This window comes from Salvelinus fontinalis, chromosome 26 (genome assembly GCF_029448725.1).
Source record: "Salvelinus fontinalis isolate EN_2023a chromosome 26, ASM2944872v1, whole genome shotgun sequence".
Lineage (NCBI taxonomy): Eukaryota > Metazoa > Chordata > Actinopteri > Salmoniformes > Salmonidae > Salvelinus > Salvelinus fontinalis.
Genome location: NC_074690.1, coordinates 34,819,323 through 34,880,270, shown reverse-complemented (window position 1 = coordinate 34,880,270; position 60,948 = coordinate 34,819,323). Strand labels below are relative to the sequence as shown.

General features: G+C 41.7%; 2 protein-coding genes across 4 annotated transcripts; both read right to left on the bottom strand.

The window, feature by feature from the left end:
- Positions 1–1,007: 1,007 nt before the first annotated feature.
- LOC129824177 (transmembrane inner ear expressed protein-like) lies at positions 1,008–30,705 on the bottom strand. Of its 3 annotated transcripts, XR_008754722.1 has the most exons (5): positions 30,183–30,697; positions 15,451–15,568; positions 13,350–13,499; positions 10,295–11,047; positions 5,966–10,116 (listed from the first exon to the last, which is right to left on the bottom strand). XR_008754722.1 is itself a non-coding variant. In XM_055883608.1 (4 exons), exons 1-4 carry the CDS (start codon positions 30,300–30,302, stop codon positions 4,672–4,674), a joined length of 702 nt encoding a protein of 233 aa, XP_055739583.1. In that variant the 5' UTR covers positions 30,303–30,705; the 3' UTR covers positions 1,008–4,671. The 3 variants fall into 3 exon arrangements, 2 of the variants coding, with proteins under 2 accessions (XP_055739583.1, XP_055739584.1); XM_055883608.1 differs by lacking the exons at positions 5,966–10,116; positions 10,295–11,047 and adding an exon at positions 1,008–4,985 and having other exon boundaries at positions 30,183–30,705; XM_055883609.1 differs by having other exon boundaries at positions 5,966–11,047.
- A 16,170-nt stretch (positions 30,706–46,875) lies between these two features.
- Positions 46,876–60,174, bottom strand: ccdc13 (coiled-coil domain containing 13). Its single transcript, XM_055883606.1, has 16 exons — positions 60,016–60,174; positions 57,836–58,056; positions 57,334–57,482; positions 56,985–57,127; positions 56,625–56,711; positions 56,296–56,409; positions 56,106–56,210; positions 55,790–55,960; positions 55,464–55,640; positions 52,384–52,590; positions 52,056–52,153; positions 51,794–51,856; positions 51,522–51,668; positions 50,865–51,019; positions 50,642–50,735; positions 46,876–50,239 (listed from the first exon to the last, which is right to left on the bottom strand). The coding sequence occupies exons 2-16, from the start codon at positions 58,018–58,020 to the stop codon at positions 50,065–50,067; spliced, it is 2,070 nt and encodes a 689-aa protein (XP_055739581.1). The 5' UTR covers positions 58,021–58,056; positions 60,016–60,174; the 3' UTR covers positions 46,876–50,064.
- Positions 60,175–60,948: the final 774 nt, after the last annotated feature.

Sequence of the window (60,948 nt, the reverse complement as noted above, 5' to 3'; positions counted from 1 at the left end):
GATGTTCATCATTGTATTGTGAATAAGACATTAAAATGTACAATTCTATTGTCGATTTAAGTGTCCATTGAATTTGCACCATGAATCCAATCCCATACTAATTATGTTCTTGTTGATCAAGAACAATGTAAGTAAATACAGTTTAACCCTTCTGTAGTCTTAACATTCTGTATACTCCCCTTGTCCTTAGGGTAAAAAATGACCCGCCTTCACTAAACCCCTAAAATAAAGCAGCTTATTTGAATTTTAAACCCCAAATCTATTATGCATGAAGAAACAACCTGCCATTCATCACAAACTTTGAATATCTGAGTTTTCCCTCTTCACAATGCAGAAAGATTTAATCTATGGACACCACTCATTTTTATTACAACACACCTTTCATAATTGTATTCTTTAATAAAGTAAAGGTTTATTATTATTACTAAAGGTGTCACGTTCTGACCCTAGTTATTGTGTTAATCCTTTGTTTTGTTGGTCAGGACGTGAGCTGGGTGGGCATTTCTATGTGTTGTGTTTCTATGTTGGGTTAAAGGGTTGCCTGGTATGGCTCTCAATTAGAGGCAGGTGTTTGGCATTTCCTCTGATTGAGAGTCATATTAAGGTAGGTTGTTCTCACTGTTTGTTTGTGGGTGATTGTCTCCTGTGTTTTTCGTGTCTGTGTATGTGCACCACACGGGACTGTTTTGGCTGTTCATTCGTTTGATGTAGTCTGTTCCTGTCCGTGAGTTCTACGTGTAGTTATGTAAGTTCATGTTCAGGTTTCGTCTACGTCGTTTTCTTATTTTGTAATTTTCCAAGTGTTTTCGTATTCGTCTTTGTATTTCAAATAAATTCATTTATGTCTACTTACCTCGCTGCGTATTGGTCCACCGATCCTTCTCTCCTCTCCTCGTCAGAGGAAGACGACAGCCGTTACAAAAGGTACTGCATAGGTGTAAACATATTTTTTGAAGCAAGAGATAGCACTTGTATAGCCTACGAAAGTAGCAGAAATGTGCAGAAAGTAGTTTTGAATGCATTTTATTGAAGGGAAACTAAGTCTTAACTTTTTTGGCAACATAGTGATATATTCTTATATACTGTACAATGAGGAATTCAACTACAAAATGCTAGTCGTCTCCCATTTTTTTTTACCATTTCCCACACCCACAAGGTGTATAAACAACAATAAATAAGAATAAAATAAGATAATAGATACAAAACAAAAACGTGAACAACATGACTCAATCAACTCTAATTAGCACATGTAGGACAGTATGCAAGTGTGTGTGCATGGACTTCGCAGACGTATTTCTCACATGTGCAGGACATAGTATTTGTTTTACAGTACTCCTTTGGGGGCAGAATTGGCATCTCCTCTTCTTGCCTGCCCCAGCTGCAGCCTCAGGTGGATCAGGACAAGATTCAGCTCCCTGAACAACTTCCACAAGCGCTGCAGAGGCTGCTGTGCGGTTGAGGCGCTCCCGTCTTTGAATATGTGGGGTTACAAGTGTCTTTCCCAGCTGCTCCAGGAACACACTCCTCTTGTTCTGCTTATCAGGCATCCAGGTAGGGTTAATCTTGTTCCATATCACGAAGGCATTGTGACACATCAATGATGTTATGGAAGATTACCAGGGACCAGCGGGCAGTCATCCCCCTGCAGCTGTAAGTTCCAATCACCTTGTCCAGGTTGTCTACGTCTCCTCTGTTGTGGTTGTAGTCCAGGATGATGGCTGGCTTCCTGTCCTCACGATCACAGATCTCAGCCGTTTTGTGCAGTGTGCTCAGGAGGACCACATTCTTGTTCCTCTTTGGGAGGTAAGAAACTAGAGTGGGGGTGAAGGCAAACTTTGATGAGAAGGCCTCTCTCCCCCTTGTTTACGAGGAGTGCAGGGCGGAGCTCAGGCTTGTTCTTTCTAACTGTGCCAACCATGGTGATCTTCCTCTTCATTAGCTGCTGGCTGAGTCCATAAGAGGTGAAGAAATTGTCACGTGACATTGTGCCCCCTCAGTCCATCTGTCACATCGAGCACAACCTGCATCCCCTGGTTCTTCTCCGGGCCTCCACTGGTCGGCTTCCCTGTGTAGACTTGCATCTTTCAAGCGTAGCTGGATTGTGTGTCACAGGCCACCCATATCTTGATGCCATACTTTTTATTTTATTTATTATTTTACCAGGTAAGTTGACTGAGAACACGTTCTCATTTGCAGCAACGACCTGGGGAATAGTTACAGGGGAGAGGAGGGGGATGAATGAGCCAATTGTAAACTGGGGATTATTAGGTGACCATGATGGTTTGAGGGCCAGATTGGGAATTTAGCCAGGACACCGGGGTTAACACCCCTACTCTTACGATAAGTGCCATGGGATCTTTAATGACCTCAGAGAGTCAGGACACCCGTTTAACGTCCCATCCGAAAGACGGCACCCTATACAGGACAGTGTCCCCAATCACTGCCCTGGGGCATTGGGATATTTTTTAGACCAGAGGAAAGAGTGCCTCCTACTGGCCCTCCAACACCACTTCCAGCAGCATCTGGTCTCCCATCCAGGGACTGACCAGGACCAACCCTGCTTAGCTTCAGAAGCAAGCCAGCAGTAGTATGCAGTATACTTTGCTGGCTTGCTGGGCATGTACTGCCGGAAAGAACAGCGACCTTTTGACAAAGGAGATTACTATCAGTAATTAGTATCAGTGTCACAGAAAACAATCACATACATCAATGATATTACAGCAATACATAATAAAATTAACAGTGAAAATCACCTATATTACAGACCTCTCTTATGGCCGCCAGTTTGTCTCTCACACATCTTGCAAGGTCTTGACTCGCGGTTATCAAATCGTAGCATTCTTGAGAAAGTGTGAAAGACTTTCAGTGGCATCGTGGCACTGAAAAATCAAATTTATTTATATTGCCCTTCTTACATCAGCTGATATCTCAAAGTGCTGTACAGAAACCCAGCCTAAATCCCCAAACAGCAAGCAATGCAGGTGTAGAAGCACGGTGGCTAGGAAAAACTCCCTAGAAAGGCCAAAACCTAGGAAGAAACCTAGAGAGGAACCAGGCTATGAGGGGTGGCCAGTCCTCTTCTGGCTGTGCCGGGTGGAGATCATAACAGAACATGGCCAAGATGTTCAAATGTTCATAAAGGACCAGCATGGTCAAAGAATAATAATCACAGTAGTTGTCGAGGGTGCAACAAGTCAGCACCTCAGGAGTAAATGTCAGTTGGCTTTTCATAGCCGATCATTAAGAGTATCTCTACCGCTCCTGCTGTCTCTAGAGAGTTGAAAACAGCAGGTCTGGGACAGATAGCACGTCCGGTGAACAGGTCAGGGTTCCATAGCCACAGGCAGAACAGTTGAAACTGGAGCAGCAGCACGGCCAGGTGGACTGGGGACAGCAAGGAGACATCATGCCAGGTAGTCCTGAGGCATGGTCCTAGGGCTCAGGTCCTAAGTCCTGAAAATCACCCGTCCACACTCTGCATCCCAGAGACTACATGTAGCCTCGCCTCGGGACCTATACACACTCCTTAAGATTAGCAGCCCTGTGTAGACCTGCAGGTCAATCTCATCCATCCTTTTCCAGTTGTCTCTATATTTACGGAAACCCTCCAAATGTGTAATCTCCAGGATAATTTTCTCGATGGCTGGCGTGATGAACATGTAGAATGTTGAGACGATGTCATGGGCATGGGCAACTGCATGTCTTGTGTGCCCTGGGGTCATCCTAATGACATTTTGTGCTGCCATCCTGCCCTGGTTGTCATATGGTGACAAGGACCATGTTATTTTTCTGCTGTTTGACAAAAATGTCTCACTTTCAGCTTGGGGGATTTCTTCTTCATCTGAAGATGATGCATCATGCTCTGGGTTGTATTCTTCCCCATCTTCTTCTTCAGATACCTCTTCCTCTTCTTAGTCATTGTTCTCTTGTTCCTCCTGGACATCCGAAAAAATCTGATCTACGACCTGTTGGGCGCTGAAACGTGCACTCATGGATTCAGCAAAGAGAGAACTGGGGGGACTGTCATCTGCAGCACCTTTATAGTCTCTGACTGCATTCCCCATTAGTAAACAATGCTTTCAAGAAACGTTTATTTTGTCTGAAATGTTGTTTATTTTGTCTGAAGTAGTTTTTATTTTGGCTGTGAACTTGAGTCATGTGTGGGGTCATGGAGGGGTCGTGGAGGTGTTGTGGTGGGGAGATGCTGCACATGCACAAGAACGTTTTAGTTTTGTCTGAGTTCAATCAGTAGCACACATAATCTCAATTTCCGTGTGTGTGTGTGTGTGTGTGTCTTTGTGGTTTTTGTGGTGTGTAAAGTATTTTATAACTGCAGGGTAAAAATTGCTCCTAAGACAATCTTTGTACCCTGGTGGTGTACAGCTTTCATGGAAATATGAACAAAGACAATGTTTCACTTTTTCTTAGGAAAAGTAATCCAATTTCAAGTTGAAAAAATATCATTTCGGGGGTTCTCTCTGCTGGTAATAGTGGCGTGTAATTTTTTACCCTTAAGACAACACAAGGGTTAAAGATTGTTTTATAGTTAATATGTACTTTTTGTCACTATATACAATCATTTTTTTTTAAACAAAAAAATACAAAATTGACAACTAAAAAAATTACTTATGAAAAATTGTTTAGCACAATTTGTGTTTCCCGATCCAGTGTTTACTTTTTCGAAGGAGGTTTCTTGGCTCCCCCCTTAGCACCTCCTTTTGCACCTCCTCCTTTATCACCTCCTCCTTTCTCCCCTTCTCTACTCTTCTTCCCTTTTCCTTCACTTGCTTCTCCTTTCTTTCCTCCCCCTTTTTCCCCCTTTTCCCCTTTTTCTCCTTTTTTGTTAGCAGATCCCTCCTTTTCATCATCCTTTCCCTCCTTGGCACCCTTGCCCTCTTTCTTCTCCTTGGTCTTCTTTCCCCCCTTTTCACCGTCCACTTTTCCTGAGACTGTTGTCACCTCTTCTTTTTTCACCACAACTACAGCTGGAGGGAGGACAAAAGCACAAGGGGAAACAATCACTTGGAGGCCGCGACAACAACGTTTGTTATCATCAAGACCCCTTCCTGCAATAATAATATATTGCAGCACAATATATAATCCCGGAAAAGTGGGTCATAGTGTTTTAATGAATGTGCATCTGTCTCTCTACATTCTAATGAACGTAGCCTATTTCTTCTGCTAATGAGGTTTCATAAGTGTACTGGGCTGGTTGGGAAACAAATTATGGGGATTTGAAATCGACAAATATTTGATGAATGAAAGTTTCAATCTACCAGAAGGCTGTGAAGGACTATAGGCACGCTGCCCTCCACAGGATTTAATAATCCTGGTGATTGATAATGACAAACATCACATTCTAGATGGCCTCTACTGCACAACATCAAAAGAACCATGTTTGTTCTATGCAATGAGTTTTGTTTGCTCCACCTCTGAGAACGAATTGAAATGCAAGGTGGGGCCTCCCGGGTGGCGCAGTGGTCTAGGGCACTGCATCGCAGTGCTAACTGCGCCACCAGAGTCTCTGGGTTCGCCCCCAGGCTCTGTCGCAGCCGGCTGCGACCGGGAGGTCCGTGGGGCGACGCACAATTGGGCTAGCGTCGTCCGGGTTAGGGAGGGTTTGGCCGGTAGGGATTTCCTTGTCTCATCGCGCTCCAGCGACTCCTGTGGCTGGCTGGGCGCAGGGGGGGCCAGGTGCACGGTGTTTCCTCCGACACATTGGTGCGGCTGGCTTCCGGGTTGGAGGCGCGCTGTGTTAAAGAAGCAGTGCAGCTTGGTTGGGTTGTGCTTCGGAGGACGCATGGCTTTCGACCTTCGTCTCTCGCGAGCCCGTACGGGAGTTGTAGCGATGAGACAAGATAGTAATTACTAGCGATTGGATACCACGAAAATTGGGGAGAAAAGGGGATAAAAAATGTATTAAAAAAAAAGAAAAGAAAAAAAAGAAATGCAAGGTGAACACAAGTCAAGGAATGAGACTTTACTGCAAAGCAAATAGATCTAAAATATAGAGAAATAATTGAAAAGGTAGATGGGTATATCCCTTCCCGTAATCCAGCATATCCATACACATGTATGTGGATATCATTTTTTTCTAAGGCAAACATAATTTGGAGATAGAGGTTTACATGCAATCAGTTACAACCAAGCATTTGAAACAGCATTAAGACCGAGACTGTGAGAGGACTTCTACAATGAGAAATTCAACAGCTCCCACTTGTCACAATCTAGAGCTGTGAGGATTTCTGCCCATGCCTCCCTTCCTCCCCTCCATGACACCCATGGTGAACCCCCAGTGTGCTAGTTCCTGCTCTAGGGAGAACCACTGCTGAGAGGGAGATGATACTGCTGCTTTTTACCACACCTTCTTAGTACAGTAGCAGGGGCAGACATCTGTAGACACTAAATAGGCCAGGCAGGCAAGGGAACCGCTTCTAGGGAAGCAGGGGTGACTGTCTTTTACATCACCACTAGAGCAGTGGTTCCCAACTCCAGTCCACCAGTACCCCCAACAGCATACATTTTGGTTGTAGTCCCGGACAAGCTCACCTGATTCAACTCGTTGAGAGCTTGATGATTAGTTGACAAGTTGTCTGGGGCTACAACAAAAATGTGTGCTGTTGAGGGTATAAGACACACACAAGAACAGGAGATGGGAAACATTGCCTCAGAGAGTGTAGACATAACCCTTTTGGGTAACGCTTCACATTAAGTGTCTCATTTAATTTTGTGTTGATACTGTACCTTACATGGGTACAGGGTAGAGTAAGTACATTGTTAAATTCTGACTAGAAAATATTATCTGTAATAGCCATCTGTGGAATGTGTAACACACATCATTTTAGATTCATGAACACACTCAAACGAATTACCCCCTCCTCTCACTCCAGAATTATTGCTTTAGATTTCAGATGAATGAACTACAAAATCCATCAAATTGCGCAAACAGTCAAATACAATCCACTGTGTGTACCCTGTACCCACATGTTCAGTTCCACTGTACCAGCCGATGTAATTACCATGTATATAGAGTCAAGCCACTCGATGTCAATTTTGACCACTTTCTCGTCCTCCATCCCGCTGTGACGTCCCAAGACTCCTCTCGCTGATGGTGTTATTTTCTCAATCCGAGAAGACACACACTCACACAAAACACACTCTCTGGTGGTGATGTTCAGTCCGGCGGAGGCTGAGGTGCAACATGCACGCTCACACTCCTGACCCCTCTACGCATGAGGATATCGTTTGACAACCAGAATAACCCTCAGAATTCGTATTTTATTAGGCTCCCCCATTAGCTACTGCTAAAGCAGCAGCTACTCTTCCTGGGGTCCACAGAAAACAAAAACATGACATAGTACAGAACATTAATAGACAAGTACACCACAAGGACGGAACTACATACATTTGAAATACAGTAAGTATACACGCTTCCACACATTCGTGGCTTCATAATCATGTTGTTCATAGACGCTACTAAATCCAAGTGGAACACACAACAACTAAAATAGAAATGCAATAACCCCTGACATGAATATGGCAACCTTGTCTCTATAGATACCGCTGCCCGTAATGGGTATCCTGGAGTGAAGTATAGACTTTTTACACCTGCATTGGGTTTCCTGGGGTAACATGTAATCTCTCTGATGACCCTATGCCTCTGTGTGGGACTGAGATGTGTAAGAAATATGTGTGTGTGGATCTGTGACTATACATGTGTGCCTGCGTGTGCTTGTGCTTGTGCATATGTATGCGTGCCTGTCCGTCCGTCCTTCCTGCATCTCTCTTACTGTATAGACAAAGGTGTGAGGAAGTGAGAAGGTTGCATCAGTCAGTTCTAAGTGGACCCTGTCTGACAGCATGCCTCAGGAGGCTCTTGAACCACTAGAGAACTGACACAACTCAGAGCATGGCAGATCAAAGTGTGCTGGAACAATGTCTACTGTTCATTTGAATAGCTTTATCCATATGACAAAGAATTGGGGGTTGGAAGTTGCACTTCGTCCCTAGTCCTCCCCTCAGCGTTGCCTCCTGTCCGGTATTTGCTCTACCATCTCCTATGAATGTCAAATGTTCTCACAGACATTATCACTTTTATCCAGGCTGTCTGAAACAATATTGTTTTTAGGTCATGTAGGTAAAGTGGTGAGTAAAACTTCTGAGAGTGAAGTTATGTCAGTGTTCTCAGAGACACTTTTGTTGTAGATGAATTATTCAGTTAAACATTGTTGTCAATGCCCAGAATGGAATCTTACTGATCAGGAGACGCAATAACCACAAGTATATAGTAATAACTGTTTCTGTTTCTAACTGAATATATTCTCAATAATATGTTGGATTATATGGCCAGGATATTTGCATACACTCTCTCCACAAATACTTGCACACAGCAGCACGTAGCTATCACGTCAGGCGTTACAGAGTTGCATATTTTAAATTGCATACTTCACTCATTACTAAATTAGTGGAAGGGGGCCCTGGTACACTTACTATTTGCTGGAAAATTTACTATCTCTTGTGGATGAATCCAGGGGTAAACAGCTGTGTGGGGTTCATGAGTCTCCACGATTATAAAGCATATCTTTTCCTTTATAAATGCCAGACACCCTCTTTCTCGCCCTCTCCACTCTCTCTCTCCCTTTCGCTCTCTCCCTTTCGCTCTCTCCCTTTCACTCTCTCTCTCAGCACATGGTTGATACTTATAAGTTCACGGCAGAGGTTTTGCTGCGGAAATAAATGCATATTAACCCCAGTATCCCCTGATGCTGCGTTATAATACACAGCTGGATGTGACATTATGTACTCTTTCACATAGATTATGATTTCTCTAATGGATTAAGCTTCTCTCTGACTGACACGCTCATTATGGTAGTAATCCCAATACACAGTCAGTCCCAAAATACATTTTATCCATAATGATTGTAAAATAATAATACAGACCCCTCCTGTACTCCCTGTTCACCCATGACTGCATGGCCAGGCACGACTCCAACACATCATTAAGTTTGCCGGCGACACAACAGTGGTCACCGACAATGATGAGACAGCCTATAGGGAGGAGGTCAGAGACCTGGCCATGTGGTGCCAGAATAACAACCTCTCCCTCAACGTGATCAAGACTAAGGAGAACATTGTGGACTACAGGAAAAGGAGGATCGAGCATGCCCCCATTCTCATTGACAGGGCTGCAGTGGAGCAGGTTGAGAGCTTAAAGTTCCTTGGTGTCCACATCACCAACAAACTATTATGGTCTAAACACACCAAGACAGTCGTGAAAAGGACACGACAAAGTCTATTCCCCCACAGGAGACTGAAAAGATTTGGCATGGGTCCTCAGATCCTCAAAATGTTCTACAGCTGCACCATCGAGAGCATCCTGGCAGGTTGCATCACTGCTTGGCAAGGCAACTTCTCGGTCTCCGACCGCAAGGCACTGCAGAGGGTGGTGCGTATGGCCCAGTACATCACTGGGGCCAAGTTTCCTGCCATCCAGTACCTCTATACCAGGCGGTGTCAGAGGAAGGCCCTAAAAACTGTCAAAGACTCCAGCCACCCTAGTCATAGACTGTTCTCTCTGCTATCGCACGGCAAGCGGTAGCTGAGCGCCAAGTCTAGGTCCAAAAGGCTTCTACCCCGTAAGACTCATGAACAGCTAATCAAATTGCTACCCAGACTATTTGCATTGCCCCCCCACTCCCCTCTTTTACGCTGCTGCTACTCTCTGATTATTATCTATGCATAGTCACTTTAATAGCTCTACCTACATGTACATATTACCTCAATTACCTCAACTAACCTGTACCCTTGCACATTGACGCTGTACCGGTACCCCCTGTATATAGCCTCGCTACTGTTATTTTTACTGCTGCTCTTTAACTATTTATTTAAATGTTTTACTTATCTATTTTTTACTTAACACTTGTTTTTCTTAAAACTGCATTGTTGATTAATGGCTTGTAAGTAAGCATTTCACTGTGAGGTTTACACCTGTTGTATTCGACACGTGACAAATCAAATTGGATTTGATTTTGATTTGATATTCCAGACCTATGTATGTCCATGTAAGCCTGTGTGATACTTCAAGAGGACAGATGGCATGTACAGAAACACACCCACCTGGATCAGACAGAAAAACAGAGATAAATGACAAGTACAGTATGTCAGTGAAAACCAACCTTAGACATGGATGAACTTGACATGCTGTGCCGGCATTTTTTCCCCCATACTAAAACATGCGATTCAACAAATAATTAAGACATTGTTGGTGCAAGGTTGAGAGAAAAAGCCTGTGTACCTTGTAGCTCTCCAGGACCAGGGTTGGTTGTCATGGATGTTACTGTATAAGCATACATAAAAGATCATAGATATATTTATACAAAGCCAAGATTACAGATTGAGTCAGAGAAGGAGAAAGAGAGGAATGAAAAAACAACGAATGACAGCCGTAGACATGCAACATCAACGTCAGAAGCCTTAAGATTCATCTCTACTTTTTCATCATCCACATTTGCATACCAAATAATGGACTTGCAGTTCTGTGTCCAATGTACAATCAATGTGCTATCGACAAGGATGAGTATGTCAACAAAGAGCATTTGAAGTACGTAACACATGCAACTATTACTCATCAGTAGGCAACATTCTCCACAATGTCTATGCCATTCTTTCTAGGAAGTAGCGATGCACGCTGATCTATTAAGTTAACTATTCTATTCAGCTATTCAATGCTTTTCTGTGATTTACTAAATCCCATGTTCCAATGTTCCCTCTAGTGGATTGCCCTCTTTGTCAGAATATAAATAGGAATGTGGAGAGAGGGAAGGTGAGAAGAGATAAGGAAGAGGAAAAGGAGGGAGGTAAATCCAGTCTCAGGCTGAGTGAGGGGGGAAAGGAGAGAGGAGGAGGAAGGAATGTCATCCCGTCTCGGGCTGAGTGAGGGGGCCAGTGAGCTCCTCCTCCTCTCTCACCACTGGGAGCTGGCTGCTGCTGGTGCTGCGAGCCTGGACCTGCTCAGAGACCGTCGGGAGGGACGCAGTGTCCGGGAGGGCTGGAGGGACAGCATGAAGAGGAAGAGAGGGAGGAGGAGGGGGAGGGAGGGGTGGGGGTAGAGAGTACAAAGAGGTCAGGGAGGAAAGAGAGGGGGAGGAAAATAGGGAGGATGAAGAGAGGGAGGAGAGGGAGGTGGAAGAAGAGGAAGGAAGGGGAATAACACAAGGAAGAGAGGATGAAAGAAAGGGTTTTGAGAGGAAAGTACAGGTCAAAGGGAAGGGATAGGGTTGGAAGATGAAAGATTGAAGGAGGAAGAAATCAAAGAGAAGGCATGAAAGTTAGAACCGTTGAAAAGGAAGAGACAGACACTGACATAGAGGCCCCATAATTAAAGATATACTGTAAAGCCAATGGATGTATAGATATCCTATATTCCTGTGGTCCTCTGTAGCTCAGTTTGTAGAGCATGGTGCTTGCAACATCAGGATAGTTGGATCGATTTCCGGGACCACCCATCTGTAAAATGTATGCACGCATGATTAACATGCTGACCACACGGCTAGCGTCGCGTGCGCGAGCGTTGCAAAATAAATTTACACATACTGTACATGTTATTCAATCATTGCACCAACACTGCTCGCGCGTGCCAACGGGCATCTGCGTTTCTAAAATAGAAGTCAGTTCTATTTGTGACATTGAACGCGGTGCAAGTCCTGCCTTTCCCATCTCCTCATTGGTTTATAGAAGCAGATACCCACGTGCCATCTCCTCATTGGTTATACCCACGTGGGTGGTTGAAAGAAGAACAGGTTGGTTGTGGTAATTCACCTTATTATGAAAGTTAGATGCCAATCGCCATATATAGTCCAAAGAAGAAAAAGCCTGGAAGGAGGAGAGATGACTAGAAACGATTCGGTTGACCGTTTTATGTGTGGATTAATTGTCGGAGTAGAGGACCTTGTGCATTTCAGGTAAAATAACAACTCAACATTTATATCCCACGACAAATTAGCTAGCAACAACAAGCTAGCTAAATAGGACAAATTAGCTAGCAACTGCAAGCTAGCTAGCTAAATTGCCATAAATATTTAATGCTTTTCGACCTGTACCCAAATTAATATAATTGGTTCAGAGTTTGTTTTGATATTTCAACCTGTGTGTCGTGATCACATTTGATGTGTAGGGACAAAATCAATTTGCGCATGATGCCGCACGCGCGCATCCGGTCTGGGCATGGTATAAGTCGCTTTTGACATATGTGTGTGCTAAATGGCATATATTATTTATGCACAGTGTACAAAACATCAGGAACACCTTGTTAGTATTGAGTTGCACCCCCTTTTGTCCTCAGAACAGCCTCAATTCGTCTGTGTATGGACTCTACAAGGTGTCGAAAACATTTCACTGGCCCATTTTGACTCCAAGGCTTCCCACTATTGTGTCCAGTTGGCTGGATGTCCTTTGGGTGGTGGACCATTCTTGATACACACAGGAAACCCAGCAGCGTTGCAGTTCTTGACACACTCAAACTGGTACAAACTGATACATTATTTGTCTTGCCCATTCACCCTCTGAATGGCACACACAATAAACAATCCATGTCTCAATTGTCTCAAGGTCTAAATATCCTTATTTAAGAGAAAAATATATCTTAGCTCTGCATGGTTAGAATGTGAGGAGCCATTAGCATAATGTGATGAAATCTGAGAGAAACATTCAAACTAATGAATACAAAAGCTGTCAGGGGCCCATTCGTGTTAAAAATGTGTCAAGCTGCTATTGATCTCCCACTTTATCAAAAACCCTAGCAGGTGACATGTCATCAATAGCATATAAAACTCACCCAGCAGTTCCCTGTCTACTCTCCTTTGAAAAACTCTCTAAAATCAAAAACAGGGTAGTTCTTAGAGTAGAGTAAGTAAATAAAAGGTGCACACATCTCTAGTTGAGGTGCTTACTAATGGAAGGTAAATGTTACAAATTAAAAATAAAGTCTCACACTTTAATCTAGCCTTGCTGTGGATTTTAAAAAAGTGCTAAAGTTCATAGGAAGTTGGGAGTAGGGACTTTTGTCATAGGGAGTAGGGATGTCCTAAAATGTACACCACACCTATCTCCCAGGAACTGTTGTCATAGGCAGAAGGGATGTCCTAAAATGTACACCACACCTATCTCAGAAGGGATTTCCTAAAATGTACACTGCACCTACCTCCCAGGGACTTGTCATAGGCAGAAGGGATGTCCTAAAATGTACACCACACCTACGTCCTAGAGACTTTTGTCATAGGGAGTAGGGATGTCCTAAAATGTGCATCGCACTGTTGTTGAGGTAGAGAGGGTCTGAGAAGTGCATCACTTACCTCCTGGGATCTCTGTGAGCTCGTTGAGAGGAGGCACAGTCTCCAGTGTGTTGGCGTAGTCCTTAGCTGCTACTCTCTGAGCATGTCGCGCCTCAATTTCCTTCTTCGTCCTGGGGATACGGCATTTGAAGATGCAGCATAGGGTGATGACTTGCAAATGAAGAAGGTGGGCGAGAAAGAGAGAGATAAAAGATAAATGTATTTCCCATGTGGAATATTATTTGCTTGTATCTGAAGTACATATGAATATGTATTGAACTAGACACTACTGTCACAACGCTGTCACATAACAGTTTTACAGCTATTAGCATTTACAGTGAGCTACAAAAGTACTGGGACAGTGAACCATTTTCTGTTGCTTTGGCTCTGTACTCCAGCACTTTGGATTTTAAATGATACAATGTTTCATTCATTTCAGGTTAAAGTGCAACTATCAGCTTTAATTTTGAGGTATGTTCATCCCTATCGGGTGAACCGTTTGTATTTAGTCCCTTCATTTTAAGGGGCCAAAAATATTGGGATAAATTCACTTATGTGTATTAAAGTAGTCAAAAGTTAAGTATTTGGTCCCACATTCTTAGCCCGCAATGACTACATCAAGGTTGTGTCTCTACAAACTTGTTGGATGCATTTGCTGTTTGTTTTGGTTGTGTTTCAGATTATTTTGTGCCCAATAGAAATGAATGGTAAATAATGTATTGTGTCATTTTGGAGTCACTTTTATTGTAAATAAGAATATAATATGTTTCTAAACACTTCTACATTAATGTGGATGCTACCATGTTTACGGATAATCCTGAATGGATCGTGAATAATGATGAGTGAGAAAGTTAGATGCACAAATATCATACCCCCCCCCCCCCCCCCCCCCAGAAATGCTAACCTCCCATGTAACTGTAATAGTGAGAGGTTAGCATGTCTTCGTGATATGATATTTGTGCGTCTAACTTTCTCACTCATCATTGTTCATGATTCATTTAGGACTATCATTTCAAATCCAAAGTTCTGGAGTAGAGCGTCAAAACAACAAAAAATGGTCACTGTCCCAATACTTTTGGAATTCACTGTATATTACTGTACAGTGACACTTCAATATCAGCTATTATCAGACTACTTTCCTTTTTGTTGCTTCGGTCTCTGTCATGACATGGTTTAGTTATTACTGTTTAGATGTCCAATGAGTTATGACTAAATTTCACGTTCCTGACCTGTTTCTGTTAGTTTCAGTATGTGTTAGTTGGTCAGGACGTGAGTTTGGGTGGGCAGTCTATGTTTTCTGTTTCTATGTTTGTTTAAGGGTTGCCTGGTATGGCTCTCAATTAGAGGCAGGTGTTTGGCGTTTCCTCTAATTGAGAGTCATATTAAGGTAGGTGTTTTCACACTGTTTGTTGTGGGTGGTTGTCTCCTGTGTCTGTGTATGTCGTTGCGCCACACGGGACTGTTTTTCGGTTTGTTTGTATGTTCGTTCTTTTATGTAGTCAGTTTTCCCTGTTCATGCGTTCTTCGTATTTCATGTAAGTTCGTCGTCCAGGTCTGTCTACATCGTTTATTTGTTTTGTAATTATCCAAGTGTATTTCGTTTCGTCTTCATCTTGTAAAATAAATCATCATGTCAATCACAATGTCATTTTTGTCTTGTGTACTTTTGTCCTCCTCCACCCCTTATTGAACCATGCATCATGTGGTCGATAAAGCAAACATAAACCGACAATACCATGTCCATTTGGAGCCCTCCCTCACAATAACCATCATGACAATTCAGCAAATGATATGCATATACATGTATCATGCAATCTATCTGTTCTGTATGCAAACTAGTTGGACTATGCAGACAAAAAGCTGAGCTGAAGCATTGTATCTTGACTGACTGACTAATTTGTACATTAATTTTACTAATGTGATTTATATAAATGGAATTGGAAGATGGAGGTTTGATGTGAAATTGCTAGGTATTTGTAAATTTATGTAAATATTCATTTCATAAATAGTGAATGATGATGTGAAATTGCTAGGTATTTGTAAATTTATGTAAATATTCATTTCATAAATAGTTGAATGTCTGGCAGATATACTACTACGACAGGTTTAGAGAAATACTTACTGACTGCTAGAATAAACATAGAGAAGATACCAATGACTTGCCATAACCGCAGTCCCCAGAATACGACTGTTTCTGAAGTGACTGGGTCTGGCTTCTTTGGGGGATCTGTCGGTAAAAGCTGTAGGGGGGGAAAAGAGACAATATTTGCATGAGTACATTATTGTGTCATCTAGACAGGTACTCTTCAAATCACTCTGCTGTTTGATAGTCTTCACGACAGATAGTTAAATGCTATTTGGACAAATACCGCAATTGATGCAAATATCAATATGATTGAGAGAATAACATTCTTCTCCTCCGCTCAGTTTCTGAAGAGACACACGGTGGCAAGACAATTGGAGGAAATACAGAAGTGTAAAAGAAAAATTGGTGTCACTGTAAGGATATGGAAAACCCTGAAACAGGGAAGAAGGGCTTGGCATAAAACCCTGAAATAGAGGATTCCGTAGATAATGCAGAATTTGAAGCATGCCAGTCGGGTGTTATCACTCGTGATCTCTTAGTCCTCTGAATATGTCAGTCAACCTGACGACACTAGTGGAGGAGTGCTACCACCTTAAGCCTAAAAAATGAACTTAAATCTGCCTCAAAAACCATCTCAACAATGGGTTGAAATAGAAAGATGACTATCTGAAAAAGAAAAAGGGAAAACAAAACAAAACAATAGCATTGAACTGAGCAAGAACATCAAACCACAAAATAGACCAATCTCTTTGAACACTAGACACTATCTCCTGTCTTGTTCCAATTTGTTATGTTATGTCGACTCTTTCACGTTTTTCATAACTTTGGCTGAAAAGCTGGTAATAAAATGCTGGAAAGCCACTGAATGCTGAGAAATACTGCAAGAACATAATGAAAACAAAATAATTGTCTCACTGAGTAAATGGCAATGATCAAGGAAAATGAATCACACATCATGTGAAGTGAAGGTAAAAAAAGAAAGACTTGAATGAATATTGTCTACCCCACACATACAGATGTTTGATCTTAATTTGACCAGTTTTGTTGCAGGAGTAAAATTATCTTGCAGAAGGAGGATTTGATTATTCAACGAAAAAGTGAACATTTCTAACATGGAAATTTGTTTTGATAGGCTACAGTAGGCTATAGTTTAGGTGTGAGATCAAGTGAGAGAAAGAGACTTGCAGTTTTTTTGTGAATTTATGTAAATCATGAGGCTCATTTAAATTTCCTAGGGATGATTTAAATAATACTGACTGGGGTTTCATACTGTAGGTCAAACTATTCATACACAGTACAAGACGCATTATGAAGAACCTATAAATATTAAACAACAAGACAGTAATCAAGAAAGATAAGATATCAATGCTCCTAGATCTGCCTCAACGTTTGTAGTCCACATCCTTAACATCACAATTAGGGTACAATCCGAGGTTATGCTGTATTATTAAGAATCATCATTATGATGAATTCAAAGCCCTGGTGATAAGCCTTGGAGCCCCCATGCAGTCTTTTTATTTTATTTTTAAATCATCACTAATACATTTCAAATAAATCACTGTGTGTATTTATTTCATAAAATAACCTTAAAATATTTTTGTATCATTTCCTTGAGCCTGTTATTGCCATTGAAATGCTCAGTCTGATTGTGTGGGCATGTTGATACAAATGTAAATATATTTACATACACAGCCCTGATTGGCGGATAGGATTGTCTAGACTCTAGAGCAGTGGTTCCCAAACTTTTTATAGTCCCGTACCCTTCAAACGTTCAACCTCCAGCTGCATAACCCCTCTAGCACCAGGGTCAGCGCACTCTCAAATGTTGTTTTTTGCCATCATTATAAGCCTGCCACACACACACTATACGATACATTTATTAAACATAAAAATGAGTCTGAGGCTTTGTCACAACCCGGCTTGTGGGAAGTGACAAAGAGCTCTTGTAGGACCAGGGCAAAAATAATAATACAATAATAATCAACATTTTGCTCTTTATTTAGCCATCTTACATACAACAATTGTGAATAACTCACCACAGGTCATTTTCCACACACAGTCTGTGCTTGTATTTAGTTTTCATCCTAGTGGGGCTGAGAATCCACTCTCAAATAGGTACGGAGTTACAAAGGGCATCAGTGTTTTAAGAGCGCAATTTGCCTAGGCACAATACTCTGAGCGCAGCCCTATCTAGAAATCTGGCAGTGGCTTCTGATTAAATAACATTTTCACAGAACTGCTTGTTGCAATTTCGATGAGGCTCCATTGTTCAGATATCAGTAAATGGACTGGAGACATGGCATGAAAGGGATAACGAATCCCTTTTTGTCACATTTGTCACATGCGCTGAACACAACAGGTGTAGTACACCTTACAGTGAAATGCTTTCTTGCAAGCCCTTAACCAACAATGAGGTTTAAAGAAAATACCTCCAACAAAAAAAAAATACAAAAAAAGTTAGATAAGAATACAAATAATTAAAGAGCAGCAGTAAATAACAATAGCTAGACTATACACAGGGGGTACCGGTACAGAGTCAATGTGCGGGGGCACTGGTGTCGAGGTAATTGAGGTAATATGTACATGTAGGTAAAGTTATTAGAAGAGGGTGGGTGGGGGGGGCAATGCAAATAGTCCGGGATGCCATTGATTAGCTGTTCAGGAGTCTTATGGCTTGGGTGTAGAAGCTGATTAGAAGCCTCTTGGACCTAGACTTGGCGCTCCGGCGCTCTGGTCCCCGCTTCCCGTGCGGTACAAAAGTATCTATATCCACAGTAAAACGAGTCCTATATCAACATAACCTGAAAGGCCACTCAGCAAGGAAGAAGCCACTGCTCCAAAACCACCATAAAAAAGCCAGACTACGGTTTGCAACTGCACATCTGTGCATCATCTGTGGATCTGTTGGGGCGGTATGCAAATTGGAGTGGGTCTAGGGTTTCTGGGACAGTGGTGTAGAAATTAGCCATGACCAGCCTTTCAAAGCATTTCATGGCTACAGATGTCATTTTGGCAGGTTCTTGGGCGCAGGGACTATGGTGGTCTGCTTGAAACATTCTAGTATTACAAACTCAGACAGGGAGAGTTTGAAAATGTCAGTGAAGACACTTGCCAGTTGGTCAGTGCATGCTCGGAGTACATGTACTCGGAGTTAACCTGGTAATCTGTCTGGCCCTGCGGCCTTGTGAATCCTGAACTGTTTAAAGATCTTACTCATATCGGCTGCAGAGAGCGTGATCATACAGTCGTCCGGAACAGCTGATGCTCTCATGCATGTTTCAGTGTTACGTGCCTCGAAGCGAGCAACGAAGTTATTTAGCTCGTCTGGTAGGCTCGTGTCACTGGGCAGCTCTCGCCTGTGCCTGCGTAATTGCGCACCCAGCTCACTCAGGTGCTTTGCTATATCACATTTGACATTGTCTGTAAGCTTGAGTTAATTTGCACACAAAAAAATCATACAATGACCCGCCCCTCTATTACAGGGGATGAGTCACTGGCTTACTGGCTTACTGGTGCTCTTCCATGCCGTCCCTATGAGGGGTGCGTCACTTGAGAGAATTGAGTCACTGACGTGATCTTCCTGTCTGGGTTGGCGCCCCCCCTTGGGTTGTGCCATGGCGGAAATCTTTGTGGGCAATACTCGGGCTTGTCTCAGGATTGTTTTTTGGTGGTTGAAGATATCCCTCTAGTAGTGTGGGGGCTGTGCTTTGGCGAAGTGGGTGGCGTTATATCCTGCCTGTTTGGCCCTGTCCGGGGGTATCATTGGATGGGGCCACAGTGTCTCCTGACCCCTCCTGTCTCAGCCTCCAGTATTTATGCTGCATTAGTTTATGTGTCTGGGGGCTAGGGTCAGTCTGTTATATCTGGAGTACTTCTCCTGTCTTATCCGGTGTCCTGTGTCAATTTAAATATGCTCTCTCTAATTCTCTCTCTCTTTCTCTCTCTCGGAGGAACTGAGCCCTAGGCCCATGCCTCAGGACTACCCGGCATGATGACTCCTTGCTGTCCCCAGTCCACCTGGCCGTGCTGCTGTTTCAGTTTCAACTGTTCTGCCTGCAGCTATGGAACCCTGACCTGTTCACCGGACGTGCTACCTGTCCTAGACCTGCTGTTTTCAACTCTCTAGAGACCGCAGGAGCGGTAGAGATACTCTTAATGATCGGCTATGAAAAACCAACTGACATTTACTCCTGAGGTGCTGACTTGTTGCACCCTCGACAACTACTGTGATTATTATTCTTTGACCATGCTGGTCCTTTATGAACATTTGAACATCTTGGCCATGTTCTGTTATGATCTCCACCCGGCACAGCCAGAAGAGGACTGGCCACCCCTCATAACCTGGTTCCTCTCTAGGTTTCTTCCTAGGTTTTGGCGTTTATAGGGAGGTTTTCCTAGCCACCGTGCTTCTACACCTGCATTGCTTGCTGTTTGGGGTTTTAGGCTGGGTTTCTGTACAGCACTTTGAGATATCAGCTGATGTAAGAAGGGCTATATAAATACATTTGATTTGATTTGAAAGACCAGTGTGTTGTCCTTGTTACTGCAGACAGAGAAGAGCTCCAACTTCTTAATCGTAGCCTCAGTTTTGTTCCGCACATTGAATATAGTTGCGGAGAGTCCCTGTCATCCTAGATCCAGATTATGCAGGTGACAAAAAACATCACCCAGATAGCCCAGTCGTGTGAGAAACTCGTCATCATGCAAGCGGTCAGACAAGTGAAAATTATGGTCATTGAAGAAAACTTTAAGCTTGTCTCTCAATTCAAAACAATGTGTCAATACTTTGCCCCTTGATTACCAGTATGTTGTAAAAGCGTTACATGGTCGCTGCCCATATCATTGCATAATGCAGAAAATACACAAGAGTTCAGGGGCCTTGCTCTAACAAAGTTAACCATTTTCACTGTAGTGTCCACAACGTCTTTCAAGCTGTCAGGCATTCCCTTGGCAGCAAGAGCCATTGATTTTATTAGTCACTCTCACTCATATTAACATGGCAAAAGTAATGCAAAATATGTAGATTTTCAGGAAATTTGCTATACAACTGCAAAAAAATGATCTCCATCCCATGGCAAAATGTGTAGAATTGTAGGTAATTAACTGTAAAATTTCATTTTCTTCACTCCACTGTCAAGAGGGGGACCACTAAAATGTTTTGCCCTCGCGGTGGGTGGGCCCCCCAACCAAATCTCGCCTAGGGCCCCCAAAAGGCTAGGGCCAGCCCTGGAGGTATCCTTCCTGGTGCTCCTCTATCACGCCTTGTTTTGAAGGAACAACAAGCAGGGGTTACATCTAGCAGCCCCATAGTTCATGCGTACAGATCAATGTATGATGGGTCAGGATACGGACACTTATTAAGTTTCCTGTCGTTGTAAACAATCTCATCTCACAGGACAATACATCTGGGAAGAGGGCCAAACAAAACGTGTGCATTAGTCAAGATGACTTTCAAGCAAATGGGGCTTTTATGTGAAATATTAGATAACTATTTATTTCTTGAAATTCAGAGTGCAATAATTGAAACATTCACAGAAGGATGTCCTTTCAGCAAAAACAATTTCTATAGATTTTTTTCAGTACAATTTGATTGAACTTGGCAAGGAGGATTCAAGTGTCTGTGCTTTTCCAATAACAATCAAAATGGAATATTACAGTAAACCATTTGACCAGTGCAATGTCATGTTACGGTCATAGAAACCAGATGGGAACAATGTAAAACTTTGACCTTATCGAAACATTGATTGACTATTGTCCTGTGGCGGTAACTTCAGTCGTAGTGAAGTGCCTTGAGCACTTGATACTCACACGTCTCAGGTCTCATGTGGATGGAGCCCTTGACCCAATACAGTTTGTATACAGGAAGAACAGATTGGTTGACGATGCAGTACTGACGGTTTTGCGCAGTGCCGTGAAACACCTGGAGAGGCCTCATTCTTATGTGTGAATCCTTTTCCTGGACTTCTCTGCGTTTAACTGCATGCAGCCTCAGCTTTTCTGTGACACTCTCCCACCTACAGGTGGACCCCAGTAATACCTTGTGGGCTCTGGACTTCCTGCTGAACAGGGGGCAGTATTTCAAGTTCAACAACACAACATCCCTTCTTCAACATCCCTTCCCCCCCCCCCCCCAAGGAACTATCATCTCTCCAGTGCTATTCTTCATATACACCAATGACCTGAGAGGCTCCGACAGGGACTGCTTGGCAGTGAAATATGCAGATGACACCTCCCTTGTCAACGGCTCAGATAACACACTGCATTGCCAAACAGAAGTTAACAGGGTTCATCACTGGTGCAATGACAACTACCTCACACTCAACATCAACAAAACAAAATAACTGGTCATTGATTTCTAGAGGATGGCAGACCCAGTGAGCCACCTAGTCCTGGGTGGTGAAGAAGTAGAGAGAGTGGGGAGTTTGAAGTACCTGGGAACCATCATGAACAGCACACTCTCTGTTCAAGAGAGAGTGTATCTCCTCTTGGTTTATCTGTTTCTCTCTCCCTCTCTCTCTCTGATAGAGGAAACTTGCTGAATGGTCAAAGAAATCATAGTCAAAGCTTTTCTTTTAGGCTTTTTATCGAAAAATAAGTTGTGGATGCTTTGCTAGCAATAGACAACAAGAAATCCACAGGGGCCGACCAATTGGATCCCGGTCTGCTTAAGTGTGCAGCGCCCATCATTGTTGGCTCAATAACCCACTTTAAAAAAAAAAAATGTTATCAGGAAATATTCCAAAAGTATGGAAATTTCCGCTACTCCATAAGGGTGGGGATAGTAGTGATGTTAATAATTGTCGCCTCATTACAAGGCTTCCGTGTCTAGCTAAGATTCTAGAATCCTTGGTAAATGTACAACTTTGCTCTTTTTTGATCTGAGGAATGTATTTTGAATGTAAACCAATCATGGTTTAGGCCTGGGCGTAGAACTAGTACAGCAGCCACTTTAGATGTTAATGATCTAGTCAATGCTTTAGACACTAAAATGAAATGTGCGGCTTTGTTTGTGGACCTTTAAAAAGCTTTTGATACTGTTGATCATGCTATTTTATTGAATAAGTTGTCCTCAATAGGCCTGAGCTCTGACGCCTGTTCATGGTTTCATGACTATCTTAGTTACAGAACTCAGGCCATCGTGATTGATGGGGTTAAGTCTGAATTTCTTGAAGTGCTTAAAGGTGTACCACAGGGGTTGATTTTGGGACCTGTTCCCTTCACTATTTATATATACACCATTGGTCAATCTGTTAAAAAATGTAAACTTCATCTGTATGCGGATGATGCAATTATGTCGGCTATTGCCTTAGGTCAGTTAGGATCCCCACTTTATTTTAAGAAAGTGAAATGTCAGAATAATAGTAGAGAAAATGATTTATTTCAGCTTTTATTTCTTTCATCACATTCCCAGTGGCTCAGAAGCTTACATACACTCAATTAGTATTTGGTAGCATTGCCTTTAAATTGTTTAACTTGGGTCAAACATTTCGGGTAGCCTTCCATAAGCTTCCCACAATAAGTTGGGTGAATTTTGTCCCATTCCTCCTGACAGAGCTTGTGTAACTGAGTTAGGTTTGTAGGCCTCCTTGCTCACACATGCTTTTCAGTTCTGCCCACAAATGTTCTATAGGATTGAGGTCAGGGCTTTGTGATGGCCACTCCAATACCTTTACTTTTTTGTCCTTAAGCCATTTTGACACAACTTTGGAAGTATCCTTGGGGTCATTGTCCATTTGGAAGACACATTTGCGACCAAGCTTTAACTTCCTGACTGATGTCTTGAGATGTTGCTTCAATATATCCACATAATTTTCCAACCTCATGATATCATCTATTTTGTGAAGTGCACCAGTCCCTCCTGTAGCAAAACATCCCCATAACATGATGCTGCCACCCCCGTGCTTCACAGTTGAGATGGTGCTCTTCGGCTTGCAAGCCTCCCCCTTTTTCCTACTAACATAACAATGGTCATTATGGCCAAAAGGTTCTATTTTTGTTTCATCAGACCAGAGGACATTTCTCCAAATAGTACGATCCTTGTCCCCATGTCCAGTTGCAAACTGTAGTCTGGCTTTTTTATGGCGGTTTTGGAGCAGTGGCTTCTTCCTTGCTGAGCGGCCTTTCAGGTTATGTCGATATAGGACTCGTTTTACTGTGGATTAAAATACTTTTGTACCTGTTTCCTCCAGTATCTTCACAAGGTCCTTTGCTGTTGTTCTGGGATTGATTTGTACTTTTCGCACCAAAGTACGTTCATCTCTAGGAGACAGAACGCATCTCCTTCCTTTGCGGTATGACGGCTGCGTGGTCCCATGGTGTTAATACGTGCGTACTATTGTTTGTACAGATGAACATGGTACCTTTAGGCTTTTAGAAATTGCTGTGGTCTTGGCTGATTTCTTTTGATTTTCCCATGATGTCAAGCAAAGAGGGACTGACTGAGTTTGAAGGTAGGCCTTGAAATACATCCACAGGTACACCTTCAATTGACTCAAATTATGTAAATTAGCCTAACAGAAGCTTCTAAAGCCACGACATCATTTTCTGGAATTTTCCAAGCTGTTTAAAGGCACAGTCAACTTAGTGTATGTAAACTTCTGACCCACTGGAATTGTGATACAGTTAATTATAAGTGAAAAAATATGTCTGTAAACAAATGTTGGAAAAATGACTTGTGTCATGTAGATGTAGATGTCCTAACCGACTTGCCAAAACTATAGTTTGTTAACAAGAAATTTGTGGAGTGGTTGAAAAACGAGTTTTAATGACTCTAATCACATTCTCGGAACGTTGTGTCATGGAGGTTTTGTCTAATTCCCGGTTTGGTCCCCTGGAGGTTTTTGTCACGTGATGGTCTCAGGTGTCCCAAACCATGATGAGTAAAGTATGGAAATGGTATGGGATTTTAAGGTAAGTGGTATGCTGTTCAGCTATAATTGTGTAAAAATCTTTAATAAATGACAATATGATTACATTTGACATGATCACTATTGACCCCACCTGGGATTTAAACTCACAACCTCTGGATTTAGGGGTATGCGGATCTTTCTGCACGCTACAAAGTCTGTAGAATTTCAGAAGCCCCCTACACATTCAGTACCTATAATATATCTCTGCATATAGCAAACGAATGCCATCTGCACTTCTATTTAGGTTATACGTTAATATGGCAAAAATCTATTTGAATTAATTGACTTATTTCAGCAATTTGAGTTTGGGTTTTCAGTATAGTTGTCTAATGTTGGTGGGACATATTATTCTGTTTTAATGTTACCCTTGAATCACTGCGATTAATCTACTTTTTTCTACAGTGTAATTTTTTACAGAGCTGAGATTTACTTTGAAGTGCAAAGTGTAGGAATAGGTCTACAGGTGAAATCAGTCACTGATACAGACATGGTGGCGTAGCAGGAAGATCGGAATGCCGTGAACCAAGAGGTTGAGAGTTCAAATCCCAGGTTACATAATAATTTCTGCATGAATGAACACACTGTAATCATGTCAAATATTTAAGTTGAAAACACTTTGGTAAAAGCAAAGTGTCCCTTGCATTGCCTAAAGACAAAGAGCTGTGTCTGGATCAGTGGTTCACCAATCAGGACCATGACCCAACATCCAAAGAAAGTCCTAAAAATGTCCCTGGGACCAACTGGGAACTAGACAAAACCTCCAGCGGACCATGAGATTATGTCTCTATACCAAGTCCCTCATGTGTAAACACCTATCCAATGGCCCCACTGTCACCATCCCACTTCTGACACCAACATAGTGAATTTGGGTTAGCTTCGACTTGGACTAGAACCCAAGTCCAGCAACTGTCAAGCCAACACCTTAACCGTTAACCCACCACCTAGCAACCTCTTGGCGTAAGGTTGTTTCAATATGATGGCAATGGGTACTTTAATACAATTATTGTGAATACTCATATTAACATAATAGTTTGATTCCTTAAAATGTTTACATGTTTTGCAAGAAGAACGATTTCCCTTAAATTCCTGTTTACATGGACACATCTGAAATCAGGCTTCCTGATGGGACTTTGATAAATGCAGAAAATCGCCAATCAAAAGAAATGTTCTACCACAGCAGCCATGTGTTCGGACATGTGAAAACTATTTCTAATATGCATACTTTCAGTTTGTCCAGACTTACTTCACTTCTGCAAAAAAGGGAGGCTTGCGCTGCTGGTACAAACACATGTGCAGATCAAATACACCGCTGGAACTGATCAGGGGGTTTATATGTCCTTGTAATTTGAAAGATTGCTCAGAAATCCAGTTTTTTTAATTTGTGTTTGCTTACCTCGATTATGACCTTATGCCGATTACGATAAGCAGAGTAGGGTCTTCACATGACTAATGCCATAATCAGTTTAACCCTCAACTACTAACATATTTTACATACATGGATTACCAACTGCGATAATTTTGAAATAAAAATGTTAGAAAACCGTATGTTATTTTAGCAAAATTACAGTTAATGTTGATACCCTGTAAAACAAAATATAATTTCCCCCTATATAATGTGCATCTTCTTTTCAAAGTACAATCCACGTTAGTACTAAAATCCAGATTTAACATAAGTTGATTGTAGTATCATATTTATGTGGTAAACATGACTGCCATTTAAAGGGGCAGTACACCAAAATGTTTAATATACTTAATTTTATTGACAAAAAGTGATTCATCCATTAATCCTGAGACAATGATCAAAAATATGGCTTAGTTTTCTTTATTTACTTACCCCACAGTGAGCATTAGCATGGTTGCAAGTGAAACAATGGGAGGGGTAGGGCCTAGGCAGGATGCTTAAAAAAGCATCAACAAGCATGCCCAAAATACCATAACAAGTTGCACATATATAATATATGAGGGTATTATTGTTATTTTCAGTAGAATAACTATTTTACGGAGAATGCATACCAATACAGCACTACTGTATGTGTACATTCAGAGGTTAGCTGGTTTCTGTATTTCTGTAGGTTAGCTGGTTTCTGTTAGCTGGTTTCTGTTTAACCAAGTAGTTATACCACTGACTGACATTTCTGAGCTGTTTTGACTGCAACTACACATATATCTAAGGTCATTTTGATTTTAAACACGATCATACCTAGTTATAACCAGTTAAAGACGAGTGCTCCATCTGTGCAGGTGATCTGTCTATCAGGTCGAGATCACTTCAATTGGTCCCCTTCCACCCACTGAGGATATGTAAAACTTAATATGTCTCCAAAGAAACCTGGATTCAAAGAAATACTTTTTTATATTTGCCCTAGAATAAATACTTTTTATAGAGTACACACCAATACAGCTCTCTGTGTAGATTCAAAGCTTATTGTCACGCCCTGGCCTTAGTATTCTTTGTTTTCTTTATTATTTTAGTTAGGTCAGGGTGTGACATGGGGAATGTTTGTGTTTTGTCGGTTTTGGGTGATTATATGGTAAAGGGGGTGTTGGGTGTATTGTATGGGTTTGTGTGTAGTGCATGTGTCTAGCGTTGTCTATGTTGGTTTAGTTGTTTAGGAGAGTCTATGGTTGCCTGAATGAGTTCCCAATTAGAGACAGCTGATTTCTGTTGTCTCTGATTGGGAGCCATATTTAGGGTAGCCATAGGCTTTCATGTGATGTGGGTAATTGTCTATGTAGAACGTTTGTAGCCTGTATGTGTATGTGCACAACGTTATTTAGCTTCACGGTCGTTTGTTGTTTTGTATAGTTTGTTAAAGTGTGTCGTGTTCGTTCATCTTCTTTAAATAAAAAGAGAAGATGTATCATTATTCCGCTGCATCTTGGTCCGTCTCTCCAGTACACGATCGTGACACTTATCTGAGTTCTGTATTGCAGTTCTATCAAGTAGTTATACCATTGGCAGACTTTATATACGATTGGCAGATTTCTATATGCACAAAAATCAGTTAATTTTTTTTTTTTTACACAGTCATACACAATAGATGGTATAGAAAAATACAATCTTAGGCAAGTACATGGGGAGCTATATCTGTGCAGATGATCTGTCTATCTAGTGGAAATGACTGATTCAGGTCCCCCTCCACGCTCTGGTGATATGGATAAGGTGTTATTATGTCTCCAGAGAGAACTAGATTCAAATAAAGGTCCTATATCAAATTACTATAGGCAGAATTAGGTGTTTTTGACTGGGGTCAACATGACCCCAAAGTCCATATTGATACAGAAACATTAAACAATGATTTGAATTTATTAAAAACAAGTTGTTTGACAAAGTCATGAAAAATTCAAAGAATTTAATTAACCACTTTTGGGCTATACGATTAAAAATATCCCTATGGGTCAAAATGACCCCAGTTGGTAGTTTGAGGGTTAATATTGAATTATTAGTGTGCATGTAAACGTACTTAATGGGGCCCCGGTCAAACTCTTCTGGGCAGCGTACATGTTTTTTATTTTTTATTTTATTCTTGCCATGAGGTTTTTTAGGTCAACTACTAAAAGACCATTGCCTTGATGTATTGTAAGAAAAGTGTTCTTCTTGGAATTGTTTCTCAGTGTTTCTTGTGTCTTGATATGTTGTCTCTCATTTACAGTGTGACAGACAGGCGTGGTTCCGAAAAGGCACAGAATCAATACAGTGCACAACTTTTGACAAAAGCTCATCTACACTATACTCCATACATATTGTACTACTTTTAAACTAGGCGCCTTTGGGCTCTGTACAAAGAACAGGGTGCCATTTCTGAGAACAGCCAGAGCTGTGTGTTAGATTGGGCTCCTTTGGGAGCTGTGTGTTGGAGCTGATTGGCTTTTGTGAGTCAGCATGTTAAAAATATGTCATGGGCCTGACCTTGGCGTTCTTCTCACCAAATCTCCACATTTCAGTGTACTGTTTGAGCATGTCCTCCATCTGCCAAGGCCATCAGGGGCATAGGGTGTTGTTGCCAAAAAACAAAAACAAATCATACATTTTGACTAAGATTGTTTGTAGCCTGATATGACTTTACTCTCAAGTATAATGGCACTTTAGCAGGGGGGGGGGGGGGGGGGTTAATATGTTGGCCCAGGGGACAAGAGATTGTAACTCTGCTGCCGTTAATACAAAGTAGTGAATTCGTAGTAGTTCACCATGATTATGTAACGCTTAATGTCCTCACCCGCTCTCCTATTTTATGTGTTGGGATTAGTGGATAAGCCAGAACTTTGGTGAACATATTCAAACAACTCAGATCCAGTGAGAGAGTTGACTCTGGCTGAAGCTTGCAGTTGCTATGGATGTTGAAGTTTCAGTGTCAAACCTGCCTCGAGACACATAGGCTTAGTTGAGATAATTCTGTCCTAATACAAATATTCAAACTGAACCAGATGTCTTTCTTCAAGCAAGTACACATCACAAAGGTCAAATAAGGGGATGATTATGTTTGTCCTGTTTCATTGCATGTACAAGTGGGAAACCTGTACATGTGTGAGATGGATATATATATATTTTTTGCATATCCCAACTCCCTCTGAGAGTGGGGTCACATCCAGGGATCAGCCATTATTGATGGCAGCCCTGGAGAAATTAGGGTTAAGTGCCTTGCTCAAGGCCAGATCGGCAGATTTTTCACCTTGTCGCCTCAGGGATTCAAACTAGCCATGTGCATGCCATTTATCTAAATAAAAAGAATATATCTCCAAGATTTTCCATTACTTAACTCCCTTTTAGAAACATAATGAACTCTCCCTCCTAAGTCAAATGAAGATATATTCGTTTTAACAATCTGAAAATAAGACAACCCAGAAACTATACTGGAACCCACAATTGCTTTCAAAGACAATTATTATAGATCTTGGTTCCAATTTCCAATTTCTTTACTGCAATCAATTCCCCCCCATAATTCAGCTTAAGACATTTATTTTATTGCAGTCCATGAATCAGCTTTTCTTACTGGATCTGTCACTCCTATATAAAACCCTCTGATGAAATCTTCTGAAATCAACATCTGAATATTAGAGACTGTGATAAATGCAGATCAATGCAGTTGATCACCTTGGGAAAACTATGAGAGAACTCTGGAGTTTTCAGAATGTATTTATCCTTTGAAGCAAAGTCAGGGATATACTGTACATCAATATCCAAGCTGCACTTCCTCACCTGAGGATTTCATCACTAAACGCCCACAAACTTCCAACGTTGCTGACCCTGCTGGTGCAGCATATTAACACAGAGATGATTCAGTCTGATCTTTCTCTCTTACTAATTGTGAGTCTGGGTATCCGTCAGAGAGAACAGTGCATGTGTTGTCACTATTTCCAGACAGATGTTTCTGAAGCTTTCATGTCTATTCTCTGATCTAGCATGGAATACCGCTGCTTGTTTTGTACAACACCCTGTACGCAGTACAACATGTCTCACATTTCAAAACAATGCATTAGTGCTAGTAAGAGCCTGCCACGGTATTTCATTTCTGACACCAGGGATTATGGCATTGCTCCTGGCATCCGAAAATACAAATGGCGACACATGGTGATCATTACATCTGCACATGCTGTAACAACCCGTCCATGCTACTCTGGGAAGAACACTACACCATAAAATATTGAGCTACTACACATGTAGATTGACTATTGTCTATGGGGCTGGCCAACACCACAGCTCTATAGCGAATAAGCCCCATTTATTAATCACATGAAAACAAGCAACCATCCTTTAAACAGTGGAGGGAACGAGTGGGACAGACACCCACACCTCCGTAAGCAGGAACCCGATGATGAGCCTCTGTGGACAGAGACCTGTATGAACGAACGCGTTCTTACCTCTGGATCCGGGACCTGGGAGAGCACAGCGGAGATGCAGAAAGAGAGCAGAGCTGCCCCCAAGCCCAGCAATGCCGGCTGGGGAGAGGAACACGAAGAAGGCCGTTCCCCGACTGCCATTCTTTCCCCCTTACTTTCTCCCTGCAGGCTACAGCTCCCTGCCCCCTCTCTCCTCTCCTCTCCGCTGCCTGACTGGCTGGGTGGCTCGGTGGCTGTGCTACCCTGGACAGGACCACAATGGCCCTGGGTGATTGATGGTCAGTGAGGGCTACTGGCGGGGACAGGGGGCGTCCTCTCTCCTCTCATCTGGTGCAATGCCTCTGCCTCTCCTATCCTGTTGTCTTCCCTCCCAACACAGAGCACCGTACACCACTAAATACATCACACCATCTTCCTGTAGGCAGTTCCACTAGCCAGCCCCTTCAGTCAGGATCATTAATTAATTAATAGGACTGGTGTAGTTTACAGCCCATTCTGGAAAGGGAGGTAGGTAGGTTATAGCACTGCTCTGTGTGGGGGATGGGAGGAAGCTGCCTGCTTGTGAGGGCAGTGGCTTGTGTAGGACGGTCAAGGGAACATAGAGCGGTGAATGACAATCTTTCAGTTATATTGTCCTTGTCCTTTGTGTGGCAGGATGTAATACAGAAGCATAGGTGTCTGGCTTCAGAATACAGTGTTTGAACGATGACAGGTATGCTGAAATTACAGAAGGATAAATATAATCAATCACTTGGGCAATATACTGACCTCAGTGACCAGATATGCACACAAACCAGACCGGTCCATTTCAGAGGTTTGGTTGCTGTGTCTATAGCTAAACGTTATGTCAAATCAGTTCAAGCTACTGTATATGCTGTTATGGCCATATGTTTACACCAATACCTCCACAGTAAGCAGACAAAAGTGGTTAGCTTGTTCTCATGGAACACACTGATGACGGCTTAGTTACACAAGAAAACTGAGGCAGAGTGACTGTTACTGAAGCAGCAGTATGAAGGAGGATCCCTTACCCATAACTCCCAGGCCCACATCCACATCACAGGAAGATATCTTCTGGTTCATTTAGTTGACTTTATTAAGATATCCATTGGTCCAACAGGGATACAGTGGCTTGCAAAAGTATTCACCCCCTCGGCATTTTTCCTATTTTGTTGCCTTACAACCTGGAATTAAAATGGATTTTGGTGGGGGTGTGTATCATTTGATTGACACAACATGCAATTTGAAGATGAAAAATATGTTTTTATTGTGAAACAAGAAATAAGACAAAAAATGGAAAACTTGAATGTGCATAACTATTCCCTCCCAAAGTCAATACTTTGTTAGAGCCACCTTTTGCAGCAATTACAGCTGCAAGTCTCTTGGGGTGTAAGCTTGGCACATCTAGCCACTGGGATTTTGCCCGTTCTTCAAGGCAAAACTGCTCCACCTCTTTCAAGTTGCATACTACAGATTCTCAATTGGATTGAGGTCTGGGTTTTGACTAAGCCATTCCAAGACATTTAAATGTTTCCCCTTAAACCACTTGAGTGTTGCTTTATCAGTATGCTTAGGGTCATTGTCCTGCTGGAAGGAGAACCTCCGGCTGTCACGAGAATTTTCAATCCCAATGTTGATAACAATCACTATAGCTTTGACCAATTCCCCCTAGGTTGTAAAGCTAGGGTTAATAAGAATTAGGCAAAGTCCCAGATTTCAGCAAAAGGTTGGTTCTTTATTCAGAGAATGTTCTGAAGTCAAGAATGCAAACATAGTCATTTTATAATTCTAATACATTTCACCGTTAAACACGTTTCAGGGTGGAATTCTTTAGTCATTACTTTAAACATATGAATTCCCTTATCACCGGCCCAGTCTCAAATCTCTGGAAGACTGAAACAGGTTTCCTTCAATAATTATTCTATATTTAGTGCCAACCATAATTTCTTCAATTCTGACCAGTTTCCAAGTCCTTGCAGATGAAAAACATCTGGTGTTCTCGAGGTGATGAGAGGTGTTGGGTTTGCGCCAGACATAGCGTTTTCCTTGATGGCCAAAAAGCTCAGTTTGAATCTTATCTGACCAGAGTACCTTCTTCCATATGTTTGGGGAGTCTGCCACATGCCTTTTGGCAAACACCAAATGTGTTTGCTTATTTTTTTCTTTAAGCAATGGCTTTTTTCTGGCAACTCTTCTGTTAAGCCCAGCTCTGTGGCGTGTATGGCATAAAGTTGTGGAGCTTTGCAGCTCCTTCAGGATTATCTTTGGTCTCTTTATTGCCTCTCTGATTAATGCCCTCCTTGCTTGGTCCGTGAGTTTTGGTGGGTTGCCCTCTTTTGGCAGGTCTGTTGTGGTGCCATATTCTTTCCATTTTTTAATAATGGATTTTATGTTTCTCCGTGGGAGCAAATCAAATGAAATCAAATTTTATTTGTCACATACACATGGTTAGCAGATGTTAATGCGAGTGTAGCGAAATGCTTGTGCTTCTAGTTCCGACAATGCAGTAATAACCAACGAGTAATCTAACCTAACAATTTCACAACAACTACCTTATACACACAAGTGTAAATGGATGAAGAATATGTACATAAAAATATATGAATGAGTGATGGTACAGAATGGCATAGGAAAGATGCAGTAGATGTTATCGAGTACAGTATATACACTGCTCAAAAAAATAAAGGGAACACTTAAACAACACAATGTAACTCCAAGTCAATCACACTTCTGTGAAATCAAACTGTCCACTTAGGAAGCAACCCTGATTGACAATAAATTGCACATGCTGTTGTGCAAATGGAATAGACAAAAGGTGGAAATTATAGGCAATTAGCAAGACACCCTCAATAAAGGAGTGATTCTGCAGGTGGTGACCACAGACCACTTCTCAGTTCCTATGCTTCCTGGCTGATGTTTTGGTCACTTTTGAATGCTGGCGGAGCTCTCACTCTAGTGGTAGCATGAGACGGAGACTACAACCCACACAAGTGGCTCAGGTAGTGCAGCTCATCCAGGATGGCACATCAATGCGAGCTGTGGCAAGAAGGTTTGCTGTGTCTGTCAGCGTAGTGTCCAGAGCATGGAGGCGCTACCAGGAGACAGGCCAGTACATCAGGAGACGTGGAGGAGGCCGTAGGAGGGCAACAACCCAGCAGCAGGACCGCTACCTCCGCCTTTGTGCACATTTGTGGCCTGCTGGAGGTCATTTTGCAGGGCTCTGGCAGTGCTACTCCTTGCACAAAGGCAGAGGTAGCGGTCCTGCTGCTGGGTTGTTGCCCTCCTACGGCCTACGACAGTTTGATTTCACAAAAGTGTGATTGACTTGGAGTTACATTGTGTTGTTTAAGTGTTCCCTTTATTTTTTTGAGCAGTGTACATATGAGATGAGTAATGTAGGGTATGTAAACATTATATTAAGTGGCATTGTTTAAAGTGGCTAGTGATACATTTCTTACATCAATTTTCCGTTATTAAAGTGGCTGGAATTGAATCAGTATGTTGGCAGCAGCCACTCAATGTTAGTGGTGGCTGTTTAACAGTCTGATGGCCTTGAGATAGAAGCTGTTTTTCAGTCTCTCGGTCCCTGCTTTGATGCACCTGTACTGGCCTCGCCTTCTGGATGATAGCGGAGTGAACAGGCAGTGGCTCGGGTGGTTGTTGTCTTTGATGATCTTTATGGCCTTCCTGTGACATCGGGTGGTGTAGGTGTCCTGGAGGGCAGGTAGTTTGCCCCCAGTGATGCGTTGTGCAGACCTCACTACCCTCTGGAGAACCTTAAGGTTGTGGGCGGAGCAGTTGCCGTACCAGGCGGTGATACAGCCCAACAGGATGCGCTCGATTGTGCATCTGTAAATGTTTGTGAGTGCTTTTGGTGAGAAGCCAAACTTCTTCAGCTTCTTGAGGTTGAAGAGGCGCTGCTGCGTCTTCTTCATCACGCTGTCTGTGTGGGTGGACCAATTCAGTTTGTCCGTGATGTGTACGCCGAGGAACTTACAACGTACTACCCTCTCCACTACTGTCCCGTCGATGTGGATAGGGGGTTGCTCCCTCTGCTGTTTCCTGAAGTCCACAATCATCTCCTTTGTTTTGTTGATGTTGAGTGTAAGGTTATTTTCCTCCCTGTAGGCCGTCTTGTCGTTGTTGGTAATCAAGCATACCACTGTAGTGTCGTCTGCAAACTTTATGATTGAATTGGAGGTGTGCATGGCCACGCAGTCGTGGGTGAACAGGGAGTACAAGAGAGGGCTCGGAACGCACCCTTGTGGGGCCCCAGTGTTAAAGATCAGCGGGGTGGAGATGTTGTTACCTACCCTCACCACCTGGGGGCGACCCGTCAGGAAGTCCAGTACCCAGTTGCACAGGGCGGGGTCGAGACCCAGGGTCTCGAGCTTGATGACGAGTTTGGAGGGTACTATGGTGTTAACTGCTGAGCTGTAGTCGATGAACAGCATTCTCAAATAGGTATTCCTCTTGTCCAGATGGGTTAGGGCAGTGTGCAGTGTTTGCAGTGGTTGTGATTGCGTCGTCTGTGGACCTATTGGAGCGGTAAGCAAATTGGAGTGGGTCTAGGGTGTCAGGTAAGGTGGAGGTGATATGGTCCTTGACTAGTCTCTCAAGGCACTTCATAATGACGGAAGTGAGTGCTACGGGGTGGTAGTCGTTTAGCTCAGTTACCTTAGCTTTCTTGGGAACAGGAACAATGGTGGCCCTCTTGAAGCATGTGGGAATGGCAGACTGGGATAAGGATTTATTGAATATGTCCGTAAACACACCAGCCAGCTGGTCTGCGCATGCTCTGAGGACGCGGCTGGCGATGCCATCTGGGCCTGCAGCCCTGCGAGGGTTAACACGTTTAAATGTTTTACTCACGTCGGCTGCAGTGAAAGAGAGTCCACAGGTTTTGGTAGCGGGCCGTGTCAGTGGCACTGTATTGTCCTCAAAGCGAGCAAAGAAGTTGTTTAGTCTGTCTGGGAGCAAGACATCCTGGTCCGAGACGTGGCTGATTTTCTTTTTGTAATCCGTGATTGACTGTAGACCCTGCCACATACCTCTTTTGTCCGAGCCATTGAATTGCGACTCTACTTTGTCTCTATACTGATGCTTAGCTTGTTTGATTGCCTTGCGGAGGGAATAGCTACACTGTTTCGGATATATATTCTTTTATAACCCAACCCTGATCTGTACTTCTCCACAACTTTGTCCGTTACCTGTTTGGAGAGCTCCTTGGTCTTCATGGTGCCGCTTGCTTGGTGGTGCCCTTTTCTCAATGGTGTTGCAGACTCTGGGACCTTTCAGAACAGGTGTATATATACTGAGATCATGTGACAGATCATGTGACACTTAGATTACACAGAGGGACTTTATTTAACTAATTATGTGACTTCTGAAGGTAATTGGTTACACCAGATCTTATTTAGGGGCTTCATAGCAAAGGGGGTGAATACATATGCATACATCTTTTTCTTTTCTTTTTTTGAATCAAGTAATTTTTTTCATTTCAATTCACCAATTTGGACTATTTTTTTCATGTCCATTACATGAAATCCAAATAAAAATCCATTTAAATTACAGGTTGTAATGCAACAAAATAGGAAAAACACAAAGGGGGAATACTTTTGCAAGGCACTGTAACACCCCTGAGTCTTTATTTGTCTGGCTAAGCCACTGCTTCTCTTGTCTGACTAAGGAGACATTTACAGTACACTGAGTATACCAAACATTAGGAACACCTTCCTAATATTGAGTTGGAAGTGATGCTCTTAGTTTGAAATACAGTTTAAGTCGGAAGTTTACATACACTTAGGTTGGAGTCATTAAAACTTGTTTTACAACCACTCCACAAATTTCTTGTTAACAAACTGTAGTTTTTGCAAGCCGGTTAGGACATCTACTTTGTGCATGACACAAGTCATTTTACAACAATTGTTTACAGACAGGTTATTTCACTTATATCTCACTGTATCTCAATTCCAGTGGGTCAGAAGTTTACATACACTAAGTTGACTGTGCTTTTAAACAGCTTGGAAAATTCCATAAAATTATGTCATGGCTTTAGAAGCTTCTTATAGGCTAATTTACATAATTTGAGTCAATTGGAGGTATACCTGTGGATGTAGTTCAAGGCCTACCTTTAAACTCAGTGCCTCTTTGCTTGAAATTTGTAATTCGCTCTGGATAAGAGCGTCTATATATATATATATGATATGGTGATCCTAACTGACCTAAGACAGGGAATTCTTACTCGAATTAAATGTCAGGAATTGTGAAAAACTGAGTTTAAATGTATTTGGCTAAGGTGTATGTAAACTTCCAACTTCATCTGTAGGTTGCATCTTGTCATGTAAGACAAACCACAATTAAAGATTTCATAAAGGTGTCCAACAGTTTCTTTTCTCAGTCTTTGTAATGATCCAATACCTCTCTCTGACATGCAATTAGCTTACAATATGGTAAATCACTGCAATCCATTTGGAGTGTTTTGTGTCCTAGGATATACCAATAAGCTTATCTTAATGATCCCCTTGGGGTTTGGGAATGTCAAATGGCCCAACATCGCTGCCGTGTTAGCTCTGACACGACTGATTCTCCATGCCTGTGACTGCATCATTACTTCTGGGCAGCCACCTGGAACACAAAATGAAAGAGGTTAACAGACGTCCTCCAGCTATTAGTTAACATTTACTATAGGAAAGCGAATATCCCAAGCATAAATACATTAAAGTACACACACTAAAGGGTACAAAAAATATGTTTTGAGCTAAATCGTTTTTTTTACACAACTGCAAACTTCAAGGAGCAGGGCATTCAAGTTGGTCAGATGGGAATCCATGATGTCATCGGCCTCCCCTCTTGCTTGAGGAACAATAGAGGAGCGATAGAGAACAATTAAGGAAAGGCCCACTTACCTCTTGTGTTGTGTCATGACTTACCTGGACCAACTATTGAGATGTGACGTTTGTTAAAGAGCCACTGAACACCCCAATTGGTCAGAGTTTTTTTTGTTGCTCATTACAAAAACGAGATTTCAGTCATGGAGGTGTGTTTCCTGACCGATTCCGTGTATGGTTAATTATGTTTGTCGCCGATGAGACACTGTAGATGCGGAAGCCAATTTCACTTCCTCAAAATAACCAGAATGAATCTAAGATAACTCAAGAAATCTGGAAATACATTTTTACGTTTTTGCCTAGGGTGTTTTAGTTGCACAATTTTACATGTAACTAAGGTGTTTGGTGCAGTATTTCTTAAGTTAAAAGATGTGACACGTGTTGTCTTATGTCAACAAAGTCAGAGCTACTGGGCAGGTCTGACTCACTGTCTATGCTATTGGATACAGAGCAATCACTGCAGCTGTTCACCCCATGTTAGAGGACAAATGGACACTGCAAAATCAAAACCCAAACTTCATTTACCTGTTGTGATGCACGAATGTTCCAAACGCCCTTTTAGACATGACTGACTTTATGACCAAAATTATCCTATTTACACTTTGTCGTCAATTTTAACACTATAATAAATGTTTCTGGCTCATATTGATGCCACATAGGCCATTTTCAAGATATGTGAAATGACAGTCTAAAAATCACTTCAGGGCAAATAATTCTGATTTGACCATTCAGATACGTCACCTGGACAGGAATCAGATTTCGATCTGGCTTCAAACCCCCTGCGAAGGTAGTTTGAAATGTGGCTTGAAATATCGGATTCTATGTGCTTTTTGGGTGTTCAGAATGCAGGAAAAATATCAAATTAGAATCGAATATGCAAAAAAATAGGATTTGAGTCAATTCAAACTGAAATGTGAACAAGGCTTTCAATGGGAGAATAATTGGATTCAAATGACCTAAATGACACCAGCAAATTGGTTGAAGGGTCATTACTGGTGATTTTCCTTTGTGGGACGGGTCAAAAAAACGCATCACTACTATAATTCAGTGAAATCTTAAAAAAAAACATAATCCATTGTGTTCGATTCTGAAAACTGAAATAGATTTAATCAGATGAAACATGTAAAAACATTACAGACACGAAACACTAGTCTACCTGCTATTGTGGGGCTGTTATAGATGGATACGCAAAAGCACAATGACAGCATGTCTGCCTGCTTCTCTCCTATCACCTCCTACTAACACTTCCTGATAATAATTATATCTGCCTCTTGTCTACCTCACTTGAACTCAGACTGCATGTCTCAAAAAGGCTACACACTGGACATATACGAACACTTCACAATGATTAGTAGGCATACTGTAGCACAGCTGATTCAATGTATTGTTCTCAGTAACGCCAGCATGCTGAAGACTCCTTCCATTAAATCAAATCAAATCACATTTTATTTGTCACATGCTTTGTAAACAACAGGTGTAGACTAACAGTGACATGCTTACTTATGGGTAATTTTCCAACAATGCAGAGTTAAAGATAAGTATGAAATTCAAATAGAAATACTGACACAAGGAATAAATGCACAGTGAATAACGAATAACAACAATGAGTCTTTAATGAACCATGTGTTTAATGAGTTCGAAACCATTCCATTGATTCCGTTCCAGCCATTACCATGACCCCGTCCTCCCAATTAAGGTGCCACCAACCTACTGTCGTGTGTGTGTAGCGTCAGTATGTGTGTATGTGTGTGTGTGTGTGTGTGTGTGTGCGTGCGTGTGTATGTGTGTGCGTGTGTATGTGTGTGCGTGTGTGTGCGTGTTGGGGTGTCAGTGTAAGTATGTGTGAATGTGTGGGTACAGTCCAGTGTGTGCAAAAAAGGGTCAATGGAGGTAGTCCGGGTAGCCATTTGACTAACTATTTAGCAGTCTTGTTTAGCATTCTTATGGCTTGGGGGTAGAAGCTGTTCAGGGTCCTGTGGTTTATTAGTATCAGCAAGTTAGGTTCCGCATGCTACAGGGAGAGACTTGGGAAACCTATAGAATATAATAAAATGTAACTTCATTAGTCACAGCTGTGATAATCAGAAACCTTTTCTTGAAGGTTCGAAACTTTAGGATGCTATCAAGAACCCTTTTCCTAAGGTCCTATAAAGAACCATTAATAAAATGTTCTATATAGCTCCAAAAAGGGTGGTTAGAATCCCTTTTAGGGCTTCTGTACATAGATGTCACACCCTGACCTTAAAGCTTTTTATGTCTCTATTTTGGGTTTGGCCAGGGTGTGATTTGGGTGGGCATTCTATGTTATATTTTCTATGTTTTTGTATTTCTTTGTTTTGGCCGGGTATGGTTCTCAATCAGGGACAGCTGTCTATCGTTGTCTCTGATTGGGAACCATACTTAGGTAGCCCTTTTCCCTCCTTTCTGTGTGGGAAGGTGTCTTTGTTTGGGGTACTATAGCCATCTTAAGCTTCGCGGTCGTTTTGTACTGTTTATAGTTTTTGTTGGCGACATTACTGAATAAAAAGGAAAATGTACGCTCACCACGCTGCACCTTGGTCCACTTCCTTAGACGGCCGTGACAGAACTACCCACCCCCAAAGGACCAAGCAGCGTGGTGAAAGGGACTCCTGGACATGGGAGGAGATCCTGGACGGTAAGGAACCCTGGAGGCAGGCTGGGGAGTATCGCCGTCCAAGGGAGGAACTTGAGGCAGCGAAAGCAGAACTGGGCATTCAGCCTGGAAAAGTGGTGCCAAGGCTACGCAACAGATCTCCAGTGCTCCCCCACAGCCCGATTCATCCTGTGCCTCCTCTAAGGACCAGGCCTCCTGTATGTCTCCCCAGCCTGGTGGGCCCTGTGGCAGCCCCACGCACCAGGCTGTCTATACGTCTCCTCCCATCAGTGAGGGTTTCCAGTCCGGAGCCTCCAGTGATGGTCTCCAGTCCGGAGCCTCCAGTGACGGTCTCCAGTCCGGAGCCTCCAGCGACGGTCTCCAGTCCGGAGCCTCCAGCGACATTCTCCAGTCCGGAGCCTCCAGCGAGGGTCTCCAGTCCGGGGACCGCAACGAGAGTGCCCAGTTCGGGGCCCGCAACGAGGGTGCCCAGTTCGGGGCCCGCAACGAGGGTGCCCAGTCCGGGGCCCGCAACGAGGGTTTCCAGTCCGAGGCCCGCTACGAGAGTTCCCAGTCCGGGGCCCGCTACGAGGGTCCCCAGTCTGGGGTCGGCGACGGGGGTCCCCGCAACAGAGGCGCCGCCAAAGTGGAGTGAGCCAGAGGTGGAGCGGGGTCTACGTCCCGCACCAGAGCCGCCACCGCGGATAGATGCCCACCCAGACCCTCCCCGATAGGTTCAGGTTTTGCGGCCGGAGTCCACACCTTTGGGGGGGGTACTGTCACACCCTGACCTTAGAGCTTTTTATGTCTCTATTTTGGGTTTGGTCAGGGTGTGATTTGGGTGGGCATTCTATGTTATATTTTCTATGTTTTTGTATTTCTTTGTTTTGGCCGGGTATGGTTCTCAATCAGGGACAGCTGTCTATCGTTATCTCTGATTGGGAACCATACTTAGGTAGCCCTTTTCCCTCCTTTCTGTGTGGGAAGGTGTCTTTGTTTGGGGTACTATAGCCCTCTTAAGCTTCGCGGTCGTTTTGTATTGTTTATAATTTGTTTGCGACATTACTAAATAAAAAGGAAAATGTACGCTCACCACGCTGCACCTTGGTCCACTTCCTTTGACGGCCGTGACAATAGAACCCTATTTAATGGTTCTTTATAGAACCATTATGAAGAATGGTTCTATAAAGAACGTTTCTCAATCTCAAAGGTTCTAGAAATAACCTTTTGAAGAACCGTAAAGGGTCATTTTTTCTGCTTAGCCATATCAAACAGTATTGTTAAAATTCTATAGGCTATATTCATTATTGTTCCACACAGAACCATTCACCAATCCCAAAGAATACTGGAGGAACCCTATTTTCTTAGTGCGTAGGATGCCTGATAGAGCTGAAGAAGCCAAAATAACCAAAGAAAATATCAAGAGAAACATGAAAAAATACCTCTAGGCTATATTCTTAAAATACAAATGAAAATAACTTTAGACCTTGTCAACCACTTTGAAAAAAAGGTCCACCCCTCATTCACTCAGCCTACTGAGTCCACAGGTCCCACTCACACAGAACTACCCTACGACTTGACCTTTTTCTCCCCTCTCTCTCCAGGTGAAATCCTGCTACTAGTGATGTCCAGCCACCCGAACAACCTGCCCTTTCGACCCCATCCCCTCTATCCTTCTCCAGACGACCTCTGGAGACCTCCCATTCATCACTTCCCTCATCAACTCATCACTGACCCCCTGACATCTATATGGCCAGAGTTGCTCCACTCCTCAAGAAACCAACACTCCATTCATCACTTCCCTCATAAACTCATCACTGACCCTCTGACTTCTATATGGCCAGAGTTGCTCCACTCCTCAAGAAACCAACACTCGTCCACTCTGAAAACTACAGACCAGTATCCCTTCTTTCTTTTCTTTCCAAAATACCCAGAGGGGTACGCGCAATGCCGTCGGTGGTACGCCAAATAAAAGTGTGATTCAGATTACTATAATTGAAAAAAAATATTTATAGATATATATATTTATAGATATATATTTTTTTCTTCTTCACATTTTCAAACAGTACATTTATATTTTCCAACGGGGCTATACATTTGGGTGAGGTTTTTTTCTTGCCTGAGTAGCCTCGTTTTACTGCCAAAAATAAAATTAAACCATCTAGTGTTCAGCGAAATAACAACACAATGTCAAATACAGGTAGCTGAGTCAAATAATTAACATCCAATCACATTAACCGTTACTCTCTCGTGGGAAACCTTCACTCTTGCGCAGACATTTAGAAATGAAACATGACAATTAGAAAAATAAGCAACAGAGTTTTTTGAGCGAGAATAAAGACGACTTTCGAGTAGTAAGACATGTATAAAAGCGACAGATACCATTAATAAGAAGGGACTAGAAGCGTTTTATATGGTATGCTACGGAGTGGTTTGGACAGGCAAGCCCCATACTATTGTGGAGGACTTAATTCTTCCTGCTGCCGCGGAAATGGCTGACAATGCTGGGGGAAAAGGCCAAAAGAACTATACAGACAATGTTTCACAACGCATCAGTGACATGGCAGGAGATGTTTTGAAACAATACTGCTTCGCATACAAGCCAGTGAATTATATGCGTTACAGCTGGTTATGTTTATGGAGGGTCAATTAAGGACGACATCCTCTTCTGCAAACCACTGGAAACAAGGACAACATGAGAGGATATTTTTACAGTACTGGACAGCTTTGTGACATCAAATTGACTTTGGTGGTCAAGATGTGTTGTTATCTGTACTGATGGCGCAAAAGCCATGACAGGGAAACATAGTGGAATGGAAACGCGTGTGCATGCAGGTGCTCCCGAAGCCACTTGGGTACACTGCAGCATCCACCGAGAGGCTCTTGCTGCCAAGGGAATGCCTGGTGGCTTGAAAGACATTTTGGACACTACAGCGAAAATGGTTAACTTTGTTAAAACAAGGTCCCTGAACTCTCGTGTATTTTCTGCATTATGCAATGATATGGGCAGCGACCATGTAACGCTTTGACAACATACAGAAGTGCACTGGTAATCAAGGGGCAAAGTATTGACATGTTTTTTTTCATTGAGAGACGAGCTTAAACTTTTCTTTACTGACCATCATTTTCACTTGTCTGACTGCTTGCAAGATGAGTTTCTCACACAACTGGCCTATCTGGATGATGTTTTTTGTCGCCTGAAGGATCTGAATCTAGAATTACAGGGACTCTCCGCAACTATATTCAATGTGCGGGACAAAATTGAGGCTATGATCAAGAAGTTGGAGCTCTTTTCTGTCTGTGTCAACGAGGACAACACACTGGTCTTTCCATCGTTGTATGATTTTTTTGTGTGCAAATGAACTCAAGCTTATGGACAATGTCAAATGTGATATAGCAAAGCACCTGAGTGAGTTGGGTGCGTGATTACGCAGATACATTCCCGAAACGGATGACAGAAACAACTGGATTCGCTATCCCTTTCATGCCATGTCTCCAGTCCACTTACCGATATCTGAACAAGAGAGCCTCATCGAAATTGCAACAAGCAGTTCTGTGAAAATTGAATTTAATCAGAAGCCACTGCCAGATTTCTGGATAGGGCTGCGCTTAGAGTATCCTGCCTTGGCAAATCACGCTGTTAAGACACTGATGCCCTTTGCAACCACGTACCTATTTGAGAGTGGATTCTCAGCCCTCACTAGCATTAAAACTAAATACAGGCACAGACTGTGTGTGGAAAATGATTTAAGACTGAGACTCTCTCTAATACAACCCAACACTGCAGAGTTATGTGCATTCTTTCAAGCACACCCTTCTCATTAACCTGTAGTGAGTTATTCACCATTTTTGATATACAAATAAGATTTCATATGTAAGATAGCTAAATAAAGAGCAAAATTGTTGATTATTATTATATTATTATTTGTGCCCTGGTCGTATAAGAGCTCTTGTCACTTCCCACGAGCCGGGTTGTGACAAAAATGTATCGTATAAGGTGTGTGTGTGGCAGGCTTACAACGATGGCAAAAAACAACATTTGAGAGTGCGCTGACCCTGGTGCTAGAGGGGGTATGCAGCTGGAGATTGAATGTTTGAAGGGGTACGGAACTATAAAAAGTTTGGGAACGAACCACTGCTCTGGATAATATCTTCTGCTAAATGACTAAAATATAAACGTAAAAGAGAGTATTCCCTAAATGGTACTCTTCCTGTCATAAACAATACCCCCTGTATCTGTTTTGCCATGGCACCGTGATATAACACAACACAGGTCATATCCGCCAGACATCTGTCGGTGTGGTGCCATGGAGCAGTGTGCGGAGGAGTTGAGCGAAAATGGTTGCTAGGCCTGATTCCCATCTACCCTGCCTAACTTGATAAGAGATGACTCTTGGCTGCTTTCAGACATTAACTGGGGTAAAAAGGACTTCTGCGTCAGTGGCTATGGCAATTCCTGTGGCAGACATAAAGAAGTCAGTGATTCAGACTTCCAGGCAGCTTGATCGTCCTTAAATCCTCAGCCATGAAAAGTACATGCCACTTTAACATGAGTGAGAGTATTGGTTGTGTGGAGTTTGCTCAGTGAAATAGGTTAAATGGTCATTTTCCATAAAGATTACTATGATAGTAGCTTCTGTCACAGGCTACTATGGTAGAGTTGGGTTTAGCTGACAAGGTGTGCACCCACTGACAATTTGACCAAATTGGTAAATCCCACAAAATGTTGTGCTTCCATTCATTTTCAGAATAAATGTGTTTATTTGTAGGCTGGCACATTTGCCATTCGGTGAATGCTCAGAAAACATCTAATCTTTGATTATTTTTGAGAAATGTGTTCTTCCTGGAAATTAAAGCAGTACATGCTGTACATGTTAAAAGATTAGTCTGGAACACAAAGCCCACTGGGCACACACTGGTTGAATCAATGTTGTTTCCACGTAATTTCAATGAAATGACATTGAACCAACGTGGAATAGTTGCTGAATTGACATCTTGCCCAGTTGGAGGCTATGAATAAAAAGTGACAACTGAAGGGATAATTGTTTTAATTGTATAGAAAATAAAGCTGCACAAATTAATATATTTTGTCTGCAGTGAAATCAGATGAAATGGCAATTAAGTGATAATTCATTGTCAACCTCATTTCATCAGGGGTCGAAAATGGAAACAGAATTGACCATACTGCCATCTAGTGACATGCACTGAACGTAAATTGTGACCCTGCACATTGTCAGCTAACCCATCTATACATTTTATATTGAAGGGGCACTATAACTACACAAGTTAAATTGGTACATTCTCACTCACAGGTGCAACAAATGTATTATCTTACAAGGCACACCTTAAAATATATTAATGAGCCAGAATCAACAACACCATGCACCCACTAGTGGTCAAAATGGTTTTGCCACTCCAAAGATAAGGTACAGTACTGTATTCCGTGGGGTGGAATTGCAGTACATTTCGAAATACAACAATTTTCCCACAATGCACCATAATTTACAGCATGCTGCAGTAAAACATTAGTTATTTTCACTGTTGATAATACCTAACATTACCATATAAATGTGTTTTCTGTTACAGTGTAGCCTACACCTTTGTTGTAAAACCACGGCCTTGGCTTGCTTTCCTCCCTACTTACTGTAAATGAACAGATTAGGAGTCAGCTGAAGCAGCGTGTTTATTTTCTTTCCATTGCATGTAAATGAGAAAGTTGCTACAGTGGGAATGAATGGACTCATAGAGGGGCACACATACTGTCCGTTCGTTTTCAGGGCCTAGAGAAATGTTCACACACACACATACACAGTATCCCTCAAATACTGACGGCTAACTTTAACCTCTGCGTTCACAGCTTGGGTTGTTGACTTTAGTTTCTGGATGCAGTCAATGGCCTGGAGGTAGCACTGGTCCAGAACGAGGGGGAATACCTCTGAGGAGAAGGATGGAGAAAGGAGTCATTGAAACCTGGAATGACAAATAGGTCAGCCTGTTGATGTACTGCTGTGTTTACACAAGTTTGTGTTTGGCTTGGTGGGTTATTGGGCATTTTGGAATAAATCTACACCTTTCTGCGTAATCCAACTTTCATACAACAATATAAAAACTGTTTGGTTTAAATGTAATTTATTTGAAAGTGACGACACTCCTTTAATTTCTAAAGCCATCAGGAATAGGCATGTTAATACTAAGGCTACATAGGGGTTTGTTGATTCCTTGGTGACACAGGAGTGACTGACAGCTCATTTAAGTTGCATATGAATACAATTTAATATCATATATCATTGTATTCCTTAGCTACTTATATGAGCTGCCAGTCACTAGCTGAAGTGAGCAAAACCTTTAGAGGAAATTATGGTTTAATTTGTGCAGATTGACTTGAAAGGGGATTCCAATCATGAGCATGCATGTTTGGTACAGCACAAGTGTCAAATGTAAATGGGTTGTTAAGGAATACTGAGAATGCACACGTCATCCACTGAGTAGTCACATCGTTTGAAGATGTTTCTGTATTGTTGTGATGCATTTATTGGATATAACAACTATTTGCTCCATCAACAAAAGCTGTGAAGTTTATTTTATACAAAACCAGCACCGTTGCAATGAGAGCCAAAAGTAGCAAGTAAAGCCCTTTGCTGTCTTACCTAGTCATAGTCACAGCTAACTAAAACGCTGGTAGTAGAACACTACATAGAGAGAGTGCCTCACCTTCAATCCTAGGAGGTGTGCATTGCAACACAAGCAGTTTTTTGTTTCTCGCAGTATAAAGGCTTTCTTCATCACGTCCCAAAGTCTGATATTTTTGTCTTGTGGCACTTTTTCTCTCTTTCGCTCAGTCCAGCCGGGACCCGCCAATCTCCCACAGGGTTCTGGGAGAAATAGTGTGGTATTTCAAGCAGCACACTAACTCAGCCATGGGTTTAAATTAAGCGTGATGTGGAGGGAGGGAGCAGGGGGTTCTGCTGAAATCCTTTTGGCTAACATAGTAAGAAAATAACTCGGATGTTAGGTTAGGGGTAGGGGCAACTCCCACAAGGATACACAGTCCAGTAGACAGCTTTTTGGAATCCACTAGTGGAATGAGATGCACAGGTCATATATTATATATACAGTGAGCTCCAAAAGTATTGGGACAGTGACACATTTTTTGTTGTTTTGTCTCTGTACTCCAGCACTTTGGATTTGAAATGATACAATGACGATGAGGTTAAAGTGCAGACTGTTAGGTTTAATTTGAGGGTATTTTCATTCATATCGGGTGAACCGTTTATCGGGTGAACTTCATGGTAGCATCCACATTAATGTAGAAGTGTTTATAACCATATTCTATTATTATTTACAATAAATGTGACTCCAAAATGACACAATACATTATTTACCATTAATTTCTATTGGGCACAAAAGAATCTGAAACACAACCAAAACAAACAGCAAATGCATCCAACAAGTTTGTAGAGTCACAGGCTTGTTGTAATCATTGTGGGCTAGGAATATGGGACCAAATACTAAACTTTTGACTACTTGAATACACATGTAATTGAATTTGTCCCAATATTTTTGGTCCCCTAAAATGGGGGGACTATGTACAAAAAGTGGTGTAATTTCCAATGATTCACCCGATATGGATGAAAATACCCTCAATTTAATACTGAGTCTGCACTTTAACCTCATAGTCACTGTATCATTTCAAATCCAAAGTGCTGGAGTGGAGATCCAAAACAACAACAAATGTGTCACTGTCCCAGTAGTTTTGGGGATCACTGTATATACAGTAAGCATTGGGAACATGCTCTAAGGAACCGACAGTATAGAGTGGCAGAGTGGGGGGTTTGTGTAGCTTAAAGTCTACATTCGTTTTCAACCACTATTCCCCCACATCTGGTTTTAAGTCAGAAGTGATTAGCCGCGATAGCTTTGAATAATGTTAAACTATTGAGGGACTTTACTTGATTTACTATTTGGTTTGGGGCTGTTAAATATTTATGTGTGATACTGTAGCCTGGATACAAGTATCTCGGAGGATCCAAGTTGAAACTTAAAGGTAATTTCAGATTGAGCCGACATAAAAAAAAATTAGTCAAAGACTCCAGTTATCCAAGTCATAGACTGTTCTCTCTGCTACCGCACGGCAAGCGGTACCGGAGCGCCAAGAACATCTTCTACCACCAAGCCATAAGACGGCTGAACAATTAATTAAATGGCCACCCGGACTATTTACATTGACGCCCCCCCATTTTGTTTTTATACTGCCTCTACTTGCTGTTTATTATCTATGCATAGTCACTTTATAAATTACCTCGACTAACCTGTACCCCCGCACATTGATTCGGTATCAGTACCCCTGTATATAGTGTCGTTATTGTTATGTAATTTTCTATTGTTACTTTTTGATTATTATTATTATTTTTTTAACTTTAGTTTATTTACTAAATATTTTCTTAAATCTATTTCTTGAACTGCATTGTTGGTTATGGGCTTGTAAGTAAGCATTTCACTATAAGGTGAACACCTGTTGTATTTGGCGTATGTGACAAATAAAATGTGATTTGATATGCAGCGTTTACCGTGAATGCAGTCTATGAGACAGCAGGGAACATTGCCTTTAATTGTCAATGTGTTATGAAGCAGATCTTCAGCGATATGGATTGAATAGAGCCCTAACTAAACATTAGCATCTTAGCTGTGACGGTGAAAAATAATGTTATATTTCATTCACATGTTGCAAACACATGCAAACACACTGCGGCCCTCTGTACTATATCTTACACACTGCGGCCCTCTGTACTATATCTTACACAATGCGGCCCTCTATACTATATTTTACAAACACACTGCGGCCCTCTGTACTATATCTTACAAACACACTGCGGCCCTCTGTACTATATCTTACAAACACACTGCGGCCCTCTATACTATATCTTACAAACACACTGCGGCCCTCTGTACTATATCTTACACACTGCGGCCCTCTATACTATATCTTACACACTGCGGCCCTCTATACTATATCTTACAAACACACTGCGGCCCTCTGTACTATATCTTACACACTGCAGCCCTCTATACTATATCTTACACACTGCGGCCCTCTATACTATATCTTACAAACACACTGCGGCCCTCTATACTATATCTTACACACTGCGGCCCTCTATACTATATCTTACAAACACACTGCGGCCCTCTATACTATATCTTACAAACACACTGCGGCCCTCTATACTATATCTTACAAACACACTGCGGCCCTCTATACTATATCTTACAAACACACTGCGGCCCTCTGTACTATATCTTACAAACACATTGTGGCCCTCTGTACTATATCTTACAAACACATTCTGGCCCTCTATACTATATCTTACAAACACACTGCGGCCCTCTGTACTATATCTTACAAACACACTGTGGCCCTCTGTACTATATCTTACAAACACATTGTGGCCCTCTATACTATATCTTACAAACACACTGTGGCCCTCTATACTATATCTTACAAACACACTGTGGCCCTCTGTACTAAATCTTACAAACACACTGTGGCCCTCTATACTATATCTTACAAACACACTGTGGCCCTCTGTACTAAATCTTACAAACAGACTGCGGCCCTCTGTACTAAATCTTACAAACAGACTGCGGCCCTCTATACTATATCTTACAAACACACTGTGGCCCTCTGTACTAAATCTTACAAACAGACTGCGGCCCTCTGTACTAAATCTTACAAACACACTGCGGCCCTCTATACTAAATCTTACAAACACACTGCGGCCCTCTGTACTATATCTTACAAACACATTGTGGCCCTCTGTACTAAATCTTACAAACAGACTGCGGCCCTCTATACTATATCTTACAAACACACTGTGGCCCTCTGTACTAAATCTTACAAACAGACTGCGGCCCTCTGTACTAAATCTTACAAACACAGGTGCTAAGACGACGACACTATTTTGATATGACAGTGACATTTAGAAAAGAAAAACACCTATGGACAAGTCCATGCATACACATCAAATAATGCAGACACATTCTATATGCACTGACCAGTCATGCAATCAACAGTAGGAACCACTGTGTGACATCTTCATGTCAAAGTTGATAAACCTTTTGGTCGGCAGGTGCCAAGTTGGCTTTGATTGGCTTGCTCATATTCACTACATGGGGGCAATCAAAGCAGGTTCTTGTCTTTTCGTGGTCAACAGAGTTAGCAGGAAGCAGTCAGGAAACCAGGAACCAGTAATTACATTGTATTGCTGAAGCAGACAGGTCTGCTCCATTTCTGTCCTTCCTCAGAGTTGATATGACTGGACAAGAGGAACTTAAGTTTTTTTGGGGACGTGGTTAAAGTCCAGCAGGTTCAGCAGCCAGGGCCTTTAATACAGCTAGCTAACTAATTCTCCTGGTTTGTGTCTCTGTCCTGCTTGTGTTGTCGCAGCGCCTGCAGAAAGACGTGCTTGACTTGGTTCATCATGTCACTGCAGAGCTGCAGGTCCTCAGCCTTGGCCTGGAGAGTGCTCCTCAGCTCAGCCCTCAGAGCCTCGTTCTCCCCCTGCAGCACCGCCAGCCTGGGGGACAGAGGGAGAGAAACACACAACACGTCAACACGGTTGTGTGCTTCAGTCATTTAGGAGTTTGTAATGTATGAATACCCTCGGCGTTTTTCGAGCTGTTCTTATTCTTCATAGAAAGTAAAACTCCAATGTATACATGTACAATGTATTTGACTCCCAATTGGGCTCATACAGTACATGTACAGTATTTCTAGTACGTCATACTCCGTACTCTTGTGAGTTTCTAGTATGTTATATTCTCTATTCTTGGGTGTAATCTCACTGAAGACGTTCAATCTTATTAGAATTGAACATAGATTGACAGTTTGTATCTCCAGACTGTGACAGACAGGGTCACCCCCCAGGAGTTCGAGGAGAGACAGAACAGAAGACAAAAAAACACTAAGTCAGACTCACTGGGTACTTAGTTCAATGACTTGGGCCTCCCTGGAAAGGTCAGGAGGGCTTCGAGGGGATGATGATTCCCTCTGTCTCCCACTAGACGAGGCTCCTGGGATGGTAGAAAACAAATAACAACAAAAATAAGACAGAAGTAGCAGTTATGGATCAATATAAATCCCATTCTCAGTCTTGTCACTGTGTTACTGTCATAGATCAGTGTGCCTACCCTGAGACTTACCTCCAGTGCCCTTGTTGCTAGTTTGTCTGGGAGTCAATCCTTTGCCCAGATCCAGCTTTGCTTTTTCTAGCTGCTGCTCTAGGGCTACGGCCCTTCTGCGTTCTCCATGGAATTTTTGCTCTGCCCCTAGGCACCTCTGCTTCCCTTCCTCCTCCCTGTCACATCAAACACACCAGCCCAGTCTCTTACTACCATATCCCAATCATACCAAGACAAAAACCTGCCCATTTTAAAATGCTGTGTTCTTTTTATATAGGAGGCTTACATTTCCATGCCGGAAAGATGTGTAAACACAAAGGTTAACAGAGAGGTTGAGAGAAAACACTCATGCAATGGTTTGAAAGCAGTAATAAATAAAAAATTACAAAAGGCACACACCCAATATTAGCAATCTAAATACCCACCCATATGATTTAGTAAAGGACAGGAAAATACACTAAACTAATGTAATGCACACAATACACCCGGAAATTTGTGTTTCAGAAATGAAATCCATTGGTAGTTGCTATATGTAATGGTAGTTGCTGTATGTAATACCTGGATTGCTGGAGCTTGACTAGCTCTAGGAAAATAAACTAAACTAATGTAATGCACATAATACACCCGGAAATTTGTGTTTCAGAAATGAAATCTATTGGTAGTTGCTATATGTAATACCTGTATTGCTGGAGCTTGACTAGCTCTAGGAGCCTATCTCTCTCCACACAGGCAGCCTCACAAAGGGTCCGAAACTCTGTACACTCTGCCTTCAGGTACCTCACCTCCTCTGAACAGTTCTGACAACCCGAAGGAGCTCCTGGATCTCTGAGATAGTAGTGGTAAATTGTATCAGTAGGTGTAGTTCACCACAAACAGGTTTTACTATACATCGAATAACAGTTAAAAAGATTGGATGATTTGTACCAGATGTTATGGAGGCTAAGACTTACCTGACCTCTAAACTGACCCCAGCTGCTGACTCCACTAGTTTATGTCCAAGTTTAGATACTGAACTACACGAGAGAGAAAAAAACATACATTTAGATAAATAATATATCAATATAGTCATTGCACATTCAATGACACTATCAACTGATAACTGAATAATTTGTAGGCAAGGTAGATGAGTCATATATTCATGAATGTACTATAATATTTGACATTTATGACACAAGAATATCTTATATTTATGACTCCCACTTGCACACATACCGGGCTGAGCTAATCCTCTTACTGCTGTCTCCCCCTGCTGTCAAAGGCCAGAAACTGCCAGTGGTAGTCTTGGGGTCTGATTGACCGCCTTCCTCTCTCTGCAACACATTTACAAAATCCATTCTGTTTAAATTCCAGTCCTGAATTCCATAGGTCAGTTGCATTTTAAAAAATGCGACCATAAAGCATTATTGCTACATTTTTCTATATTGGAAGCAACTGAAAATAAATGGAACTAGCCCAAAACGCTGAAGCCAAAAGTCTCAGTCAACAGCACTGACATCACTAAAAGTATTTTTATCTCCTTGCAGAATCACAGTCAGTTTACCTTTAAGGACAGTTGCTGTATCTCGTCCTCCAGCTCTTTCACTTTGGCCTCCCTCTCGGAGACCATGTGTTTGAGCTGCTGAATGAGGGATGTGTGTCTCTGGGCCTCGCTGCTCAGCTGCTGCCCCAGGTTCTGCTGGCTTTCCTTGGTCTGCGCGTCCTGCTGGCTCAGCCTGCCCAGCACCTCCTGCAGCTGGCTCTGCTGCTTCTACAGTACTCACGACAGGACAGACAGGGGGAGGAGAGGGGGCAGGGGACAGGTGGAGAGGGAGACAGGATTAGGGGGACAGGGGACAGGATTAAGGGGACAGGGTTAGGGGAGTAAAAGTCAAGGGACACTTCACTCTAGAAACGTATGTGTACTACTGTATGTGTTGGTAAGTGAAGTGAAGCATCAGCATATTACTAACTAAGAGTAACTGATGCATCAAACTGATTATTCTGTGATATGTATATGTATTTGATGTTGGCAAATGCAGTAGGTCTACAGCATTATTTATTTACCTATATTTAATAATCAGGGAGTCACCATTGAGACCAGTGTCTCTTTTACAAGGGAGCCCTATATATTTCATAAAATACATCAAAAATAAAATACAATATAAAACAAATAAAATACAGCACAACACCTATTGCACAGACAAACATAAATCTAAACAATATACATAAAACACAGTCAACTAAAACAAACGCATTCTTCATTATAAAAATCCTATGTCCCCTGCCTGAACTGTCCTAGGACACTAACGCATCTATTTGAAATGTATTTTGGAGATCATTCCAAACATGTGGAATAAAGAAACCTAAAAGCTGACTTTTAACTCTGCAGACACCAAAGGAGTCTCCAGACATAACCAACCCCGTAAACGGGTTTGATAACTTGTCATTTTAAATCTTAATAGTGAAGTTAGGTAAGTTGGAGGCTTGTGGAGCAGGGCTTTGTAAACAAAAAGAGAGTAATGATGTGATCTACGTGACTTCAAAGAGGTCCAGCCAACCTTTTAGTAAAGAATACAGTAAAGAGTAATAAAACGCTCCTGTGATTAAAACGATGGGTGCTATGAAAAAGGCAACTGCACTTTGATAAATAGAATCACCATAGTCAAATACAGGTAGAAAGGTTGACTACTTCTTGCTGACTAGTGAGAGACAAGGTCTGTTTCTGTAAAAAAAAAAAAAAAAAAAAACTTTTTTCAATCTAACAATGTCCTTCATATGTTTTTCAAACGATATTTCAGTGTCAATCCAAATATCAAGGTATTTGTATGCAGGAACTCGTTCAATTATAGATCAATCCGATGAATGAAGATGTAATCCATCTGAGACAATGTTATGAGAACTTGAAAATATGGGATCCTTGGGATTTTGGCAAATATATCTACTTCCCCAGTGTCAGATACCATAGACTTCCAGTCATTGTGCTAACACTAGTTAGCAATTGCGCTAGCGCAGGTCAGCAACTCCCTTCAAACTGCACACAGAGACATAAAAATGGTATCTACGAGTTCACCTGACTCTGGGGAAGTAGATAAAGAGAGAACGGTTCAGAATATAAGTGATCAATGAAAGAAAACCATGAAAATACATATCTCTTTTTTATATGTAAAAATACTCTGATCATGTATATTATTTAGGGTTAGGAAAGTATTTATGAATCATTTCTAAAAAAACAGGGTTGGAGAGCCATTACTCACAAAATATGTTGGTGAATAAAAAATACAGTGGTTTGATTCACCCTGAAATTGCCATATTTAATTGTTCAATACATGAAATATTGGAAGGTGAGAAAAGTGTACAATAGGGGTTGAACAGTAGTCCTATAAATCTACCATAGTAATCCTCACTAATCAGAGACCTGTGATGACAATGGTACAGTTGTCGTGAACCGTGCGCCAGGGTCCAGGTTTAAACTGCTACGCATGGTGTGCGTTCCATAATTACTCAAATAGGCTACATGTCCCAAATTATTGCTTGTTATGCGTTAGCCAAATGACCCACTATTGCTAGAGATCCTCAGGAGCAACCACACGAACATGACAAGAGGAAAGAAAGGTAAACTAACGATGTAATGGAATGATGCAAAATGTAAGGATACTAACACCAAAGTGACAGTTATAAATGTATATAATAATAGTATTTGGGTATAACTGATGGTGGCTACCGATAGTGGGTGATTTTTAACATGATACAAAAAGTAAACAATACAGTGAACAGTCTGGGCATATAATTAAAACATTCTAGAAATCAGTCTGGGCATATAATTAAAACATTCTAGAAATCAGTCTGGACATATAATTAAAACATTCTAGAAATCAAATAGGTAGGTTTGGCGCTATACTGCACGGCCACAGAAGCCTATAGATTGGGTCTCCAAATGTCATCCTTGCAAGTTATAAAGCCAGCATTTCATAAACTTCACTGATGAAAAGGTGATATGTTAATATGCTTCAGTTTGCTGCCATATGACTGGTCTCCAGCGATCATAAGGATCTAAAACAATTGTCATTTATATTTACAATCGCCTTAGCCAAACGGCTTACTCATTTTATCTATTTGTAAACTACAATGCATGGAGGATGGTGTTATTTCTTACAGAAAAAAAGAAAGTAGATGTTGTTCCACTTGGAACCGACAGGTTGCTCAACCTTATTCATTGTTTCATCGCGCGTAAAGGTGGTGGAATTATGAGGGAATTAAGTCAAGGTAGGAATACGGCGTATCAGTAGACACACCTCCGACACACCTTCATTTCTTTGATCTTCACACCAAACGAATAGCAGGTGAATAGCATGCTATTCTCATGTTTAAGTTCAAGGTCAGAATATGCGTAGAGCGAAAAGTGCATAAAAAGGCAATTATGTTCCATTTAGAGCTTAACTCAGGTTGAAATTCTTCCCATGATGCCCTCAAAGTTCTAATATGATATACCGTACATGGGTTCATACTAGTATTTGAAACGTATCTATAGAATGGAAAAGTCACAAAAGTGCAAACCATGCCCATCTGGCATTTGAGACAGGCTCAATCAAACGCTCTAAGCAGTTCAAAGAAAACTATTTGAACCGAGGTCTGCTAACATACCAGTAAGGCATCCACCAGCTCATCATCATGCTTTCCTTTGTCCAGCAGGGTGGAGATCTGGGCCTTCAGTGATTTCACCTCAGTGCTCAGGTTTTTGTTTCTGGCCTTGGAGCCCTCCAGCTTCTTCTTCACATCCTTGTGGTCCTTCATGAGGGAATCATAGTCCCCCGTCATCCTCTAACCACACATGCCAGGAGGAGAGAAGCAGAACTAAGGCTGGAGTTCAATTAAACCTCAAAATCGCAAAAGAGCTACGGTGTGAATACCACAATGCAGGTTTGATTAAAACTGTCAAACAATTGTCAATCAAGTCTGGCTCTTCCTACCTCCAGAGTTTCTCTCTTCTCCCTCTCCATATTGCGGATGTAGCTGAGGTTCCTGTCCTGGGGGGGTGTCTTCTGCAGGGCCCCGCCCCACAGTAGCTCCTCTTCCACGCTGACGAATGACGGCTGCTTCCTCTGAGCTGATTGGCTCAGCTGCTGCTCCAGGTCCCGAACCTGGGGACAAAAAAAACAACAGAGAAACATTAAGATGGCTACATTGCAGTCTACAAATCACCATTTATGTAATTTACCAGCTTATTGTGTGATCAATATTCTGTGCCTCGAAAGTTCTTCCAATGACAGCAGGCAGTCAGCTCACCCTAATCTGGAGAGCCAGTATCTGCTGGGAGCGACCTCTCCAGTTCCCTGGGCTGGTCAGTAGCTGCTGGATGCTGACTTCCTCTCCTACCTCACTGGATAACACCTACAGTAGGAACAAAAACATGCCTGGAATAGTATGCCATAACCTTTGAAATGTTTGAACCTTTAACAAACGGCTGTATACGTACCTTCTGAGCTATTTTCAATTCCTGCTTGACAGCTTGAATCTGGTTTCGATATTCTGTCATCTTGAATTGGGCAGCAGATAGTTTTTCCTGTAGAGATTTTACCACTGGACTGTTCTATTGGTGAGAGGAACACAGTCCTAGCTGTCATTGAAAAGTCACAATATTGACACAAATACAGTTTGCCAGGTTTGCTTAGAATAAACATGAACAAAAGTTTTTGCTGAACTGCTACAACAACATAAGCATTTCTATGTGGCAGAGTTCCCTTGAGTATTGGCTCATATTTGTTCACGGCTTAAAAATGATGATCAGCCATTAAGACTAATTACCTCCTGGAAGTCCTGGGATGACCTCAAGTCTTGTGGCTTTACATCCATCTTCTTCCCAGGAGGTCTAAGCAACAAAGCAGCCTGGAGCTAGAGGATTTAGCATAATTGCAATTATTTTAATTACTTACCCATCCAGTCAAGAGCTTACATCATCAGTCTATAAAGCAATACCGCTGACAAATGGCCGATTGGGTCAAGAAGTGGAAAGTCTCGGGCATTTATGTATAAAATTGGGATTTTGTATCCAAATGTCATTGTCAATTGACAGACTGGATATGAGATGGAATTTGGGTTGGTTACAGTTGTTGATTCTTTGTTATAGCAATGTGAAATGATAAGTTCTTTAAACATCCCATTTACCTCTTTCTCAAGCTCTTTCACTCTGTTGCTAGTTTGTTTTGCTTTAACTTTTTCTCGTTCCATTTCAGAAGCAAACTCTCGATTCCTCTTAGAAAGCTCAACAATCTTGGTTGCTGCCGCATCACCCGCCAAGCCAGATGTGCCTTGGACAAGATAGTCATAAAATCAATAAAAAAGGACACATGCCACTTTAGACAACATTCCCAAAGTCAAATGGAGCTCTGAAAGTAATAATAAAACATTGACAAAAATTGATATCATAATTTTACTCTGAATGTAGCCAAATCCAAATCTTATCAACCCAAAATATGATTTGTTCATTCAAGTTTTTTCATATACTGTACAATACCTGCTAAAGCCAGCCTGTCTTCCTCCCTCTTCTTCTTCAGATGTTTAATCTCAAAGTCTTTCTCGCTCACTAGTTTGAATAGTCGGCCATTTTCATCCCTCAGCTCCCTCACCTGGTCCTGTAACTGTTCATTTTCATTCTGTAACAGCCTGTGGGGATTAAAAACCAATTAAAGTCAACATTTTAATATGGAGGATGATAAATTCCCTCCAATTACAAACGACAATAACAACACAGTCATATTTAGGTTTATGAAAGTTCTCCCCTAAAGACCCACAACTTGCATTGTGCTACAATTGCTATTTCAAAGCTAATGAAAGCTTTGTCCAAAACAATTGCTCCAAACACTAATCCATTTGGGTAATAATGAGATAGGTACATATAACTAATTCATAATGCTACAATGCCTATGGTAAGCATAATGTTAGGCTGTATTGGGGGAGGAAACTTTGTCTAACTTTAATAATATAGACCTAACCTAATAATATTTCATAGAGCTCACTTTTTACTACAATCATCCGTGTGATGAATGTCTAGCTGGGACAGGTTCAGATTGTCCTGGAACTCAGTGACCTTCTGCTCCTTCTTCTGTTTCTCTAGTCTTCTCTGGAGACGCTTCTCTTGCTGCTCCTGCAGAGCCTGGAACTGTAGACGAAGGTTATCCTTTAGTCCATCATCTTCTTCCATGTTGTACAGAAATGTCCAACCCAGAAATTGCAGTCCCTTGGTGTTGAAAATAAATGTTAACACTTAATTTGGCTGACAGAACAAAAAAAGGGTAGTTAGCTAACTAACACTGTTATTTTGGAGGCCATTTAAATTATGTAATGCATTCTTAATGATATGTATTTACATGGAAGTTACATAGGCAGGTACAGTTCAGATAGACCTGAATTTGAAATGTCAATGTGTAAGGTTACAGTTACGTGCTAATTTCCATGAAACACAAACAGGAGCTAGAACAGATCAAGGTAAAATGTGTTTTATATTGGATATCCGGTAGATATTTGGTTTTCTCTCATCAATAGCTATTGAATCAAGCATGCCATGACTATGGTAGATTCTGAGTCAGGGGTGGATGGAGAAAAATCCACAGCTTTGTTTTGGTTTAAATGTATTTTTATATTTTTATATTATTATTTGTAGCTTTCAATCTTCAATTGCTCTTACACAAAGTGTGCCATGACTATGAAAATTAAATATTCAGAATCGGGGAGGTTGGACAAAAATCCATGGCTTTGTTTTGGTTTAAATGTATTTTTGTATTATTATTTTTAGCTTTCAATCTTCATTAGCTCTTACACAAAGCGTGCCATGACTATGACAATGACATATTCAGAATGAGGGGAGGACGGACAAAGCTCCCTTGCTTTTTTCTCTCTAGAAATTGCATTTGTATTAATTTTTTTATGTTCAATAGCTCTTACACAAAGCGTGCAATGACTAAGAAAAGTATACAGTGCATTCGTAAATTATTCAGACCCCTTCCCTTTTTCAACATTTTGTTATGTTACAGCCTTATTCTGAAATTGAAATTGACTGTTTTCCTCATCAATTTACACACAATACCCCATAATGACAAAGAGAAAACAGGTTTTTAGAGATTTTTGCAAATGTATTATAAAAAAAATGAAATACACTTGGCACATAACAATCTCTCCATTTGTGTAACAGCTATTGAAGATTGAAAGCTAAAAACAAAAAAAAGGAAGAAATAAATCTACCTAAATAAAACTTTTGATTTTTGTCCATCTGTAACGTCCTGACCAGAATTCTTATGTGTTTTGCTTGTTTAGTGTTGGTCAGGACGTGAGCTGGGTGGGAATTCTATGTTGTGTGTCTAGTTCGTCTGTTTCTGTGTTCAGCCTAATATGGTTCTCAATCAGAGACAGCTGTCAATCGTTGTCCCTGATTGAGAATCATATATAGGTGGCTTGTTTTGTGTTGGGGATTGTGGGTGGTTGTTTCCTGTCTATGTATTCTGCACCAGATAGGTCTGTATCGGTTTGCCACTTTTGTTATTTTGTTTAGTGGTCACTGTAGTTTTTTTGTTAATTAAACATGTTGAGCACTGGCTACGCTGCGTGTTGGTCCTATCCCTGTTTCACCCACTCTTCTAGTGAAGAGAGGGAAGGCCGCCGTTACACCATCCTTCCCTTATTCTGAACATATCATTTTAATAGCCATGGCACACTTTGTATAAGAGCTATTGAAGATTAAAATCAGAAATGGTATTATTACAAAAATAATAATAAAGGTGTGGATATTTCTCCATCCAGCCGATTCAGAATATACCATCGTTATAGCCATGGCATGCTTTGTTCAATAGTTATTGATGAGAGAGAACCTAATATTCACCGAATATCCTAAAACAAATTTGACCTCGGTCTACAACGGTTGTATAAACTGTAACTTGGTGGAGAGAGGAGGGGTGGGGTGGTTATGGTTACAAGACACTAGACCTACATCCAAACAAAATATGTTTTAGTAATTAACAATTTACTTCGTGTAAAGTACGCTTAGGCCTAGTCTCAGAGGTTTTAAACCTCACTAGCATCATATTTTAAGATAGCCCGGCGTTGGCTAAGGACGTTATTAAGGTTAGCTAACTAGTTTAGCTAATTTAGCTAACGAACGTTAGCTGTTATAGGCAGGGGATGTAAATGAATAGTTTAAACTCACCTTTGAAACAACGTTCTGCGTTGAGCTACAACATAACAATACACAGGTTGCTGAACAATTGAGATATCTGTGGTTATAAGCTTGACATTTCACAGTTCACGAAACGTGTGTAGAGCTGTTTTGGTATTGGTACACTTCCTCGTCCGATCGAACGCTAATGTATCCATGGCAACGTGTTCCTCCTTGGAGGCACGCACCGCGCAACAGGTGGGGGGGAGCATGGAGCTGGGGAGAACGCAAGCGGTGGCACATGCAAGTCTACACCATAATGAGTAATTGAAAACATGTTTTTAGAAATATTTGCACATTTATTGAAAATGAAATACAAAAATATCTAATTTACATAAGCATTCACACCATTGAGTCAATACTTTGTAGAAGCACCTTGGCAGCCATTACAGCTGTGAGTCTTTCTTGGTAAATCTCCAAGAGCTTTCCACACCTGGATTGAGCAACATTTGCCCATTATTCTTTTCATAGTTATTCAAGCTCTGTCAAATTAGTTGTTGATCATTGCTAGACAACCATTTGCAGGTCTTGCCATAGATTTTGAAGTAGATTTAAATCAAAACTGTAACTCGGCCTCTCACTGTCTTCTTGGTAAGCAACTTCAGTAGAGATTTGGCCTTTCACTTTACCCCTACCTACATATTACCTTAATTACCTCGACTAACCTGTACCTCCGCACATTGACTCGGTACCGGTGCCCCCTGAATATTGCCTCGTTCTTGTTATTTTATTGTTGCTCTTTTTTTTAAACTTTAGTTTGTTTAGTAAATATTTTTCTTAACTCTTATCTTTCTTAAAACTGCATTGTTGGTTAAGGGCTTGTAAGAAAGCATTTCATGTTAAGGTCTGCACCTGTTCTATTCGGTGGCAAATACATTTACATTTACATTTAAGTCATTTAGCAGACGCTCTTATCCAGAGCGA

Excerpts from the sequence above, each read along its gene's own strand:
- LOC129824177 (XM_055883608.1), bottom strand. The coding sequence starts at position 30,302 with ATGGCAGTCGGGGAACGGCCTTCTTCGTGTTCCTCTCCCCAGCCGGCA. Across the intron at positions 13,500-15,450 it reads TATGTTTATTCTAGCAGTCA|TCATCACCCTATGCTGCATC; the intron begins GTAAGTATTTCT and ends TTCATTTGCAAG. Across the intron at positions 4,986-13,349 it reads GCTCACAGAGATCCCAGGAG|CTGTAGTTGTGGTGAAAAAA; the intron begins GTAAGTGATGCA and ends TCCTCCCTCCAG.
- ccdc13 (XM_055883606.1), bottom strand. The coding sequence starts at position 58,020 with ATGGAAGAAGATGATGGACTAAAGGATAACCTTCGTCTACAGTTCCAG. Across the intron at positions 55,961-56,105 it reads TACTGGCTCTCCAGATTAGG|GTTCGGGACCTGGAGCAGCA; the intron begins GTGAGCTGACTG and ends TTTTGTCCCCAG. Across the intron at positions 50,736-50,864 it reads TAGCAACAAGGGCACTGGAG|GAGCCTCGTCTAGTGGGAGA; the intron begins GTAAGTCTCAGG and ends CTACCATCCCAG.